Source organism: Hippopotamus amphibius, chromosome 8 (genome assembly GCF_030028045.1).
Source record: "Hippopotamus amphibius kiboko isolate mHipAmp2 chromosome 8, mHipAmp2.hap2, whole genome shotgun sequence".
Lineage (NCBI taxonomy): Eukaryota > Metazoa > Chordata > Mammalia > Artiodactyla > Hippopotamidae > Hippopotamus > Hippopotamus amphibius.
This window is the reverse complement of record NC_080193.1, coordinates 134,640,241-134,712,329: the sequence shown is the minus strand read 5'-3', so window position 1 is coordinate 134,712,329 and position 72,089 is coordinate 134,640,241. Positions and strand designations below refer to the sequence as shown.

At 41.5% G+C, this 72,089-nt stretch overlaps 1 non-coding gene and 1 pseudogene across 1 annotated transcript; one reads left to right on the top strand and one right to left on the bottom strand.

Annotated features, from left to right (window-relative positions):
* The first annotated feature begins 46,150 nt into the window (after positions 1 to 46,150).
* Positions 46,151 to 46,341, top strand: LOC130859758 (U2 spliceosomal RNA). Its single transcript, XR_009055308.1, has one exon. It is a non-coding gene; the product is annotated as a U2 spliceosomal RNA (small nuclear RNA).
* Positions 46,342 to 52,270: 5,929 nt separating this feature from the next.
* LOC130859439 (S-phase kinase-associated protein 1-like) lies at positions 52,271 to 52,761 on the bottom strand (annotated as a pseudogene).
* Positions 52,762 to 72,089: the final 19,328 nt, after the last annotated feature.

The window sequence follows — 72,089 nt, the reverse complement described above, 5'->3', positions numbered from 1 at the left end:
TGAAAAATATGGTATAAAAGTAACTTTTTAACTAGGGAAAACTGTTCAATCCTACCACCCAGAGATCTTCCAGACTTGTTTTCTGTGTACACAAACACATTTCAAGGGGCCCGGCTTAGAAACTGTACATAGTAGACCCACAGGGACTCCCTGGCGGTCCAGTGGTTAAGATTCTGTGCTTCCAATGCAGGGGGCCTGGGTTCATTCCCTGGTGGAGGAACTAAGATCCCAGGAGCCCCACAGCGCAGCCAAAAAACAAACAAACAAACAAACAAAAAACCTAAATGTATTAAACAGTTACACAATACATACTTTGAAGGAAAAAAAAACCATAGATGTGATTATAGCCTACATACTATTCTGTAGCCTATTTTTCAACTTAACAGTAGACAGATGACCTCCTTCCACACCACTCCACTCAGCTCCCTTCACCACGTACAAAAGGACTCGCTAATCCACTGTATGGGTGACCACGTTTTCCCCCAAGCTCCTTTTGAGGTAAACATTTGGTTTTCCCACTTTTTTGCTACCAAGCAACACAGCAGTGAGTATCCACATAACTTTATGTGTCTCTACAATTATTTCCTTAGTATAAATTTCTGGAGCTGGAATTTCTAGGTCAAAGAGTTGTCATGCTTTAAATTAGCGCACTGACAGATTACCCTCCGGAAGAGCTGTCCCCATTTATTTTCCCAACACTGTATGAGAGCACTCATTTCCCCATCACTTCCACCAACACAGCTATTATTCTCTTTCATCAAACCATCAGGAAAAAAAGTTACATTAGCATTTAGTGAGCTCCTACCATGTGCCAGGGGCCATCTTAAAAGCCTTAAGTGTATTAGGACAGCCCTGTGGAAGCAGGTCCCACTTTACACCAGTCTAACTGATGGGAAACTCATGCCCAGATATGTTAAGTAACTTGCCCAAGGCCATAAAATGTGTCAAAGATGTTACTCAGGCGTGAACACAGTTCACCCATCACCAAAACACACAGTAGAGCAACTGAATTTCCCAGAAAGGTCAAAAACCTGTTCACTCCCTCTCAATGGAACCCAACCATCTCTTCCCCCAGCAAAACCTGCTGAAAATTCTGATTTCATGAACAGTAAGAAAGACTGCAGGGCTGGGGTCAGGAGAACAGAATTCAAGGTTGAATTCAGCCACTCACGGGTAGCCACTGTGTGACTCCGGGAACAGTGCTTACCCTCAGGCTCCTTCCTGGGTTGCCAACTGCCCATCTCTATCTCCAAGTGCTGCTGCAAAGCCCAAAAGGAACCTCCATGCCTTCAAAAATGGTTGCTGAGCCTTTTCCCTGTGCCCCGCACTCTGAAAACAACGAGGCCATCCCAGCTCCAAGGGTCTAGGAAGAGTTGAACATCAACCCAGAAAACCCACACAGCTAGCAGAGCACACAGGAGCGCGCGTGATTCAAGGTGCCATGCGTAAAGGAGTCACCGTGTTCCACAAAATAGCAGGCATCCAAAGAGGCAAGGAGAACAACGTCACAACGCCAGGGGAAAATGCATGAAATCACGCGGAACAGAAAAGGCTCTAAGTAAATGTATATTTTAGGTACAATTATATTTTTTACAAAGGCCTATGCAAAGAAAGCAACAGAGTAAAGTCATGGATGCTGCATTAAACAAATAATATCATCCTTTTCTCCTCTTTCCCAAACTTTACAGAGCATCATTTAACATTTATAATTCTTAAAATATTTTAATTGCTATGAGAGCACAGACGGAAGTGATTAATTCTGCCTGAAATAATGTATGTGAAAGGGGGAAACTCTAAAACCCCCCATGAATGGAATTATTGTCAAAGCATGAAATAATCTAGCATTCCACATCAGGGCATTACAGTGCACTAACACCAGTTATTTTTACACTCCGCCACTTGGTTTCCGGCTCACCTGATAATATACATTAGTCATTTCTTTACAGTATTTTCTTTTTTTAAAGAAATGCGTGCATGTGGAAAAACAGCCAAACAGTACAAAAGGGTCTGCAGTAAAATGCAAGACTGTCGTCTGTCCCAGCCCCCTATCTCCCTCCCAGAGGCAAGTGCTCCAAGTAGTCTCTTCTATATACACTTCCAAAGATACCCTGTGCCTATTTTTTTCATCTAATAATATTCTTGGAAGTTTTTCCTTAGGAGCACATATAAACCTACCTCGTTCTTTTAACCTCTGCAGATCTCTCCACTGTATGGACACACCAGAATTTATCAGATGGTGCACTATGAAGATGTCTGACAAAACTATGAAGCACTATTTATATAATTCTTTAACCTTACATTTGGCTTCTCCATCCTAGCAAATGTTATGTCTTCTAAGCTCTTCAGCCAGCACACTAGGCCTGCCAGCACCTTCACAGATACCAGGCTCTCAGGGCTCCTTTCCCGGTACTTCCTGCTTCCAGCCAAACCCAGCCTGCGTACACGTCTCCCAGACCCTCCGTCCATCCACTGCTCACGCTGCTGCTTTGGCAGCAACCCATCCCACTTGCCTTTGCTTGGTTAATTCTTAGTGCTTCAAGGCAGGGCTGGGCACAACCTTCTTCAGGAAGGAAAGGCTCTCCCAGCCCTCAGGGTAGAGGAAATGCTCCTGTGCTTAGCTCCTGCCACAGCCTGGGCCTAACCTCCTCATGACGAATGTGTACGTGTCAGCCCTGACCACTAGAATTTAAGCTCCCCAGGACAGAAACCACCTCTCACTAATCTTTGTAACTGCCGGAGTTTAGTACAGAGTCTAGCACACTGACTATATTTAATACCCATTGATCAAGCTAAAAGGAATAAGGAAACATCTGAACACCTCTTAGGTACCAAGCCCCACCAAGATGTACTGTACAAATGACCCCCGTTTTACAGATGAAGAAACTGAAAGCGCTAAAGCTGAGAAACTTGTCCAAGGGCATTAAGGGAGAGCTTAAATCTGAAACCAAGTCTGCTTTACTCCAGAATCACCGACCTCTCCATTATGTTCTCCTTCTACATGTTTGGAAACTGGCAGTTAAGTGAGGAGGTCAAATGTGCAGTTCCTGAAGGGTAGGATACATTCATTAACATTGTGGATAATCTAAGGGCACTGTAGTCCCCTCCCCCCCACCAAGAAAAAGTCAGCCAAAAGCAATCTATAATGTAGGACTAAAACGGCAAAAAACAAAGGGTTATGAACAAGTAAATCCTGTCTATAGCATCCACAAATATGCACTTAGCACAGCCAGGTAGAGTCTTCCAGGAGCCATTCAAAATAGAACAAGCAGTCTCAAGCCGCTGCAATATCCCCGCTTAAGCCTGCTCCCCCTTTGAGCGCTGTTGGTTATGTCCCAAGTTTCTATCCCCTCGCCCAACTTTGCACCTTCTGCAATCCCCAGACCACTCACTGACCTTTGCAGCAGCACTCCTAAAGGATTGAAAAGTTCCAGTTCTGTACCGATAGATACGCAACAGGTGGGACAGCACTGCAGGAGTAGGTACCAGGGTCCTGTTAACCTGCTATGAGACCTGGGGCCGGATACGGACCCTTATCTGTAAACTGGGCATGGTAAGAATACCTACTTCCTCTTAAGGTCTTTAAGAGAATGAAAGTAGGTAATTTAAGAATAAGCACTTAGCCCAGAGCTGCCACAAAGTAAGGGCTCATTGGCATCTATCCAGTGACTGAACAAATGAACCAGAGAGCAAGCGGACCCCCTCCCGTTCCCTCCCCCAGGATGGGGACTAAGGAAAGGCAGCTGGCAAGCCCCATGATTAACACAGGAAGTAGTAAATGGCATTTAGCAAAGGTGGGAAAACCAGAGGAGGTGGCTTCTCCCACCCACACAGGAGAAATATGAACCAATCAGCAGCAGTCAATAAACCAAACCTCCAGTCAGCTAGGGGAGACAAAGAAGCAAAACCTATCCCAAGGGTAACCAGACACCACCAACAAAAAAAAAAACACACAGGCTGAAAACAAAAACCAAAAACCCCTTTCCCCCCTATTATCAGCCACACCCACATAAGAATGCCTCCTGGCTGTGGGGACAGGGTGGTGGGAGGAGGTAGGTAAGGGCTGTGAAGAAATGCCCTGCGCCCTCAGCCCTGAGTACGCTGCCCCGTGGAGTGAGCGAGCAGGCACTTGAGGTGTGCTGAATGAAGCACATCTCCAGGCCTCACCCTCCCTCCCCTGATTAGGGAGTCCGCAGGGTTTAGGTCCAGGTGTTTGGACCCACCTCCCTCCATTCCCCAAACAACCTTCAGAAGTATCAGCATTCCAAACTCACAGGAAACAAGCTCAGGAAGCCTGGCTGATCCGCCCAGGGTCACCCTGATGCTAAAGGGCTGAGCTGGGACCTGAACCCAGTCTGTCTGGCTTCAAAGTCTCATGTACCCAAAAAAAAGGACATGATAGCGGGGGGCGGGGGAGGAGGGGTGAAGTGAGTGCAGGTGGTCAAAAGGTAAATCTTCTAGTTATGAAATAAGTCCTGGGGATATAACGTACAGCATGGTGACTACAGTTAATGATAGCGCATTGTATACTTGGAAGTTGTCAAGAGAACAGATCTTTAAAAGTTCTCCTTACAAAGGGAGGGAATATGGGGATATGTGTATAAAAACAGATGACTGAACCTGGTGTACCCCCCCAAAAAAAATAATAAAAAAAATAAAAAAAAGTTCTCCTTACAAGGGGAAAAAACTGTAGGTATGTGTGGTGATGGATGTTAACCAGACTTGTGCTGATCATTTCACATCTACAAATGCTGGACCATCATGCTGCACGCCTGAAACTAATATGTGATGTTACATGTCAATCCTATCTCAACAGAAAAAAGACCCAACTGACAGACAGGAAGGGGAGAGGGATCTAGGCTGGGGTCAGGACTAGTAACAAGCAAATGGTGTAATAACCAGTGGGTTGACTGGGTTTAAAACCCAGATTTCAGAGTTGAGTCCTTTCCAGTGACTTTTTTTCCCAGCTTTGTTGAGATATCACTGCCATATATGTAAGTTTAGGGCATACAATGTGATGCTCTGACACACATACAGCCTTGCAAAATGATCACCACATTAAGGTTAGTTCATACCGCCATCCCCGCACGTAATTACCATTTGCATCTGTGTGTGGTTATAACATTTAAGATTTACTTTCTTGGCAACTTTCAAATCTATAAAGTAGTATTTTTTTTTGTTTTTTAAGATTTATTAATTTATTGGCTGTGTTGCATCTTCGGGGCTGCACATGGGCTTCTCTAGTTCTGGCGAGCGGGGGCTACTCCTTGTTATGGTGCATGGGCTTCTCACTGCGGTGGCTTCTCTTGTTGCGGAGCCCGGGCTCTAGGCATGCAGGCTTCAGCAGTCGCGGCATGCGGGCTCAGTAGTTGTGGCACACAGGCTTGGCTGCTCCACGGCATGTGGGATCTTCCCGGCCCACGCTCGCAGGTGGATTCTTAACCACTGTGCCACCAGGGAAGTCCCTGTACTGTTGTTAATTATAGTCACCATGCTGCACATCAGATCCCCATTCAGTGAGTTTTTCATCTGTGACAACCTAGGCCACTCCCAGGCAAACCAAGAACCCCATGGTATTATTCCTCACTCTCCACATCCCAGGTTCCCTCCTCTAACCTCTTTTTCATAAACAAGAAAAATACTCAGAATCTAAGTTCACTAGAAATTTCTTGCCGAAGGTCCACTTAAAAGGCAAAAACAAACCTCATTTTGAGGGCTTGCTACTTTTGAGTATTAATCCAAATAACTAAAAAGCATCCTTAGCAGTATTAAATATGAATGTACGTAAGTTCCTAAAAGCGGGCAGTTTTCCTAGGCGTTGCTCTTCACCAGAGATGAGCGCCATGCTGTTTAAAGAGCTCTCAAAAGCTCTGCGACAGAAGTAAAATTAACAGATAGCCTCCGCCATTCAAAGCCAAGCCTTCTCAAAAGTATGATCCTATTGCACCCTTCCTTACTCACGCCAAGATCTTGATACAAATGTAGCTGCCAAACCCCACCGGAGCCCTAATGAAACACCACCTAGTGCAGGCCTAGAAATGTGCACTCAGAGTAAGTGCCCCAGCTGATTCCTACATGCAGCACGGTTCTCCTTGGAGCCAGGGGCTCTAGGAATAGGGGCTGTCACCCATCCCCTCCTATGGAAGTTCTGCTCCAAGCCCACCCAGAGGACGTGAAGGAGTTTCTACAGGGAGGCAGGGATGCCACTTCCAAGAAACAAATTTCCTACTGGCCACCGAGTGCTTCCAGCTGGGTATCCCAGAGGGGCCCCGAGCCTGCCCTCCAGTCCTGAGATCGAGTTCCCGGCTCCTGGTATCATTCATCACCCCCAGCTTGCTGCCCAGCCTGGAACCAGCCCTGCTCTCCACCTTCAGCCAACTGCCAAGTATTGCTTTTCTGTTCCGGAAGCAGCTTCCCCTCCACTGCAAACATCGTCTCCCCATGAGCACCCTTCTGCGTTCCCCGTTCGCAGCCCTCTGTTCTGAAAGCATGCTGACACAGGACTGGCAACCTGAGTGCAAATCTTGGCTGAGCCCGTTTCCTTCTCTGCAAAATGAGGATAAGGACAACAGCACTCTGAAAAGTTTTTGCGAACGTTATATGAGCTAATGCCTGATAAAGGGTATTCATGATAAAGGGTATTCAACGGACTTTCCTTCTCTTCCTCCCACTAACTCAGGCCTCAAACATCATCTCTCACCTGACCTACTTCAAAAGCCTCATCACAGAGAGTGCTGCCGTCCATCTGTCCCCACGCCAGCCTCTCCTCCACACCACCACCGCCGAAGCTTTTCTCCAACATGCAGCTGATTACATCATCTCCCTGCTTTAAAACCTTTGACAGCTATCACTTGCTTTACAGGATCAAGTCCATACTTCTTAGCCTGGCAAGCAAGGCCTTTTGCAATCTGGCTCTCCCCTCCCTGCCACTGTACCCAAATGCCAGGCACCATCTGTTCCAGTAACAACACCCCAAACATGACTTGTATTTTCATGCCTCCCAGCCTCTGCTCAGGGTGCTCCCTTCATAGAAAGCCCCTCACCCTCTGCCCCACATGGCAAAGTGCTAGGCATCCTCCACCTTCTCCCTGAAGCCTTCCCCAGCCACCAACTCCTCCTCCCCTTCCTCCTCCCCGCCTTCCTCCTCCTCCTCCTCCTCCTCCTCCTGCCTTCCTCCTCCTCTCTTCTGCCGCACACATGTCTCTCTGACATCAGTACTCTGCATGCACTTGTCTCATCAGACTGAGACACAGAGCTGGGCCTCAAACTCAGAAGGGCACGACAGCCCCCAAGAAATATTTGTTGGAAAAATTAATGCAAGATTTCCGCCACCCTTTGACAAGTGAAAACAGTTTCTAATTTGTCAACCAGTTAACACCTTCATGGTAACTTTTTACTTCTAAAACTCCTAAGGATATTATATTCACTGAGCTAGCTAAGACTGCTCTTAATGAAGAAAGCAAAGAAAGCCCTGTCAAGGTCAAATGTCTAGAAATCCCATCAGCTTAGAACTCCATCACTTTCCCTCTAGAAATGGTATCTCCTCACTGTTTTCATGATGGGAGGGGGAGATCTCGCTCTCTGATTCCTCCTGGCTTGACGTGTGGTATGTGGAGCTGGACAATTTAAGAAGTCCCTCTTGCTTAAACAAAACATTTCAGAAAGGAAGGGATAAACAAAACTGCTACTTCATGGTAGAAAAAAAAGTGTAAAAAAGCTCCAGTGCAGCTGGACTTGAGTGGCCTTGGGGAATCAAGGTCATTCTCAGTCAACAGGTACTACCTGGGCAGGGAGCAGTGTGCACCCTTGTCTTCCTGAGACCTCTTCTTGCACAAGCCATTAACAAAGCCAAATGCCCCAAGACTTAGAAACAGCTGATAGAAGAAAACATATCTTGCTTCACTCATAAATGCCTATTTAAGCAGCCTCCAAACTGTTCCTTGACTTCTGCTGTTCAAAACGTAGGATGTATTAACTCACCCTTTCCATGAGTCTTTAACGGCACGAGCCAGTAAAGAGAGTCCTCCCTCCCCTGTGAGGATCCGGGGTCCTTCAGGGAAGCACTGATGCCTGTCCTCTGCAGGGAAGGCTGTGCTCCTGGTTGGCAGTGGCCCAGTTCATAAATAAACACACACGTATGACTTGAGTGCAGCACTACAGACTTACTACATCTAAATAAAATAAAGTTTATTATTCTAAACCACACTCCAGCAAAACTCTACTGAAGTCTGTGAAGCATCTCATGTTCTCACAGGCTTAGTAATAACTACATGGACTTTTTAAATACTGACTTTCATTAAAACCAGACGGTTTGTTACCAATATCCTCGTGGCAATAATAAAATACCCATTTTATTCTCTGGTTCCCTCTCCTCTATATATTACCATCTAAAAATGTCCCACTTGTCTGTTTAAAATATTTCATTTAAACATCTAATTGTTTTCATATAAGCAACTGACAAACTACACATAAATGTTGTCTTGAAATCAAGCTCTTACCTGGACTTCTGTAACAAGTACCTTAAAGTTAGCAATTTTTAAAACACTCAGAATAAACAGAAATTTCCATTCGATTACAGATCCAGAAAGTTGAATTTAAAGATAGGGTTAAGAGGAGAAGGGAGAAAAGGACTTGTTTTGGGCACCTATGAGCCAAGCACATTACTATGTATTGCTATGTATGTAAAATGTTACAGAAAAACCTGAATGAACTTTTTGGCCAACTCAAATATTTTTGTATAGGGTCTCACCTTTAGTCTTGGCATGAACCCTATGAAACAGGAATTACTACCCATTTTACAGACAAAGCGACAGAGGTCCAATAAACTACCCATGGTTCATCTGGCTTCAAAGATCATGCTTTTTTCACTATCTCCTATATACTTGTTTTTTTTAAAAAGGAGGAGAAAAAAGCCCTGTATGTGTGTGTATTTTTAGTGTACTACTATAGTCACAAAGCTCTACTTTGTCCAAGGCACCTTATTACTCACAGCAAGCAAGTTGTAATGTATAAAACAGTATTGCTGCTCACTAAGCAGTTAAACATGAGAACATGCTGGGAACTGCCAGTGATAGCTTCCATCCATCAAAGCTACTTTATATATATCATGCTTTTCTTCATTAAGACACAAACTCCTTTAATTTTGCCAGACATACAACAATTACTTGGAAAGATATCAAGGGAAAAAACTTAAATATCATATTAAGTTAGCAAAGTCAGTTATGATATGAACTTTTATTTACATATCTGGGTTTCCAAGATAATGTACATAAAAAATTATCTCCCTGAGGGTGTATTTAGACTTATGGCTGTACTTCAAATCAGCATAAGCATTTATCAGAAAAATATTCTGTTAAAATTTATCAAATAGAGGTAGAATTAATGCATATTCCTAAATGAATGTGTTTTTTAAAAAAAACTTTATAGAACAGTGTTTTACCATTATAACTCAGGTAACTTGTCATTTTGAATAAAATTCCACCACCAGAAATGTTTAACACTCAAGCCATTTTACCCAAGAGTCACATGGTTTATAGTCTTAAGACATTCTGAAAACTTATACCAATTTAACCAGGCCAATTATTCAGAACACCACTGTGTTTCCAACCACAAATGGAATAAATTAAACCTGCACACCCCCTCAATATACTAATAAATTTCCAAACAAACTTTAAGCCATTTGTTCTCTATATTTAAAAAAAAAAAAGTGACTTACAAATTCCTAAATTAAATTACCTGTTCCCAAATCATAAGGAGAAAAAAGCACAGTCTAGGACCTATTCTTGCGAAAAAGACTTAACCTGAATCTAAACGTGCCTTTAGATCAAAGGAAAACCTCTTTAGAGGACGAACAAACAAGGTGAACACCACCACAAGGAAACAAATTCAGATATGGACCATTCTACAAGTTCTCTTCTAAAAGTCAGGAGAGGGAGGGAGGAGGTGGTAAGATAGTATTTTTCTGTATCTAAAAAAACTACAGGGACAAAAGCAACAATCCACCATGCAATATGTAAACCTTGACTGAATCCTGGTTCCAAAAACCAGAAATGGTGACAAACGACATCTGGGGGACACTGAGATAACAGTAAGAAATTACTGTTAATTTTATTAAAAGTGATAATGAAATGCTGGTTTTTGTCCTCAAGTCCTTGGTTAGAAATGCACACTAAAGCCTGTAAGGTGAAATTATGTGATGTCCAGGATTTGCTTTAAAATAGTTCAGCAAATTAAACAACCCAACATTGTCTTTTGGTTCAAAGATGCTTTGCAAAAAAAGCTTCTCTACTTCAATGCACTGGGGAAATATTAAATCCTCTGTTTCCCTTCAAGGAGACTGAGAATGAACATTTGAAATAAGGATGAGCAGAAGTTCTGCGGTTAAAAACAAAAATACCCATTTTACTTTGGTTAACCCAGATTTTTCAACTTATCTGAACATAAAACCTTGTCTCCTGCATAATGTCTATTAATTTCCTGAGAATCAGTTTCTGTGGAACCCACTTTGGGAACTGCTGCGTTATCTAAATTACTCTGAGGTAAGGTTCTCTTAAGCCACATGCAGGCTTCAAGAACCCTAAATAATCAAATATTCACGACTGCATCTATCTGCAACTTAGGAGCAGGTCACTTTTTCTGTCTTTTCAGTCTGTAAATTATTATATGTACTCTTTAAGTTAACATGTTTTAATTATGTCACACTCCTTCTATAATATGAAATTGCCACTGCAAAATTTCCCTCAAATGGACTTGCATTTTAGTCATTCACATCTACTTTCTTGGAAGTCTTCAATGGAACAGATTTCAAATTCTTAAGTTTCAAACCACACCTAGTTTTCACTTTCAAAACTATCTTGAGGTATTTCAAAGGGTCCCTCCCTAAACCCTCTCCAACAACATCTCAAGATAAGTTACTGGCTTCACAGAAACAAAACATAAAACAAAACATAACCCCAAATTAAAACTCTTTGACAGTCTTTCAGGTGGTTCTTAAGGGTTCCCAGTAACTTACCTCAAAGACCCCCAGATTTCCATCTTTAGGCACCAGAAGAGGCCCCATTCTCATAAACGGATCCTATGGGTACTTGAACAACTAAATTCCAAGACAAATTCACCTTATCACAAATTCTACTTACTCCACCGCTAAAAGTTTTATAGTAAGCTTTAAACTAATATCTGTAGTTCTTTTGAGAAAAACTGCATCCTATTCCATTTAAGAACCCCAACACTTTAAAAAAAAAATTCTTTAGAATTTTACTTAAAAGAAAACAAAAATAACTAAGAAAGAAATCTAAGCCAGAAGTCACTACTACAAGAATCAAATCTGATGTCTCCCTTGGGTCTAGGAAGCAATTGACAACGTTCAAAACCCTTTCATATACGTTCTGTCATCCGACACTCAAAACCCTGGAGAGACACCTGTTTTCCATCATGATAGCATATACCTAACATGGCTCAACTTGAAAGTTGACAACCTGTCAACCCTCAATTATCCTTACCATGGAGAGCATATCGGCATAAATAATTTGATTCAGCTGAGCACTGTAGCATCCCTTACCTCCTGTCTCTCAATGGGGACACTCAGGCCAGATCCAACCACGGGGACCAAGGCCCATGATTTCACTCGGGGGTACTTGCAGACAGCTAACTGTCCACAGGCATTTAGATCTTCACACCTCTCATCCTCCAGGCCTTTCCTGTTACTCCACAAGGAGAGCAGACTCTCCTCTGAACTCACTACACCTGCCTAGGATGGTCCAGTGATATTTTTGTCACATCATCCCATGGAGCTTTCCGTTTTCACCCATGCTGGTGCTCCCACATGAAAGAAGGACAATGTGTAACTGCAGGCAACATGTACGAGGGCAGACAAGACAGCTCTGGAATAAAGGGACCCTGGTTTGGACCCTGGATCCTCGTGTTTTGGCCATGTGTTCTCCTTGCTCTCAGATGCTTCTCACATGTATATGCGCTGTCTACCTCCTAAGGCTGTCAAGGGCTGGAGGAGAGAGACCCTCCCCATGGCAACCAGCATAGAGAGGCGTTTAACAACTGTGGGTTCTCTGCCTGCCTCCTTTTCTCCCAGTGTGGGAAATAAGCAATTTTTAAAAATGACTAAGGCAAGCCAGGACCCCAACCACCAAGAAGCCTACAACCCATAGGCAAAGTAGGCAGGCAAACGACTTCTTAATAAAAGCCAAAAAGAGAAAAATATTATAATCAATGTACAAGCAATGTGCTAGGGGGGTTAAATAGAAGGAACCGTTTAGAGGCAGAAGGGTGAAATCGGAAAAATGTGAATGAGGAAGCGATATTTACTGCCTTGAAGGACAATGAAAATTTCAGTGGTAAGGGGAGAGTACAGCCTCCTCACAGGCAAAGTGGAAACGAAGTAGGACACTGACAGAACAGGCCGGGGCTCAGTGGCAGAGACACATGGAGGACAACTGCATCTGGTAAAGAAAGTTACGAATCAGATCACAGAGAATCTTGAAACCTATGAATAAGAGGGGGAGAGCCAGGGCTCTTATCTATCCTTGCATTAGCGACAGTGTTTTCAGCTGCAAGTAACAAAAACTATGTGACAATAAGGAACAATAAGTGACTTAAACTGTAGTCTCAAAACCTCTTGATCATGCAGCCATAACAGTAAAAAAATTAAACATGTACCCCAATAATTTATACATAATTAAAACACTAGAGTGATGAATTACATGCATATACTAATATGGTGTATACATTATAGAACATCCACTAAAAACTCTTCAAACAGTATTCTTAGGTTTATTTGTATTTATTAATACACACACATATACAATTTTGGTGCCAACTCATTAAATTTGATTTAAAAGTCATTTCCTAGTCTCAAATAAGACATTTCCTTGTTCCTGTAGATTTACATCATTATCCTTCAACTTTCTTTGGAAGAATCTTTTTAAAAAACTACTTGCCTATTTTGTGGAAGTTGGTTTACTCAAAACTAAATGCTATAACCCATAAATCCATTTACATGGGTAGAGTTCATCAAAGGCAAAAATAAGAATGAGGGTACCACTGTCAATTCCACCAGGTTGTAAAATGCCTCCTCTTCCATCAGGCGACCTTATTTTTTTTTTTTTAAGCTCTTTATTGGAATATAATTGCTTTACACTGTTGTGCCAGTTTTTGCTGTACACCAAAGTGAATCAGCTGTATTTGTACATATATCCCCATATCCCCTCCCTCTGGTGACTCCTTCCCACCCTCCCTATCTCAGCCCTCTAAGCCATCACTCATCATCAAGTTGATCTCCCTGTGTTATGCAGCAGCTTCCCACAGGCTACCTATGTTACATTTAGTAGTGTATATATGTCAGTGCTACTCTCTCACTTCGTCCCAGTTTCCCCTTCGCCCCCTACCCCGTGTCCTCAAGTCCGTTCTCCACATGTGCATCTTTATTCTTGCCCTGTCACTGGGTTCATCAGTACCATTTTTTCAGATTCCATATATATGAGTTAGCACACGGTATTTGTTTTTCTCTTTCTGGCTTATGTATGACAGACTCTAGGTCCATCCACCTCACTACAAATAACTCAATTTCAGTCCTTTTTATGGCTGTGTAATATTCCATTGTATATATATGCCACATCTTTATCCATTCATCTGTTGATGGACATTTAGGTTGCTTCCATGTCCTGGCTATTGTAAATAGTGCTGCCATGAACATTGTGGTACATGTTTCTTTTGGATTATGGTTTTCCCAGGGTATATGCCCAGGAGTGGGATTGCTGGGTCATATGGTAGTTCCATTTTTAGTTTTTTAAGGAACCGCCATACTGTTTTCCATAGCTCTACCAACTAACATTCCCACCAACAGTGCAGGAGGGTTCCCTTTTCTCTGCACCCTCTCCAGCATTTATTGTTTCTAGGTTTTTTGATGATGGCCATTCTGACAGGTGTGAGGTGATACCTCATTGCGGCTTTGACCTGCATTTCTCTAATGATTAGTGATACTGAGCATCTTTTCATGTGTTTGTTAGCCACCTGCATGTCTTCTTTGGAGAAATGTCTATTTAGGTCTTCCACCCATTTGTGGATTGGGTTATTTGTGCTTTTGGTATTAAGCTGCTTGAGCTGTTTGTATACTTTGGAGATTAATCCTTTGTCCATTGCTTCATTGGCAAATATTTTCTCCCATTCTGAGGGTTGTCTTCTTGTCTTGTTTATGGTTTCTTTCACTGTGCAAAAGCTTTTAAGTTTCATTAGGCACCATTTGTTTATTTTTTATTTTATTTCCATTATTCTAGGAGGTAGGTCAAAAAGGATCTTAATTTGATTTATGTCATAGAGTGCTCTGCGTATGTTTCCCTCTAGGAGTTTTATAGTATCTGGCCTTACATTTAGGTCTTTAATCCATTTTGAATTTATTTTTGTATATGATGTTAGGAAGTGTTCTAATTTCATTCTTTTGCATGTAGCCATCCAATTTTCCCAGCACCACTTATTGCAGAGGCTGTCTCTTTCCCATTGTATATTCTTGCCTCCTTTGTCAAAGATAAGGTGCCCATATGTGCGTGGGTTTATCTCTGGGCTCTCTATTCTGTTCCATTGATCTATATTTCTGTTTTTGTGCCAGTATCATACTGTCTTGATCACTGCAGCCTTGTAGTATAAAGTCAGGGAGCCTGATTCCTCCAGCTCCATCTTTCCTTCTCAAGATTGCTTTGGCTATTCAGTCATTTGCATTTCCATACAAATCGTAAAATTTCTTGTTCTAGTTCTTGAAGAAGATATAACAATTGTAAATATCTATGCACCCAATGCAGGAGCACCTCAATACATAAGGCAAATGCTAACAGCCATAAAAGGAGAAATCGACAGTAACACAATAATAGTAGGAGACTTGAACACCCCACTTACGCCAATGGACAGATCATCCAAACAAAATAAATAAGGAAACACAAGCTTTAAATGACACATTCGACCATCTTGACTTGATATTTATAGGACATTCCATCCAAAAACTACAGAATACACTTTCTTCTCAAGTGCACACGGAACAGTCTCCAGAATAGATCACATCTTGGGTCACAAATCAAGCCTCGGTAAATTCAAGAAAATTGAAATCGTATCAAGCATCTTCTCCGACCACAACACCATGAGACTAGATATACAGGAAAAAAAACTGTAAAAAATACAAACACATGGAGGCTAAACAATACGTTACTAAACAACCAAGAAATCCCTGAAGAAATCAAAGAGGAAATCAAAAAATACCTAGAAACATGACAATGAAAACACAATGACCTGAAACCTATGGGATGCAGGGAAAGCAGTTCTAAGAGGGAATTTTATAGCAATACAGTCCTACCTCAAGAAACAAGAAAAATCTCGAATAAACAATGTAACCTTACACCTAAAACAATTAGAGAAAGAAGAACAAAAAACCCCCAAGTGAGCAGATGGAAAGAAATCATAAAGATCAGACCAGAAATAAACAAAAAAGAAATGAAGGTGACCTTATATAACCTAAGTGATAGAAGACTTTCAGATATACTAAACAGTGTCAACCCATTTATTAAGTATTAGTAAAGCCTTTTTTTTTCTAGATAAGCTTTTAATATTTTCTTTCTTCCCATGTTGGATGATCTGGCACACTCCACTTTGGAGATCACTGCTTCAAACAATAATAAAAAAATTTTCCCACGTAAGAAGCTCTGAGTCACAGTGGTTTTAGGGTTGGTTAACCCATCAGCTAAAAAAAGTCACTGTGGTCTTAGGCCCCTTCTTTCTTTGTACTCCATGATTTTCAGAGGGTTTTCATTTTGCTGACAATCTTAGGTTCTCAATATGGTGGAACCCAATAGCTGGTCACACACTCATTAACAAGTAACTAGCAACAGGTACAGTATTACTAAAGCTGACTTGGCTCAATCAAGATTCACTCCCTGGGGCAGGGGATATACCGAACTTACCCTAAAGCACATGGGCAATGGAAAACTAATCAAAAGCAGGATTATGTTATCAAGCAATGTGGTAAATTATTACAGCAATAGCCCCTACAATGAATCATGTAACCACCAGGGCACAAGTGAGCCTAGACTCAGGCAGAAAAACCACTCAGCTGAACCCAGCTCCAATTTCTGAATCCCAAGCAAATATGGGGTTGTTGGTTTAAGCCACAACAAGGAAGAAAAGACCAGGATGGGGAATGCTGTGGTATAGGCAAGAAACTATCCCTGCCACAGAGCTCTATGTATATGGGAAAATGAGTGAAGAAAGAACAATACTGTTTCATTTCCACAGAATTTCTTAAATTCAGTCATCTAGTTCAGAGTCAGCAAGCACTCAATAAACATTAATAATTGATGTTATTATTCCCAAGTAATTTAGAATAAAGCATGGCAGACAGAGGGGAGTATAATGGGTTACATGGGAATAATGACAACTCCCAAGTTTTTTGCAGTAATTCAATACCCTGTTACACAAGTGCCTATGCGTGCAGCAATTCAAATCCCCACAGAGTACGGAAAAGTCTGCTGCTCTCAAGACTATAGGGTATATATCACAGGAGCATTAAAAATGTTCATATTCTTTGGCATATTGGTATGTTGTTATGACCATCAATACCACTTTGGAAACATATCCTGCATTAGATAGCGAGCTCTTTTTGTTTACCCAGCTCCCTCCTTCTTCCATTAATAATAACCCCCTTCTTTGTGGGATACTTTGTCTCCCCACAGTCCCATCCTGTGAGTCTAATGGGGACTGCCAACTGTAACTCTCCTTTGGCTGGCATCAGGCCAACCCGAGTTCCCTCCAGTGTTTTCCCAAATTGGACTAAGAACAAAGAGTCAGTTTCTTGATGATGAGAAGCTTTGAAGCTACCAGCTGCCAGGTACCCCTATATGCCGGGCCCTGTGCTGAGCCCTGTGATTTTTTAATTTATTTTTTATTGGGCTCTGTGATTTAATGATGGGTAAATCACATCTGAGCCAAAGGGCTCTGATAGCCTAAGAGATATTTCTTCCCAAAACACCTAAATATCAAAACACTGGTTAAGCAAATTATAGCGAGGTATGTAATGGATTTACTAAATAGCCATTAAAACAGTGCCAAAGAAGAATATACTGATATGATAGGGGAAAAAGCACATCACATAAGCATATACGGTACTCTAAATTGTGCCAATATATTAAATGCACCCTTGTGTGTCAAATCTTTTACATATTTCTTCAAAAGCACATGTTATAGAAGATTCCATTTTTGCATGAGTATATATGCATGAAAAGGTCACAGTCTATTGTTTCTTAGAGACTTCTGCAACTACGACCCCAACTCACAGAGGTAACAAGCCTCTGTTCTGGGTGCGGCAGGGAGGATGGCAAATTGGTGAGTCATTGTGGCTCTGGGCATATGGCTGAATATCCTGGGGTCACATCTATATACAGTTGCAACTGGAAGATTTTTACTAATAAATTCTTTCATTGTAGTATCAAAATCTGTGCTAAAATCCAGGGACTATGCCATCTCCCTGCAACATTTTTCTTGTCCTTGGCATTCCTACCTATGGGGTTCTTCTTTCCAAAATATTCTCCCTGATCACACACACCTGCAGCAGCCCCTAAAGACATCTACATTAGAAGGGCAACCCTCATCAGTAACACAGCCAACCCAAACCAGAACCCCTTCGACACGGCACAAGATAATGTTTCCCGACAGCCTTCTTTATCAGAAGTCCTCCCCTAGCCTTCAAAATCCATTCTCCTGATAATGAAAAACCAGAAGCCATTCTTCTGCTTTGCTGCTCTTGTCCCCTTCTGGTACACTGATAACCAAGTCTCCCAATTTCATTAGCAAATATTGCTTCATAACACTGTCCCTCTGCGCACACCTGGTAATGGCAGCCTTTTTATAGTCAGCCAATCGGAACTCATTGATGCATCCTCTTCCTGAGGTTTAAACCCCATTGCTTAATATCTTGAAAAGATGGCCTTCTGAGAATAAGTTTAAAAAGCTGAAGATGGACAAGTTGCTCAGACATAAAAGAGCCTATAGCTTAGCACATAATTTTATTTTAGAACCTTTTAAAGAAAATCCATACCAGCTTCCAGATGAGTGTCAAGTTGCACTCAGCGCTCTTAAATAGGCAAGCAGGACAGAGCACAAACATTTACAGTCACAGTGAAAATGGGTCACCTGCAGCCTACTACTTCTTTACCGTTAAACCAATAGCATCAGGGAAGAATTTATTTAGCACAGAAAGTGCTGCAAAATCAGACTTATCCAGGCATCAGTAGAAAGAGCCCAAGAACGATGACACCAAAAATGGGACATTTATCCAGGCTTTGTAATTCAGCTGAGAGATACCAAGATGAAAGGCAAATGATATGTTCATTACTTATTTTAAAAAAAGACATACAGATTTGAGAAGCGATTTCCTTAAGAATGCTGTCTGGGTTACTAGCCCCGATTATAAATCACACTAGACCCTGAAGCCTACTTAATAAAAAAGAAGTTGAAAATAAACAAATGATTAGTTTGCGGTATGTGAATTTCTGAAACTCTCTTGGGGAGAAAGTTTTATTACCATTATTACTGAACTGTTTTTAATCTCTGACATCAAAGCATAGATGTTAACCCTGGGGTTCTAAAACCCAAATAATCCATAAATGAAAAATGAAATGCTATGAGAAAATGCCACATGTTAACATTAGTCTGTTTGTCAAGTTTTAGCCAATTCACTTGTGACTCCATGAATAAAGAGAGATATGGGGGTGGGAATAAGGAGAATCAGAAGACCTAGGTTCAAGTTCACCCACACCATTTATAGATGATATCAAGCAAACTGACCTAACTTGCCCAGCCTCAGTTTACTTAACTGAAGGTTTAAGGATAAAATATGTAACAAACCCCAAAGTACCACTATACTATTACAGCACTGGCTCCACAATGCCTACATTACTCAAACTATTGGGTAGTCACAGAACTTTATGGTTGAAAGGCAATCCCATTTTAAGGATGATAACAATAAGAAACCTAAGGCCCACAAGGGCTTAAGAGTCTAGTATACAGACAACACTGTTACAAACTGGTGGGAGGTTGGGATGAGCTTCTAGTTTTTCCATCATTGAAATACGCAAAAGAAAGCTATCCTAGGAACTGAAACAAATCTCTCCCCAGCAATACACATATTTCTTCTGCTTTATTTTGCTTTTGTAAACTTTACTCCTTTAACTTAGAAGTTAAACAAACTTTTCATCAGGAAGATAAAAAAATAAAGCCATCTCTCTGACTACGAGACTCACAGCCTACTTGCAACCCAAACCAGACAAAAACCTTTACAACTGGGTTAGAAATGTCTAATGGAAACATCGACATAACATGAACCTCCAGCGATGCTGGCAGGCATCATTATAACATGTACCACAGTTCTACCAGCCCAGGGACACTGATTTCAATGTTTCTGGGAGATAAAGAATTAATCAGCAACTCAGAGGGGAATATTGCCAATTTAATCGAGAAAATTCCATTGTCTTTACATTTGTACCCTCAATCACCTACTATCAAAAACCCACTATGGCACCAAATAAACTGTGTGCGGTTAAAGAGACAAAATGTTCTTTTCTACAGGCTGTTATGGGAAGCAGACAAAGGCTGACTATGAATCAGTTATGTTTTAGTTCCATGATGGACATAAATTATGATAATTTAGACATCTGGTGGTTAAACCAAAAAAGCAGGAAAACCATGGCTCCCAAGTCCCAGCAAAAGTTAAGTGTGTGGCATCACAGCTGAAAGGCAGGGTCATGAAAAGTGACCTTAAATTTATTTCTGGACTTTCCTGCCTCCGCTAAAATTGATGACACTATTTCCCATCTCTTATTGTCAAATCACAACAATCCGGAAGCCTGGACCGAATTCACTTGGCAGGTAACAGGAGCAACCCTAGGAGGAAGTCCTGAAGGATGTCAGATACCATATTTCCTTTACTCTCACATACTTTTCATCTTAATACCGCCAGGATATATTTACAATGAGTTCTGACTGGACACCCACCAACCATTCTGGCTGACACGAATTTTGTAGAAACTGGCATACCCTAGGGAAAGTCCCTTGTGAGATCTTTAAGTAGCTTCGATGTGTAAAACAGACTACCACTATAATGAACATCTCTCCGTGGTTCATAAATTCTTTCATTCCCAGCAATCAAGAAGCAGCTGTTAGAATCCTGGAATCTTCCTAGTAGCAGATCTTAAATACCTCCAAGCTGGCTAGGGAAACTCCCCAACTGCTTTCTTCTTCTTCCCCTCCCCCATCCCAGGAGTGCCAGGCTGGCAGGAATAACGATGACCCAGGAAGAAGGGAGAGAGAGAGAGAATGAATAGCGGACCTGGTGAAAACAGAGACGCAGACTTCCTTCATTTCCACTACAGAGAAATACCAACTCTATGTACCACCAACTAGGTTTCTCCTTTCCTCTCCCATCCCCATCCCCTCCAAACGCATTAACTTCTGCAGTCTGATGGTCTGGCAATTTGGAATTAACGACCTCAGCAGTCCTAAACCCATTCCTCAAAGACTCTAAACCAGGCACTTCCTTTCCATGCCAGAATTCGAGGCCCATCCCACGAGAAGACTCAGCTTTCTTTTACCTTGAAACCCGCCCACACTGCGATGCTCCTAGGGTCAAGTTCAAGATGAAGGTGCCCTCCTAACCTCCGGAGTTGACTCAAGCAGGGAACAGCGCTCCCGACACGTCCCATCCCTCGAGACACGGGGATCTGGGGTTGCCAACAGTGGGCTGGAGGGGGTGGAGAGGGGAAGACTGTCGCCGAGCCCGGCGTCCTCCGAAGCCCTGGCCGCGGCGCCGTATTCCTACCTGGCCACCGCCGCGTTTCCTCCCCGAGCCTTACACAATAAGAAGTAAGTTTTGAGAACGCCGGTCCAGAGACATTTCTGTCTGCAAACAAGGCACACAATGCCTTGGGGCTTCCTTCCTCGCCAGCCGTTCCGGAAAGCTGCCGCGCCAAAGCGGGGAGCCCTTCACACCCACAGCGCAGCGCGCCCGCACCCCAAAGTCCCCCAGGAAGAACGTGAGCCCTAACATGAGCCCCCCCCCCCCAAAGAAGTGAGCACTCTTCACTCTCTAAGAACGGAAGGATACACAATCTTGATACAATGCTCGTTCTCCCTCAATGTCTAATCCTAGCTCGCCTCCCTCCCCCCCAAAGAAGACCGTGGATATAGTCATCGCAGCGGTCTCGGAAGCGAAGCAATGCTTTCAGCCCGGAGTGGGGCAATACGACTCCCTCCCGGGCTTGAGTTCACCCGTCAACTTCGCGACCCGCGCTCGCCTACACTCCGGGGGCGCCCAGGACCCCGCGGTGCCAGGCGCGCCTCTCCCCCGCCTCCCCCGCCCCAGGTACCAGGCGCAGCCCAGGCCCTTGCCAAGCCCGAAGGCTACAGGGGAGGCGGGAAAGGGGGCGCGGAGGCACGCCAGGCGGAGGTGGTCCCGAAACTCGAGTTCGCCGCCGCGCGTTCCCAGGGCCCCCGAACCCCAGCTCCAACCCCGGCCGGCTCGGTCCGGCGCGGAGCAGAGGCGGAGGGAAGGCACCGATTCTCCAGAGCCGCCAGGACCAAGGCCCGAGGCGCCCAACATGTCCGTGCCTATCTCCGGAAAGCTCCCGGGTGTGCCCAGCGAGGGGGGGGGCAGGGAGGCTCCAGAAACTTTCCCACATGCCTTTCCACTCTCCCCATCACCCTCTCCTCCTCCCGGGACCCCTGCTCGCCTCTACACCGCAGCAGCTGGCGCTGCCCGGGACGCGCGGAGGCCGGCGGCGGCGCCAGGGCGGCGGGAGTTACCTGCCGGGAAAGTTTCCAGCTCCTCGGTGCGGCTCCCCACCCCCAAGGCCGGGCCTCGGGGCGCGGCCAGCTCTGCGATCCGCGGCTGCCTCTGCTCCGGCTCCCCAGGCGGCCGCTGCTCCCGCAGCTGCCACAGCGAAGGCTGCGCTCCGGCCCGTCCCCCCGCCTCGCACGGCCCACACCCGGGCCTCATTGGCAGCGCGAATCCCCGCCCCCGCGCGTGTTCCCGAAGGCACCTTCCTCTCGCGCGCCCGCCCGGGCCGCGCCTCCCGCACCCCTCCCCGCCCCGGGTTGTGGCGGCTCCCGGGACCCGCTGGGTTCCGGCGCGCGAACTTTCCGCAGCGTGGCCAGCTTCCCCCAAGGGGGCCAGTCCCCGGAGGCTGCGCTTGGATCCCTCCAGGACTGGATCAGGACGGGTGATAGGCTTTTTGTTTCAGCCTCTAAAAATCTGTGAAGTGGCCTGGCCTGCCTTCCTTGCTGCTTTTTGAAAACAGCGGAGGAGGACATATGGGAGCAATTAACCAAGCTGAAGTTTTGGTGCATGCTTTAGGGTGACTTGTGTGGCTTTCTTGAATTTTCTCTGCCTCACTTAACTACACACACACACTCGAACACTCACTTTCTGGGGCAAGAATGAGCTAAGGCAGATGGAGGGTGTAAAGGGCATCTCGCCTGCTGTGTCTTTTTTCTTTCCTGAACGAGAATTAGGGAGGTTCAGGACCGGTGATTGCCCCGGGCATCGCCGCGGCCCGGTCTCAGCAGCTTCTCCAGCCGCTCTGGGCTGGCCCTGTGTTGTCTGCGCTACATCCACGGAGGGCCAACGTCATGTTTGTATCGGTGGGAGGAGGGAGGTATGGAGGTAGGAGAAACACAAAGATGCTATTATTGTTTCGGTCGGTAGCAGTAAATTAAATTCCCGAGTTCCTAAAATGTTTTGTTATTCCCCAGCAGAGCGAAAGCCGGGGTAGGGCCTACGGATTCAGGAATCCTGGGTTCCCAGGCAGGCAATTCAGGCCGGGGGCGGGCTTTACCCCACTCCACACCGAAGCCCTTTAGACCAGCCTTGGTCACGGAGGGATCAACTAAGACTGTTGCTGCCTTGTGTGACCTGCAGGAATCGTGCATGGGTCACCCCAATGGTGTGTCTGGAGCAGGGAATACAGAAGTTGCTGTAAATGGATTTATTGGCAGCCCCTAACCTTGCTGTGGCAAATCCGCCTTTAAAGACAACTGTGTTTTAAACAAGTTCCCCCATAAAAACTTCAACCTCACGCAGAGCTTCCCAATATAAAGATACCCGGTGAGAGGAACGTCCATACTTAAAGTTCCTGTGGAAAGGGACAGGAAGTAAAATGCCACACAAGCTCTTTACATAAATAAAAGATGACTGAAATTTGCTGGATTTTTCACCCACAGTTTCAAAGGCCTGATTATTACTGTGCTGATATTTGAGCAGTAAACATATCAGCGGCCTTGAAGTCTTCCTGAAACAAAGCAGGGTATGAATATTTAAAATAAAATATAAACTTACTAAACCAGAAGAGCTATTGACTTATTTCTTCACTCTGAAATGTCCCATTGCTGCAAAATATGGTAACGTGTTTTAATTTCTCTTGAAATGCATGAAAGTTACCAATCTTTCGACAACAGATGAAAAAGCAGGAAGCAACCTTAGTAATAAAAGAATGACAGGAACGAAAGAAAGAAAAAAAAAAAAAACCTCCACACTATTCTAACTAATCTGAAATACTGAGACATAAAAGAAACAATCCTAGCAAAATAGACTGGTATAGTTCCCTGCCTCCAACTTCTTTGTAATGGGTGAAATGTATAATGGATGAAATTTACAATTTGTATAACATTTTTCTGTCTTTGGCTCTTCTAAGCTATATTCTCCAAGTTTTTGATGAAATTGCTCAGTTGAATTGAGCTTTGAAGACAATGAAATTCGTTTTTTCCCCTCTATTCTCAAAGTTCCCTAAGTAGCAAGTAGAAAATCACATAAAGTAAATGTGTTGGGCTTCCTAGGTGGCGCAGTGGTTAAGAATCCGCCTGCCACTGCAGAGGTCACGGGTTCGATCCTAGCTCCAGGAAGATCCCACATGCCACGGAGCAACTAAGCCCGTGTGCCAAAAAATTAAAAAAAAAAAAAAAAATTAAAAAAAAAAAATAAAGTAAATGTGTTAATTACCAGCATCATCTTTAAATTATTTTTAGTTGAAAATTGTTTGTCGTTATAGCTTCAGAAGTCACAGTCATTAAAGAAGTAACTTCATCACTGCCTAGTTAGGAGTGTTTAACATGCTAAACAGGCATACAGCTAGCAATCTGAAATTTGTACACAGAAGGGCCCTGTCTCCCCTTCTTCCTCTAGTGTTTATATAATCCAAACTACATATGTTATTATGCACAATCTGATCTCCAGCTTTAAACAACTAACATTACATACAGTATGTCATACTAAGAACATCAAAGCTGTCTTAAGCTGTGAGTGAAAATGGTACATGTTATAGAAGACAAGGCCAAAAACGCAGAGTAATAAAAATTCATGGGTGAGGAAAAAAAGGGAGATCATTAAGAGCAAGTCTGCAAGAAAAATTTATGATCATTTTGTAAGCAACTAAATAAGTGTAGTATTAGTGGAACACAGTTTCAAAAAATGAATTTTAATGCTTTTTTAAAAATTTGCTTTTCCCTTAAAAAAAATAAAAGATGGTTTTGGTTAGTTGTTAGGTGAGGGCTTGTGTTTTTAGGGGGAAGGGAGAGCAAGAATCACCTCTTGCTTTTCTTACGATTATTTCTGTTTACACCATCCAGTGTAAAAAGCTCACTCTACATTTCTGTTAATTCCAGTAAAAAAAAAAAATTAAAAGAAATATAGATCACATGAATATTATATGCCGAACACGTTCACCAAACATACATACAATATACTGGATTCTATTTTTAAAGTTTCTGTCATTCTGCCAGCAATGTAGCTTTTCTCAGCAGAGTGAAAGAAAACAGCAAATAATAAACTGGTTATTTTACCCTACAATTTACTGCCTAGGGCAATAGGCTGAGGAAGGCGTGAGAAAAGAATGCGCCTTGTGAGGGTTAGTGTGCGGATTTTCCCTTGCTCAAATTCTTAAGTACTTCTATTTTAAAGCAAGCCTAAGTTAGGATCATAGCCAGTGTTTATTATGGTATGTGTAGTATAGAAGACCTAGTGAGAAGTGAAATGTTTAAAACAGTGTAGTATTTAAATGCAAAAACTGAGACAGGACTAAAAAAAATTACAGTTAGGTAGGCAATCCAGACTCAAAATAATTCAGCCCACAAACACTTTTTGCCTACTTTGGAGTGTTTTTTAATGTTTACAGAATTCATTCTCCTTTGATCCATTCATTCTTCCTTTCCCTTTTAACGTTCTGGGGAGGAAACAAATTTTCTAAAACCTAAGGAATAATGAAATAAGTTGGGTTATAGTTAGAACTCAGTTGGGAAAAACAAAGAAATCACATACCCTTACACAGCTCCTGCATGTGTAACAATCCATGGTCACACACATATACCAACACACGGTCAGATGTGGGCCAAAGGCAGACATCTATCTAGGGATATCAAAGGCCCTACTTGTGCACAGTTATTCAGGCAGTTAAATTAAAAGTCATATAATGGGATATATAAACCCCTCTGCAGGTCTAGCACATGGCCTGCCAATATTGTAGAAACTTATCCAATAGGGGCTAGGCAGTGAATTATTTAAACTGATAAGGAATCCACTGAGGGAAGAAAGTAGAGAGATAGATTCAGGGGTTCACATTTCCTTAGTAGAATATAGGAGTAACTATGGATACTAGAGTTACTGGATAACTAGAATATAGTTACTGGGAGAATCTGGTTTAAGATGGCATGCCTCAGACTAACATTTTAAATGTAGATTTAGTCCAATATTCTGAGGGTGAAATGGTCTGTTGGGGGAAATAGAAATTTCCCGTGTTCAGGACTGGTGAGGTAATGCAATCAGGTAATAATCCCTCCAGTAAATGTTGTTGAGTCTGGTTAAGATGGCTTAAAAAGAAAGGAGAAATGTGCTGTTAAGTTTGAGTATAACAAGTGCACTTTAATATTCCCCACCTTGGGAGGGGTGCCTTCCTTCTTCTCAGCAAGTTATATCAAATTCTGGACACTACAGTTATAATATCTAGGCTCCAGTTCTGACTTTGGCAGTTATGGTTTGGGATTCCTGGCAATTCACTTAGTTGTTTTGAGCCTCCGATCCCTCATCTATGAAATAAGGAGGACAGCATGGAATCTCTGCCTCTCAGTTTTGTTGGGAAGATTAAATGAAATAAGGCAAAAAGCACTTAATAAATTAGAAAATGCTCTACAAAAGCTAATTTTTATTTAATAAACAATGAGCTATGTTTTCCCTCCCCATTACCTGGGACCACTTTGATTGGAATAACAACCTAGAGACTTGATCAGAGCAGCCCAGAGGGCCCACGTTGGCCAGATGTGAGAGGAAGAGAGCCTTAACGATGATTTAGTAGTAGATGATAACTCCAATCAAGCTCTCAGAGGCTCATCTGGGGGTGAATTGGCCGTTCTTTTCTCAAACAGTAGCAGTCAGGAAACATGTACAGAGTTATATTTTTACAGAAGCCATTTACATTTTTCTTTCATGTTAGTGTTAAGGAGGAAAAATTGTAGTATATGTACAACACAGGTGGACCTCACTTTATGCAAATCAACTTATGGAAATTCTTAACTACACAATATATCGATTAAAAGGAAATGTTTCCTTTGAAAATTTCTTGCTGAGATTCTTTGCCAGTGCCACTACCATCTTATTTACATTATTAATGACTAATGATCATCCTTTCAATTCTGTGAAATAGTACTGATACACAAAGGAGATGATGAGCTTGAACTCAGGAAACATTTTTTGTAACACCAAGCCCTAGTCACAACTCCTTTGCAGCTGCATATTTATTTGAAGAAATCTAAATCAGAGGCTACCGCCTACCACAAAATTTGGTTTAAAGGGCAGTGAGCAGGAGGTATAAATATGGAGAGTCTAGCCTAAACGGAAAGTTTGGTTTTGCTTAAAAATCAGTTTGCTGTTTCCCCTTTGATGATCAAACAACCTAATCCAGGAATGGATGAGGAACAGATACTGTTGATGAAGGTGATAATCAGTTTCCCAGAGCAGAGAGAGGTTTCTCTACTAAAGGGCAACGTAGACGAGACAGAGACAACTTCCAAGCCGAACTGTGCATATAGCAGGATTCCTCCATTTAGAAAACCACTTTTTAAACTAGTCTTGGGATTTAATACAATAATTGGAAGTTCTATTTAAAACAGTCTATTAAAAATCTTTAAAGTTGGGACAGAAATGTTTAAATCTACACTTTAGCGCTCTATTGTGTGTGTCGTGTCTAAATGTTTCAATAGCTTTAACAGGAGTCATGTCTGCCTAAGAGAAAATAGGGCATGATGTAATTATCACTGGGCTTCATTAGAGAAGTCACCCCTTACCTAGAGCATTTGCTCTAAAAACCAGCTACTTAGTAAAGATTGATTTGACTACCTAGTGAGCTGTAGCTAAAGCCCTGTTACCTTTCAGTGAATTCAAAGCTCTTCTAGCTTTTACAGCTAATCTATTGCCTCTCACTCTTCAAGGTTTTCTGTGCCTTTGAAAAGACCACCTGAAGAGAAAGAGATTACTGATACAATTACAACAGGAACAGGTTAAAACAAGAAGTCAGGAACCCAAAATAAGACAGCAGTCACTGGGGGTTAAAATTAGATGATGTCCTCTTAGGCTCTTCATCTTCTTTCTAATTCTCCACACCCTCACTCTACCCCCAGGAGCCAAGCAGAATGTTAGAGGCCTAAATTTTGTTGACAAAGAATTGGTACTTGCAATTACAAAAAAAAAAAAAAAAAAAAAAAAACCTGTCCTAATACTTATCTGGGAAGCTATATTTAACTTATTCAAAATCAGGTGGCATGCGGAGAAACTGGATCACTCATACATCGCTGGTGGAAATATAAAATGATACAGCCACTCTGGGAAACAACTGAGCAGTTTCTTAAAAAAAAAAAAAAAAAAACACAAAACGAAATATGCAACTACCCTATGACCCAGCAATTGCACTCCTGGACATCTATCCCAGTGAAATGAAGACTGTTCACACAAAAATCTATACACAGATGTCCGTAGCAGCTTTATTTGTAATAGCCAAGAAGTAGAAACAACCCAGACATCCTGCCACAGGTCGATGGTCAAAATAACTGGTACATCCATGCCAAGGAATACTTACTGGGCGACAAAATGGAATGAACTATTGGTGCACACAATTTGGATGAATCTCCAGCGGGTTATGCTGAATGAAAAAAAAAGCCAATTCTAAAAGGTTACAGGGACTTTCCTGATGGCATAGTGGTTAAGAATCTGCCTGCCAGTGCAAGGGACATGGGTTCAATCCCTGGTCCTCAAAGATCCTACATGCTGCAGAGCAACTAAGCCTGCGTGCCACAACTACTGAGGCCGTGCTGCAACTACTGAAGCCTGAGAGACTAGAGCCCATGCTCCACAACAAGAAAAGCCACCGCACTTAGCAACCCGCTCAACACAAGGAAGAGTAGCTCCAGCTGGCCACAACTAGAAAAAAACCCGTGAGCAGCAACGAAGACCCAATGCAGTCAAAAAATTATAAATAAATAAATAAATAGTTACATACTGTGTGATCCATTTATATAACATTCTTGAAATGACAAAATTATAGAAATGGAGGACAGATCACTCGTTGCAAGGAGTTAGCCTTGGTACAAGGTGGAGGGAGGGCAGAGTGGCTATGAAAGTACAACAGAAGAGATCCTTGTGGTGATGGAAGTGTTCTGTTTCTTGACCATGTCGATGTCAATATCCTTGTGGTACTGTTCTATAGTTTTTCAAGATATTACTGCCTGGGGTAAATTGGGTAAAGGGGCAGGAGAGCTCTATATTAGTTCTTACAATTGCATGTGTTGTAAAAAGTGATCTCAAGAAAAAAAGCTTAATTAAAAAAAAAATCAGATGGCAAAAAAAAAAAAAATACTCAGGAAGATGAAAACCAAAATAATAATAGAAAAAAATTGACATTAAACAAAAGGTTCTGTGTATCATCACTCAGAATGACAAACGTATCACAAGCAAAGACTGTCTCAACACGTTGATTAAAACATACCATCCAGAGACCCCTGAGAAGAATGATCTGTACAATAAATAATGCTGATGACCAAATGGCAGAGCTGTTTAAAGCCTGGTCATAATGAATCTGACAGCTTTTTCCAGCTAGAATGTGAGCTCCATAAGGACAAGGAATATGTTGCGTGATTGAATGCATATAAATTGTGCATTTTTTCCCAGTTATCTATTGTTGCGTACTAAACCATCCCAAAGTCAGTATCTTTGTATAAGAGCGATCTAGGGTTTGCCTGGGCTCAGCTAGGCAGTTCTCGCTCAGGTTGCAGTCAGAATGTGGCTCTGGTGGGGTCTGGCGCCTGGACTAAGAAGACCCAGAAGAGCTGGGGCCCCTTAAGCATCTCTCTGTCTCCATGTGGTTTTTCCACGTGGCGGCCCCAGCATAGCCACACCTCTCACGTGGCAGCTGAGGGCTCGCAGCGGGAGTTCCCAAGAGCAACTGCGGAAGGTGCATGGCCTTTTCTAACCCAGACTCAGAAGTCCCACGGCAACCCTCATTGCTCCTGTTGAGAGTGGCCACGGTGTAATAAAAAGGCCTTGGGCTTCAGAGACAGGCAGACCCGCCTTCACAGCCTAGTTCCCCCTTCATGGCAAAGTGATTTAACCTCTTTGCAACCCAAGGTGAAACTGTTATCTTAATAGCTAGCATCAGAATTCACCTTTAGAAGGTATTTACTGGGAAAACATTTATTGGGTCAGGAGGAGAGACCTCTGGACCTCAGCATAAGTTGAGTGGCAAGGCATCACAGACAAGGGCCAGCCAGCTCTGAGTGTGACAAGGAGAGGAATTTGTGTTTGCTTCTGGGGAGAGGAGGTAAGAGGAAGCTGTAAGATAGCAAAAGGTACAAAGCAACGTATATGAATGCCTCCCCCACCTCACCGCCCCAAGAAGTTCCCTTCAATGGAGTGGCTAAAGGACCTTATAATAATGATAGAACGCCTATTATTACACTGAAAGCTGTTTACCGTAATGCGTTGCTTCTGTGTGGCCTTCTGTGCCATCCTCCCTCCCTCTGCAGCTGACACATGAATTATACTTTAATGACAGTGATTGTAATCACTTTTCAATGTAATGGCACAAAGTAGCTACTCAATAAATAGTAACAGGTATTATAGTTGTTGATCAAAACTTCAAATTTTACATGTCAACAAAAATGACTAATTACTTATTCTTGATATACCAGTTAAGGCATCAGAGAAAACTAAGCTTTAAAGGGCTTAACCAATAATAGTGTGTTATTGGCTCCCTTAAGCGGCAAGGCCGCAAGTAGAGTAAGCTTCAAAAGTGGAAGATCCAGCAACTCAATGAGGTCATCAGAGATTGATTTTCTTTCCAGCCACTGCTCAGCTATGTACCATGTGAGCTTCATCCTTCATCTTAAAGCCAATTCCCCTTGACAATGGAACGTGGCTGCCAACTGCAACTGGGCTGTGTTTCCCTGTTTGCATCTAATAGGAGAGAATGCACATTCTTGTCCCAACATTTTAAGCAAGAGTCCTGAAAGTCACCTTTATTGGACTGAGTGAAGTCCAACGTCCAGTTCTAAATCAATGACAGTGGACAGGGGCAGGAATGGGCTGATTGGCCTGAGTCAATCATGGCCTATCTCTGGTGTGATATACCTGGTATTAGAAGAGGAGGTGGTTAGTTTGCCTTGAAGCATGTGGGCAACACCAGGAAAGGGTAAGTCCCTCAAAGAATATCAGATTAGGGAGAAGCAAACCAACAAATATCCACCACAATTGGCAAATATGCATTATAGGCAACAATCCTTCAAATTACGAACTATATGGGAGGAAAAAAATCAAGAGGAACTTCAGTGATTAAAAAACAAATTATATGCTTTTTTATCACAATTAAAAAAAAAAGTTGGGGGGCTTCCTTGGTGGCGCAGTGGTTGAGAATCCGCCTGCCAATGCAAGGGACACGGGTTCCATCTCTGCTCCAGGAAGATCCCACATGCCGCAGAGCAACCAAGCCCATGCACCACAACTATTGAGCCTGCGCTTTAGAGCCCGTGAGCCACAACTATTGAGCCCATGTGCTGCAACTACTGAAGCCCACGTGCCTAGAGTCCATGCTCCGCAACAAGAGAAGCCACGGCAATGAGGAGCCTGCACACCACAGCGAAGAGTAGCCCCCACTCACCGTGACTAAAACGAAAGCCCGTGCACAGCAAAAAAGACCCAACACAGCCAATAAAAAAAAAAAGTTGGAAATCACAGATATAACAAGAAAAAAAAAAAAAGGAAGAGAAAAGGACAATAGCTGGGTTGAAGATGAAAACCAAAGGATTGGAAAGATAAAACATAGGCAAAGGTAAGTTAATTGTAAGAGTCTTGGCTCAAGAAAAAGCTAATAGGTTTCTTTTTCCCTTGAACACAAATGACACAGAGGCCTAATTATAAGGTTTATTAGAGTCATCAGCAAAGTGGAACAGAAAAGAACAGGAACAACTTGTAATAAATCTCACCTAAAAAAGGTGGGAACAAATACTAAATAAGGGATGGATACAAGTAAAGAACATGGGAAACCCAATTATCTAATAGCAATATTTATGTGACCTTTTTCCCTTTTAATGTATCAATTCTTTGAATACCACAAATGGAATAAAGAAAAAAATAGTTAAGAATAAATATTGAGGGCTTCCTAGGTGGCACAGTGGTTAAGAATCCACCTGCCAATGCAGGGGACAAGGGTTCGATCCCTGCTCCAGGAAGATCCCACATGCCACGGAGCGGCTGGGCCCGCGTGCCACAACTACTGAGCCTGCGCTTTGGAGCCCGTGAGCCACAACTATTGAGCCCACGTGCTGCAACTACTGAAGCCCACGCACCTAGAACCCGTGCTCCTCAACAAGAGAAGCCACGGCAATGAGGAGCCCGCGCACCACAACAAAGAGTAGTCCCTGCTCACTGCAACTAAAGAAAGCCCATGCACAGCAAAAAAAGACCCAACACAGCCAATAAGATAAATAAATAAATAAATTTATTTTAAAAAAAGAATAAATATTGCAATTATAAAATATTTGCAATCGTTTCCTGTGGCTCCTGCCACAAATCACCACAAACTTGGGGGCTTCAAACAACAGAAATTTATTTTCTCACAGTTCCGGAGGCCAGAAGTTTAAAATGAAGGTGTCACCAGGACAATGCTCTCTGCTCCCTCCAAAGGCTCTAGGGGAGAATGCTTACTTACCTTTTCCAGCTTCTGATGGCCCTAAGCATTTCTTGGCTGTAGCTGTGTCACTTCAGTCTCTGCAACCCCCCCCCCCCGCCGCCACCGCTGCATGGCCTCCTCTGTGTCTGAGTCTTCTCCTCTTCTGTCTCAAATCTCTCTCTGCCTTTCTTTCATAGGGACACTTGTCATTGGATTTAGGGGCCCTACCTAGATAATACAGGATGATCTAATCCCACTATCCTTCATTTAATTACATCGACAGAGACCCTTTTTCCCAATAAGGTGACCTTCACAAGTTCCAGGTATTTGGACATGGACATATCTTTTTGGGGGATGTCACTCAACCTACTACAGTATTTGTTAAAACAGAAAATTAAGCTAACCAAATTGTATAAAAATCCTGACTAGATTTAAATTTACGAATCAATTATATTTGCTAATGAAATGCTTATTTTTATTTTTCCTGTTTAATACAAGTAATTTACTGTATTAAATGCACGCACGTATATGTAGGCATCTAGAAATTGTCATCATTGTAGTCAAAGACATGCTGAGCAATTAGGTTGATGACAAATGTGTCAAATCCATTTCCATTAGTAATCTTTGTAAATAAATTTATTTATTTATTCATTTATTCATTGGATGCGTTGGGTCTTCGCTGCTGTGCACAGGCTTTCTCTGGTCGCGGAGAGTGAGGGCTACTCTTTGTTGTGGTGAGCAGGCTTCTTACTGTGGTGGCTTCTCTTGTTGCGGAGCACAGGCTCTAGGCGTGCAGGCTTCAGCAGTTGTGGCACATAGGCTCAACAGTTGTGGCTCACGGGCTTAGTTGCTCCGAGGCATGTGGGGTCTTCTCAGACCAGGGCTCGAACCTGTGTCCCCTGCATTGGCAGGCAGATTTTTAACCACTGCGCCACCAGGGAAGCCCCAGATTTCCATGAGTAATTTTTCAAAATGCAAAATAAGGGGACTTTCCTGGTGGTCCAGCGCTTAGGACTACATGCTCCTAATGTAGGGGCCCAGGTTCGATCCCTCGTCAGGGAACCAGATCCGCCGCCCACCACCCCCCCACTGCACCGTGTGCTGCAACTAAGACTCAGTGCAGCCAAATAAATAAATAAATTTTAGATGCAAAATAAAACTTTGGGGAGCCGTCATACACACTCTACCTTAACGAAATATATATTTGAATTATAAAACTCAGCTTATAAGTCAGGGTCTAGTCAGGAAAATAGAAACCAAGCTAGGTATTTCAAAGAGAGGGCATTTCATATAGGAAACTATATTGCTGGGAGAGCTGAAAGGTCAAAAAGTGAGAGGTAGGTAACCCTGAGATTAGTAGGACAGAAAGACAGAAAGCAGGTGGGAAAACAAAGAGGAGGAGGCAGCACTAAAATAGCACAGGACTGCACTTCTTACTGTGTCACTGGGAGTGCTAAACTGGATGCAGGAACACCAGGGACAGGGCAGCCAGAGATGAAGTCACTTCTAGAGATACTGCCAGAAACAGAAAGAAAGAGAATTATGACTTATCCCCTCTTTTCCTCTAATGCCTTCTAATTCTCTCCTGGCACCGTCAATTGGCAGAACTTAACAGGAAGCCAGCTAGAAATGAAGCCTGGGAAATGCAGTTTCCAGGCTCTTAGCCCCAACATTTCAAAGCAGATTATAGGAGGGTTGATGGGGAGCTCAGAGACAGCAGGTAAATAGCATATCCAGTGATTTGGGAAAGCAGGTGTATTTCTGCATTGCTGATAACACTGTGAGTCAGAGCACAGCTAGAAATAAGAAACTTCATACTCACTGACTAAACAGTACCACTTAGGGGAACATAATTGAAAGAAGTAACCTACAGGCAAAAAAGAAATAAAAAATTTGTACCAAGAAGTTGAAAGTGGCATCATTTATTAAATAACAACAAAACCACGAGAACAGCCCATATACTCAACAGTAGGGAGATGATTACGCAAACTCTGGTAAATGGATGTAATAAAATACTCCAAAGCTTAAAAAAAAAAAACCCATGTATTTCAAATAAGTATGAAAATGTTCACATGAAATAAATTTAAGGGAAAAAGTAGAACTTAGAATTGTATGTGTATTATAATAATTATAATTGTGTAAAAATGTACAAAAGCATATTAACAAAGATCGGGGAGACAAAGTAATGGAACTCATTTAGAGCTTATTGTTTCTTAGGCTTCTTTTCTTCTGTAAAGTTGCTTAAATTCTTAATTAAAAAAGAAAAGTAAATGAGTCTTTAATTGTATTTTTAGATTCCAAACCAACAGAAAATTGTTTCTCATGTTGAGCTGCTTTGAAGAAAAAAACCAATAAGGTGCGCGCGCACACACACATAAAATACAACCTGGCTAACCATTCCCACCATAGCACTTTTTACAACTCTGGCATTAATCACTGCCATGGCCCGAGGCCAGTGTCCAATTGGTCTAGAGATTTTATTTTACAACCTGAGAACACTGGCTGGCTCCCAGCGCCTCTGCTCTCCTGCCCTGAGCTGAGCCTTTCTTCTTGTTGCTATACTTCACGTATTTTACTACAGGCCAGGAGCTGTTCAAGTCAACCAAAGCAATGAATAAAGATAACAGAGTGAGTAAAAAACAAAAACACCAAAACCAAACCAAAACAAACAAACAAAAAACCCATTAGCCTGTTAACGACTATTCGGATTTTTGTAAATATTTATTGCTTCAAAACGATCTGTTCTCCCCTGCCTCCTGCCTCTGCACCCCCAGCCTGAAGTGCCTTATACTCTGCCTGAAACAAAACTCCCTAAACCCAGAGGGCAGAAAGGCCACACCTTTGGTTCACCCCTCCCCCAACCCATGTTGCTTCTCAGAACCTTGATAGGCCAAGTATTTTGCACTCATGAACTCTGCCTCATTCACAGGCTCGTACACATGCCTGTCACAGCTGCCTCGAGACTATTTGGAGTCTGAGAATATGTGGCTACAGAAGGGAAAGTATGACAGTATCACTGCCTCCCAGAGGGACCTGCTGGCAGATTGCTCAAGAGACCTTGGCCATCCCCTGGGGCTGGCTCTCCGTGTGATTGATTAAGCAGTTAGATGTCTTCCAGGAGAACCCAGCTCCCAACTCGATCAGTGTGTCATTTTTGCCTTTTGTGATTACTTGAGAATCATCTTCCAAAGGATGTCTAGATTCCTATTCCAGCTTCTCCACGGACCATCTATGTGACCCTAGGTAAGTTATTTCAGCCTCCATGCCTCGGTTTCCTAATATATAAAATGGGGACATAACAGGAACTAGCAGTAGCTGCTTCGTAGTTTTGGTGCAGAGATCAGGGATAATGCCCTTAAGGCCTAATGGAGGATATTGCTAGTTATCTACCCAAGATCCATTTGACTTTTCTTTTTTATTAACAGAAACACAATTTTGTTTGAGGTGGCAATGTGCCCAGCTAAAACACTCTGGCCACAGACTCTCTTACAGCTACGGTGACCATGTGATTCTGTTCTACAGGGAGGGGCTTCCAAGAAAGCGACAGTTCCTGATTTGAAAAAAAAAAAAAAAAAAAAAGCGACAGAGCCAGTTGGCGTGTGTATTTTGCTCTTTGCCCTTTCTTTTTCTTTCTGTATAGAATGGGGATACCTGAAAGAAAAGCAGCCACCTTGCAACTAAGAGAACAAAAGCTACCTGCTGAGAAAGGTAGATCAGGAAGCCAGAAGGAAACTGAGTCCTTGATGACCTTCTCAAGCAGCTGTACCAGGAGTGGGCTACCTACCTCCTAACTTCTTATTAGATAAGGAAAATCAACTTCATTTGGCTAAGCCACTGGGGTCAGGTTTCTGTTATACGCAGCTGAATGCAATCCTGACCTAAGTGCTCAGCATACTGCCTGAGAATAGTACTTAATAAAGGTTACTTTTTATTTTTCTATAAAACACCATGATTATGTCAGCTCTCATTGCAATGAGCACTAAGAGAGTTTCACAGTCATTGCTCTGGAATTTAGTTATGGTAAATAGTGCATAAAGTTATGCCTTATCAACTGTGGCTGGTAAACATTCTTATTCAGAGACACTGGCTGTAATAACATTTGTTAAAATAGAATTTGACATTGTATTGTGGTTTTTTAATTACTGCTAGGTTATATTCAACTAGTCCTCTACAGAGATGATTTTATTGATAAATCTAGAAAACTTATGAGGTAGAAGGGAATAGGACATTGAAATATTTTGATGAACATTTATTTCGTTTGGTGGAAAGAAATGTTCATTTCCAAGAGACACTTTCTTTATTTTCATTTATGTGTATAGTAGATTAGTTTCTTTGGAACCCAAAAACATTTTCGTGCTTTCTGAGTAAGACTGGTGGTGGGGGTAGCGAGAAGAGAATGTTGTTGATTCATCCAAGAGTAAATCTGAAATTTACTTAAAAACCCTAGGAGATTTGTCAAGACTTTCCCAAGGGTTAGTATACGACACCATAAACAGCTTGCCCTCATATCTCTGCTTCCGCAAGCTCTTCTACTTGGACTGAAATATGGATTCATCCCCAACATCAGAAAAGCTATTTCCAGCTTCTGTCTGGAAATATAACTTCACCATATTGACCAGGGTGAACTCAGAGAACCTATCAGATGTCTCCTCAGTCCACTAATTAAATTGTGGTCCTCTTTTCTCCATTTTTTATACTTTCTTGTGCAAGTAGAGGAAAGCAACAGGACAGGTTGGGTTATGCTACAGCCACAATACTAAAATCCCAGCGGCCGAGGACATCAAAATTTGTTCCTTGTTCACTCTCTTCAGCCTTCATGGGGCGGCAGGACACTCTTCCCGTTACAGTCCTTGAACCCAGGCTGAGAGAAACCACCACCTTGAATGCTGCCAGTCACCACATCAAAGGAAAGAACCTCGCACTGCCAATGTCAAATATGTATCGCATTTGCTCACAGCTCATTAGCTAGGACCAGTCCCATAGCCCCACACAACCAAAAGCAGGCCATGAAGGGCGATCCTACCACGTGCTGAGAAAGGGAGCACCAGAAAGAACTGGCAAATTGCACTGACATTAGAGAAAGAGCATCACTGAATGCCCGTTATATACCAGCCGTGTGTCATAGAACTTGTATTATCTAATTCTCATCACAAATTTTGATAGTAACTTTAATTTTCAGATGAGAAATTTGAGGCTTAGACAGGTCAAGTAATTTGTCCAAGAGTCCCATCTAATATGTAGATTTGATTTCCGTTTTGTCTGACTCCAGAAACTGCTTTTTCTATTATTTCCCCAGGCCTCCTAGTATAACATGTTCAGCTGCTCACAACCTCTCAACCTTGAGGGGTCGAGGGAATAAGGGGGTAGGGAATGGAGAGAGGAGTTTATTGTTAAGAAATACTTCTCTCCACAAAGCCAACTGGTCCATATTTCTGTGGCCTCATTCGTATCGCAAGGGGATCAACCAAACGAACTGAACCAAGGATCTGAAATTGAACCCACCAGAACAGAAACAAAAAAATGACTAAAATGAGAGTGTGGAAAAGGAGCTCCTAAGGATGCCAAGTCAGTCACTGACATCCTGAGAGGCAGCGACGTGCTATTTCTGTTCCTCAAAAAACTTCAAGTGATCCCATCAGAAAGCCTCCTATTACCCAGGGCAAAGCCCCATTGCTCCGAAGAGCTCTCTTGGCTCCTCCATAATTCTCACCTTTAATCCATAAGATTATTTATAACTTGGGGAAGTTCATTAAAAGCACATGTACATATCAACATTATGGCTCTGCCTATGCGAATTCTGCCAGGGATCCACATTTTGACTTAAAATACGTTCTCAAGCATTCCAGGGAGACCGATTCTATCTAAGGATTCTATCCAGAAGTCTCGGGCAGAGCACGGTTGTGTACCATTGACCTGCTTCTACGAGGGATGTAATTTTCAGTAAGGAGACAATGATCCTTTAAGCTTTTAGAATAGTTTTTTCACTGTGTCTCATTTCTACTCCATAGCTAATGGTAAGATCTTAAGTATTCAACCAAAGTTGAAGATGTGGATATGATATAGCTAGATTTTGATTTCTCTAAGTACACACTACAAAAAAATTCTATACTTGAAGCCATATAATTCCTCCTTTTGTGAAGACAGCACCTAAAAAGGCTTGTGATGTAATGTTGTACGTAAAAGGCAGTCCTTACACTTTTACAGCACCATTGGTTCTAGAGCTGCTGGGCAGCCAGTTCTCACCAGCTTCAATACACCAACCTGGAGTGCTTGGCAGGTCAATGCCTACCTCACCTCTGATTAGATTTATTTTAGCAATACTTGTGTGTGAGTTATATAGATTATAGATGATTCCCCCTCCTCCGCCTCTCAATTTTTCTTTAGTATTACTTTTATAACACTTATGACAAAATATTTTTTTAATTTGAAAAGAGCACTTTACAATGAGTTCAAATACTGCAGATTACACTCCTATATTACTGTTTCTGTTTAATGGAAACCACCGTGAAAATAGATTATCTAAGACTCAAAATCATACTCTTAAAATAATCAGTAAGGCATGGAAGTCAAAACTCAATTTTAAGAGGAATGTCCTAGAGTTGAGGGCCAACCCCGCCTTATAACAGCCAAAATTTAAGTCACCTGAATAAACAGAGAGACAAGAAGGAAAGGGCAACCTGAACTCTGCAACCTCTCATATTTAAAAGAAGAAACAGAAGAGGTAATTCCAATTGACCCCTTGTGTTTTATGGGTTTTGCATCTCTCGGAGGGTTAAGATGACAGCCCATTCTAAACACACGTCCATTTACATTAGCAGCCTTTTCTATGGGTGACTTAAGTGCATATTTGAAACATTCCAACAGAGAAACAAAAAAGACATCAAAGGACCAAATAAATCCACACAAACATGGGAATTTGAGAGTCAGTTTATTTGGACTTTATCTCACTCTTATTTGCCCACCACAATCCAAATGAGACCATAAAACAGTCAGTACCCAAAAGACCTGCTTTTCGTAGTCTTAACAGTATAGATCTGGACTCTCTCTAGGGGAATGTTACAGTGGACATTAGCTGTGTTGGCAAAGGGGACTAGGGGAGGATGCTGGGACAATTATTTTACTAACATATTTTAAATGAGTCAAATAGGTGTCAAGTTCCTGTCTGAACACTAATTAAGCCTGGATACTAAACATGAAAAAGAACAGGTTGAGAGCAGTTTTTATACTACGTGGGTGGTTAACCGAAATGGCCATGACTAGCATGGCCCTGAACACCCCAACTTTGATGATGTAATTCAAGTTGAACAATTATTTTAACTTTTCAGAGGCAGACGGTCTAGGTCTAGCTAGATTCCTTTGTTTTAGCCTAACATTCTCTTTTTAATGACTTTTTCCCTTCTTCTCTTACACTCCTTCCTCCCTTGATGGTATTATTACATGTGGAAAATTGCAGATGTTTAGTTTATATAACAGGCAAGATTAATATTTACTTTTTAAAAAATCTGGTACATGGATAAAATCCATATAACAGCACATTCAATACTGACATAAAAAACTCTGAGGCCCTTAACTTTTGTAAGAGCTAAGGAATGTTTTTAAATGGAGATGATGAGAGTATTTGCTGCAGGATGCAGACATCAATCCCTCTGGTGCCATTAGCTCAAAAGGAATTAAATGTAACTATGAACAGGGGAAGTTGTTAAGTCAATGGTATTTTTTAGGAAGTTCTGACTGCAACCTGGCTAGACTGATTTTCTGGGTTTGCCCAAGGACTGCAGAGATAAAATAATTGGGTTGAAGAGAAGAAAGGATGTGAACAAAAGACAAAAACCCAGAGGAAGGCTGTGGAGTTGATGAGAAAGAAGCAGATGTTAAATACTTAATTTCTTTAACTGGTGTCTTAACTAGTGTCATTACCATTAATCAAAGCTGCAAATTTAAGTACTGGTTCTTTAAGAAAAAAATCAGAAAGGGGTTCTTTGTCCTTTGTTAACACAAACATAAATATTTATACAACAGAGAGAAATGCCCTTCTGTGGTTTTCTCCTTTACAAGTCAGGGATGACTGGATAATGTTTAGTTAGAAAAACATAATGATCGATGACTGGCAATGTTTTATGTTTTATATCACTGAGCGCGGGTATTTTATATATTTTTGGCCTGTGTATATATACAGTCACCAACACTAGTCACTGAGTTTTTTACATGCTTTTTAAAATATGTATTATTCTTTCTAGGTCTAGCAAATGATGAGCTAGTCCTTTTCCATACAGGTTGCCCTTTGCAAGTTAAAATTTGTTATTTAAAAATCATAAATGCTAATTGTAAAAATGTAAACAAGGAAGAGGAATATAAAAACATTTTAGAGTAAAATTTTTACCGTAAATTGTTCTCCACCCTTCTGCACTTCATTCTCATTGTAATTGTCTGTTGCTGCATAAAAAATTACCCCCAAAATGTAATGGCCTAAAACAATACACATTTATTATCTCACACAGCTTCTGTGGGTCAGTAATCTAAAGTGGCTGAGCTGGGTGGTTCTTGGCTCAGTCTTTCACAAGTTGCAGTCATGGTACCAGCAGGGATTGCAGTCATCTGAAGGCTTGACTGGAGCTGAAAGATCCACTAACAAGGTAGGATCCACCCACACACCTGGCACGTTTGTGCTGATTGTTGGCAGGAGGCCTCAGTTCTTTGCCGCATGGACCTCACCACAGGGCTGCTGGCTGTGTTCACAAGGTGGCAGCTAGCTATGCCCAGGGTGAGTGATCCAAAAAGACAGCAAGGAGGAGGCTGAAAGTCTTGTGTGACCTGATCTCGGGAATCACACACACACACACACACACGCTAAATCCCATCCGCACTCAAGGGGAAGGAAATTGGTCCTCACATTTTGGAGAGAGAAGTACTGAAGTACTTGTGGACTTACTTTAAAACTACCATAGTGCCCCCATTCATTAGAGGGTAATCACCATTAATATATCGGTATATAACTTTCTAGACCTTTTTCTATGCACATACAAATATACATATGAGTACATGTGAATATATATCTGTTACATATACATGTTTTACATATATTTATAGTTTATAAAATTCTTAGAAAATGCTATGAATATTATTTTGTAAATTTTTACTCATTAAATAATATGTTAAGGAAATCATTTCTCCTTGTAACACATAGCTCATTCTTTTTAATAGCTGAATAGCATCTCATTAGATACTGCTAACATAACTTCAATCATTTCCCCAAAGATGTACATTTGGGTTGTCTACAGTTTTTTGTTACTATGAATAATGTTGCAATACACATCCTGGTACATAAAACCTTGCCCACTTATTTAAGTATTTCTGTATGATACATTCTTATAATGGAATTACTGTATCAAAACATCTGCCTTTACTATTTTTATACGTACTATCAAATTGCCCTTCAAAAGTATCCTTTCTGTGCACAGTTACATTACTCTTACTCATACTCTTTGTTTATTATCATTCCTACTGCCTGTGGTATCTGTGCAAAACTTTCTCATCTCTGATGTCTATAAGCTTTTCCAACATCACATTTGTATTTCTCATTAAATGTTTCTGAGATAATCTAATTATCTACCTAATCACCATTATTCCTGTTTGGGCAGATCTGTTTCTCCAGGCCATCCCATAGATCTCAGCCCTATAGCCTGGCAGTCCTTGAATCAAGCAACCACTTCTGGTAAAATAGGCTGTAGACGGGGAGTGGGGGTGGGGAATAAGTCAGGAGATACCATTAAACAAACCCTGTCTGAGGAACCACCCAGGGCTACCTTTCTACCACGAGGCTATGCATATGCCAAGTACTCAGAGGTATGACTAGCTCTCTATAGTGATTTTACCTAAGACACTCAAACCTTAGAAACTCAATGACCAATTTGAAAAGTGGAAATAATTAGATATCTTCCATCTATTACATAGGATTGTTATGAGAATGAAATAAAATATTGTAAATTGTAAAGCACTGAATGAAGTGAAACAACTAGCAAAATCCCGGGCGTATACTAGATGCTCCATCAACAGTGGTGTAATAAGATGCTGTAGAGTGCCCAGTACTAAAGTCATCTATTCAGGCCCACTGCTGAGAACCATAGCACAAAGCACCACTCAGCCTTAGTCCGGGGCATTGCCAGGCACTGGGGCTGCCAGCAGAGCGAGCGGACGGTGCCCGTCAGAAGAGCCAGCAAGTCTGCTGTCATTCCTGCCCAGAAGGCCTGGGAACAAGTGGGGGACTTCTGGCGGGGGCACTGTGGAGTTCTTGAGAAGAGGGTATTCCCTCTTCTCACCAACCTGGGAAGAGGAGCAAAGGTACTTCCTCCTCCTGAAGCACCGGGAGGGAAGCTTCACGTGTGTGTGTGTGTGTGTGTGTAACCACATCCATTCCTGCTCCACTGAGTCAGGGACATGTGAGAATGTCTCGTGTGAAGCTGCCAGTGCTGGAACTAGCAGAGATCCCGCTGACGCCCCGTATGGAAAAAGGGGTGGGAGAGGGATGCTGGAGCCGAGAAAGAACAGATGGTCTTTTTTTTTTTCAAAGTTTCCCCTAAAAGTTAAAATTTTTAATTAAAATGACTATTATTTTTCCTTCTTCAAACTCCTTTTTATGGCAAAATATAGACACAGACAGAAAAAAAAAATTAAATGTTCCACTTAATGAGTTATCAAAGCAAAATCTGTGTAACTTTCACTCAGGTCAATAAATAAAACACAATAAATAAATAAAACAAAAAATAAGATGCCAGCACCCCAGCAGTCTCCACCTGTGTCTCTTCAAAATCAGAAAACCCTCCCTTCCCCAAAAGGTAACCATGACTTGACCTTTATAATAATCATACTCTTGGTCTTTTTTTTTTTTTAAGTTTAAGCGTGCATCCCAAAGCACCGTACTTCAGTATTGCTTGTTTGGGGAATTTATATAAATGAAATCATACAGGATGAATATACATAAATTTGTATATCTATGCTGTTGTTGATGGGCGCTTGGCTTGTTTTCAATACAGGACTATTATTAGCATGCTGCTATAAACATTCTTATACATGATTCCTGATGTGTATGTACACATTTCTTTAGGGGGTATAGCTAGGAGTGGAATTGTTGGGTGATAGAGTATGTGAATTCTCAACTTGACTATAGAATTCCAAACGGATTCCCAATGTACATTCCCACTAGCAGTTTAGGAGAGTTCTCCATGCTCCACATCTAAAATGATCATTCTCCATTCTGAGATAATGTACTTCTGTTTGAAAAAGCCTCTTTTTAAAAAAAAATGATAAAATCAATAATGCTAGAATTAACAGATTACTCTTTTTAAGTGGCTTTACATGGTAAAATAAAGATCTAACAGTTCCAATCAGTCCCCATTGCCCCCCTGAAATCCTACTGGGTCATGATATGCTAGAAACCATTGTCTCACACAACATGATATATGTATTGTTTTAACATCAAAACCCATTTGATACATATAGTAGCCAGCCTCCAAGATGGCCCCCAGTGAGCCTTCTCTCTTGTATTCATGTAGACATGCTGCAATGAAAGGGTTGATTCCGTGACCAATGGAAGAGTCAGTGTATCAATTCATAATCTAGGTCATAGAAGGCAATGCTGCTTCAGGGTCGGTCTTTTGGATCAGTCACTCTGGGGAAAGTCAGTCACCATGTTCTGAGGATGCTCAAGTAGCCCTGTGCACAGGCCCACAGAGAAAAGACCACTTTACCAACGCCAGCTTGCTAACCAAGTCAGTGAGCCACCTTGAACAAACTTCCACCTCAGTCAAGCCTTCAGATGACTTTAGTCCTCCAGTCTTTGACTTTTCCAGCTAGACCCCAGAAACCATAAAGTAGAGAAAAGTTATCCTCATGCCCTGTCTGAATCCCTGATCCACAGAAACCATGAGATAAAAGACGCTATTATTGTTGCTTCAAACCACAAAACTTGGAGATGATTTGTTACACAAGAAATAATTAACATAACACATATAATCACCTAGAAAGTATACTTGCCCAAAATTTGAACCTGCATCTGGTAGTGCCTCTATATTTAAACACAGGTTTAGGGACTTTGCTGGTGGTGCAGTGATTAAGAATCTGCCTGCTAATGCAGGGGACATGGGTTCGATCCCCAGTCCAAGGGAATCCCACATGCCGCAGAGCAACTAAGCCCGTGCACCACAACTACTGAGCCCGTGAGCTGCAACTACGGAAGCCCGCCTGCTGTAACTACTGAAGCCCACGTGCCTAGAGCCCGTGGTCCACAACAAGAGAAGCCACCACACCGCAACCAAAAGTAGCCGCTGCTTGTCGCAACTAGAGAAAGCCCACGTACAACAACGAAGACCCAACGCAGCCAAAAAAACCCTGAGAAAACCACAAAAACAAAACTCCACACCGGTTTAGAAGAAGTAGAAGCTACAAAGCAACATATTGAATAAGTGTGCACAGGGATGCAATTAGCAAAATATAGAACATAGTATATTCTATAGCACAAATGACCCAATTTCTTCAGCTAGTAAATTGGGAGGAAAAAATGAGAAAGGGAACCCATCAATTAAAAGGAACTTACAAGGTATGACAGATTGTATCACTCCCAGGTTTCGCTGCCCTCTCCTGTGGGAGACTTATACTTCTCTTCTCCCCTCTGACGTCAGCTTTGGCCATGTGATTTTCTTTGACCAATGAAATGTGAGCAGATGTGAAGGTTGCTACTTCTGAGCAGAAGTTTTAAAAGTCATTGTGTTTCAACCATTCCTCCTTTCCATCTGCCAGGAAGTGGGTGTATCCCAAATAGGGACTGTTTCTTCAGCCCATGTCCAAGAGTGAAGAGGATGCAGAGCTGACTCACAATGGAAATTCACGTGAGCAGGAAAGAAACCCAAGTTGTGGTAAGCCACTGTGATTTTGGAGCTGTTTGCTACCACAGCATAATCTAGTATAATCTGATTCATGCAAGAAATGTTTCAATCAAATACAAAAGATAAACCTTGTTAGGATTCCAATTTATGTGACTGCTGTAGAAATTTGAATATGGACTAGATATTTAATGATAATTAAGAATTGTTATTTATTTTTTAGGTATGTTTATGGTACTGCAGTTTTTTTTTTTCTTCAAGTTTTAAGATTTATTTATTTATTTATTTTTGGCTGCATTGTGTCTTAGTTGTGGCATGCAGGATCTTTCGTTGCAGCAAAAGGACTCTTCGTTGTGGCTCGAGAGCTTCTCTCTATTTGTAGCCCTTGGGTTCCAGAGTGTGTGGACTCAGTAGTTGGAGTACATGAGCTTAGTTGCCCCATGGCATGTAGGATCTTAGTTCCCAGACCAGGGATTGAACCTGCATTGTAAGGCGGATTCTTAACCACTGGACCACCAGAGAAGTCCCCGCAGTTATGTTTAAAACAACAAAAAGAGTTCTTCTATTTTAGACACATGGTCCAGGGGGAAGGGGGGGTAGGTGGGGGTATAGATTAGTCATGAGTTGATAATTGTTGAGCTGGGTGGTGAGTACATGCCAATTTATCATACCATTCTTTCTACTTTTATTAATGTTTAGAAATGTCCATGATAAAAAATTTTTAAAAATAGTCTATCAACTTGAGTCCCAGAGTTGTCCCTTGACTCCCCAAGTGGTACAGAACATATGAGAGCTGAGAAGATGGAGCTGATCAATTAAGTTTAGTGAGTGAGTAAATAAGGGAGGTGTTTGGAGCAGGTCTCAGGAAGACGACATCACAGCTGATTTTCAGTGAGGCAGATGTTTCTTTGGGAGCATTACATCAGGCCAGAGCAAGATCAGGGTAAGATTTCGAGTACTGGAGAGGGGTAGGGGGCTCTGAAGGTATCAGCTTCTACCACAAGCATGAAAGGGAACAGGTGTGGCTTAAGTAGAACTGCTATCTCTTCTCTGCCTATTAGCTAAAATCAAGCATAGTGTCTGTCTTACCAGTTAGAGCACCTGATGTATTCTTCATCTGTGTCCTGGGCATTAAATTAATGTTTGGAGTTAGGCGATGGATTGGTAGCTTACTCAATCAGTTCCACGCCTCAGCTTGGAAGTGCATTACTTCCAGGAACAGTGCCTTCCTTTTAAATTAACGACAGGTTGTTTTCTATTGTTCCCCTCGCCTCCTACAAAGTACTCTAATTCACTCCTTTTTTTTTTCTTCTAATTCGCTCTTAATGAGCCTCCAGACTACATTTCCACCATTTGTACTGCAAGGATAGGATTTCCTGTAAGTGGAGCAGACAAAGCAGTTGAGCTTGAGCCATCCTGCCAGTCCCACATCCAAGAGAATGTTAGACAAGAGGACCACTTGGACTGAGGGAGAGAAGAGGCTGAGCCTGGGCCAGACCCTCTGCTAGGAGACTGTGGGTTGGGACATGTGACTTAGGGAGAGCCAACAGGGGTAGCTCTAGAGGGGGAAGAAAATCTGTTGGCATTAGAGAAGCAGCCGCAACCTCGGTGGTAGAGAGGAGAGTCTCATTCCATCCTCCAAACCTAGGGTGTTCCTGTCTTGGAAAGAGGGAGACGACCAGGGTGTGAGAGCAGACACATCTCTAATCTGTACTCCCACTAGATTGACATTGAAGTTTTGCATTGTTTTCTTTGTGAGACTGGAGTTTGAAAAGGAATTGGGCTGAGCATTAGAGATGAGACTGGGAAGTTATGGAATTACACGAAGACAACGTAAAGATAGGGCGTTCAATGCCCAGAGTAAAGCAGGGAGTCTACCGGAGGAGGCAGGGAGTCATTCAACAGCCTCATGCTTACACTCCAGTGAATTGCTACACCTTAATAATCATAGGGTTCCTTCAGTTCCCCTAACAACACAACAACAAAAAAGCAAAACCAAAAAACTTTGGTTCTGGTTTTCAGTGATACACCATCCACTTCAAACTAGACAAAGTTTATCTTTGGCAACAGCCCTTCTTAATCTTTCTTTTGGCCATCTCTCCCTAATCTGCAGAAAATCTGTGCCCTCCTGCTGCCTTCTGTGCAATTAACTAGAGCCAAATGTATGTACCATCAAGGGCATTACAAATAAATACCTATATTGTCTTTGAATATTTTGCCTACTGTGACCTATTTTTGGTTCAATGTCAAAACCAAAGGGGTTTTATGCCCTAAATGAACATGGCAGTGTACTCTGTCCTACCGTTTTGGCTGCATGGCTTTTGTACTGTAAACCAAAGTTGTTTTCTACAGACAGCAAAAGTTGAAAAGATCTTCCTTGTCAATACATTGATATTTAAGTTCTGAAATTCCTCTTGCTTCATCAAAAATCTATTTATTTGAAAACCATTTCCTACTGATAATCCTGGAGTTAAGGAGGTCTAGTTAGTGCCTGAGTCACATGTGGAATCACTTCCAACCCACCCACGCAGCTGAAAACACGTTTTTCGGAGATTATAAAGTCAAGAGCTGTGAAGCTTCCTCACAAAGAGAGCATTTTATCAGCTGATGTCATTTTAATTATTCATTTTTAATGAGGAATCTATTAATGTCTTACAAAATCAGGATCAATAGGTAGGCTGTCAGCTAAAAAAAAATCAAAAAATCACGTTTCTGTCTGAGAGTTTCACTGGCATTAGGTGATTATTGTCTTCACTGAAATACCTCAGCTTAGCAAGATATATGTGTGTGTTTCCAAAAAATGGTTTTAATATTCACCCTAGGAGTTGTTAATGAACACTTTAAAGTGCTCTAATGGGGCATATAAACTCTAGGGGGTTGGTCAGCACTGAAGAGCCCTGATCAGGACCTTGAACTTGGAATCAGTGGCTACTGCAGCTCCTTCGACTACTTGTTTCTGAACCTACACTAGAGAATTTATTCTTTAGCATAAGAGATGCTAGAGATAATTTATTTGTGACTTGAATGGTTATTGAGGTATGGGCATCTTACCCTTAAATGAATGGTGCATAAGTTTTGGGTGAGCCCAGAACCGTGCTCTAGACCTGGGTGTTTTTTAGTCCCATGCTTGCCACTTAGTACAGGAGTCTGTCACCTGATCTGATGAGAAGCATGGCTGGATCCTGCTCTACGACATTCTGGTGTCCAGTTCAAGTTTTCCTGAAGGGTTCTGGTCAGGAGCTACAAGTTCATGGAACTCCAGGCTCTAAGGGGACAAGTAGGCAGAGGCCCCACCGAGACAATGACAACTGGGTACCACCAAACTGACTTAAGCCAGTTAACAACATTTGATCCACAAATAGTTCTCATGAGATGTATTTAATGGGGAAAAAAAAAGATGGCCAAATTAGAAAAAAAATATATATGTGTATATATATATAGGTATATATACACACACACGTATACCATGACAAAGATTTGAGGAAGTTTCATAGAGAGAAATGTGGTTTTGTCTATATAATAATAATAATATCAAAAAGTTAAAAGGGCTTACTATGTGTCAGGTACTGTTCTAAAACTCTCTATATACGCACACACACACACACACACATTCACTTAATACTTGTTGCAACTCTATGAAGAGATACTATTATCATATTACTAACCCCATTTTACTGGCAAGGACACTGGGGCACAAAGTATGACTTGTCCTAGATGATACAGACGCGGCGAATGGCGAAGCTGTGATTTAGACCCAGGCCGTCTGACTCCAGAATCCAGGCTCTTGCTGTTATAGACACTAGTTTCCTTCCTGAGAAATACTGGTTGGTATGTGACCAGGAGCCACAGGAGTTTATAGAATTAAATAAAACAGGACTTGCTATAAGAGCCCGGGGGAAAACTAAGGAATTCTGAGGTTTTCCCTTGGCTTGAAAAAAGGCCCTTGCCAGCAAGGGATTTTTCTGTCAGGCATCATTTGGGCAGCAGAACTTCTGTGATGAATTAAAAATAAAGACCTGTCACTTGGTTGATGATGTGTATAACAGTTTGCCTAGACGCAACAAACCTGCCTAGTATTAGGAGACTTTGACGGGAAAGGCAGGCAGCAGACAATCTGCATCTCTTCCCCACATTTGGCTTCCTTCCTTTTATGTCTCCCTATATCATCCTATATCAGAACAACCGCTCACACCTGTGAGGTTACTCAGCTAAGTCACTGAGAAACATTCCTTCATGAAGCCGTATTTTTCTCTGTTCCTTGCAGTCCCTCAGCCAGGGCAAGAGTTGGGATAATCTGCTTACGAGCACAGTCATTTGGTGAACTCGTTACCTGCAGCTAATAAATCTGATCTTGCATTGTGCTTTTGCAAGTTCCTCTCTGGACATGGTTCTCAGAGAACCAGAAACCCACCACTCACAGCCAGCGTCCTATGGATGTCCTTGGCTGATTTACTCATTCTGATTCCTGCAACATAATTTTACCCCCATATTGTATAAGGGAGTGTAGGGAGGAGCACTTAGGGCCTTCTTCCATTTCCCTGTCACTGAAGCAATCTGGTGTGCGTCTCCCACAGTCCTCCTTTCCTCAGCCTTGCTCTGCATGGTCAACCACTCATTCAACCACATCACACAGAACTCTAGGAAACTGAGCACAGTAGACTAACATAATGGCTCTGTGGGTAGCCAAATCCCCAAACTTTTCAAGGTTCTAGGATTTTTAGTGTTCTCATAACTGCTACTTACTTAGTTGCCAGTTCTTTTTTTTAAACCCCAATGTGTGCATGTATCAGATTACCATTATGTAAAAATTTAGTAATTAATTAATGTGTGCATACAACTTGAGTTGAGTACTAGGAGTGGAACCCAGTGCTGCAAACTCAAGAGGAATAGGATACAGACCCTGCTGATTTGTTGGAGTTGTTTTGGTTGCAGGTGATAGGAATCCAATTTAAACTAGCTTAAACAAAAAAGGAAATTTATTGACTTATGCAACTGAAAAGTCTGTGTATAAATTTCAAGCATGGCTGGATCAAGGGAGTTCAAATTATTTCATCAGAACTCCTTTTTCTCTATTCATCTCTGCTCCTCTTTCCCTCTCTTTGTGTGCTGGCCTTATTTTCTCTTACTAAAGAGAGCTTCCTCCAGTATAACCTGAAACAATGGCCTTAAGAAACTCCACCTAAGATCATTCTTAGAGCTCAAAATAGCAGAATGGAGACCCTCTATCCCTCAGAATCCATATATCAAAAATCAAAGAAGGTTCTGACTGTCTCTAATTGATCACATGCCCATTTAACTGATCACTCTGACCAGAGGAATGGAATATTCAAATTGGCCAGGCTTAGGTTATATGCTTCCCCAGAGACGAGGAAGTTTCAACCCTGTTGTATAACATGAAATGTGTTTCCCACACAGAGCAAGTGGTGATGAACAGACCAAAAAAAAAAAAAAAAAAAGGATAGAGAGAGATATTCTCTGTGGTAGCCAGCCTCAAACATGACCCCACGTGATCCTCACTTCCTGGTATTTTTATATCCTTGCATAATCTTCTATACTGTATCATGGTTGTCCTATGTGACCAATAGAATCCTACAGAAGTGATCTTCAAGGCTAGGTCATAAAAGACACTGTAGCCTTTATCTTGCTGTCTCTGAGAATACCTGCTCTGAAGGAAGCCAGCCACCATGTTGCAAGGATGCCCAAGCAGCCCTATGAAGAAATCCACATGAAGAGAAACAGAGGCCCCCTGCCAATAGCTGGTACCAACTTGCTAGCCACTTAAGTGTGCCACCTGGAAAGTGGATTTTCCAGCCCCAGTCAAACCTTCAGACGACTACAGCCCTGGCCTACACGTTGACTGCAACTTCATGAGAGACTCAAACCTGAAATACCTAGGTAAGTTGCTCCTGAATTCCTGAACTGCAAATGTTATGAGATCTGTGAGCTAATAAATGTTTCTTGGTTTGGGTTTTTTTTTTAATATACATTTATTTATTTATTATTTATTGGCTGCATTGGGTCTTCATTGCTGCTCACGGGCTTTTCTCTAGTTGCGGCAAGCAGGGGCTACTCTTCCTTGCAGTGCGTGGGCTTCTCATTGTGGTGGCTTCTCTTGTTGTGGAGCATGGGCTCTAGGTGCATGAGCTTCAGTAGTTATGGCATGCAGGCTCAGTAACTGTGGCTTGAGGGTTGTAGAGCGCATGCTCAGTAGTTGTGGCGCACGGGCTTAGTTGCTCTGTGGCATGTGGGATATTCCCGGACCAGGGATCGAACCCGTGTCCCCTGCATTGGCAGGTGGATTCCTTTTTTTTTTTTTTAATGTAACTTACTTTTTATTGACAGTATCTTGCATTTATGATGGATGCTTTCTGGGTTATGACACACATTTTAACATTAAAGGTCAAACTATTTTTTTACATGCAAGTAGTGTGAATAGTTTTCCCCACATGGGATTACTGATTATAAAAAGATGACACACCACATGGGTTAACTGGCTTAACTGAAAAGCCAGCAAACTGTCTAATTATATTTTCTCCCAAACCACAAACTGAGTAGGTAACTGAGCCTCTAGTCAACATATTCAAAGCTGAGAGGATTAAAAATGCGAAAACAAGTCCTCAGATACAATTAAGGGAGCCCTGCTACATACAGGCTAATCAATACCAGTGGCACTCCTTGACTCCAGGAAGCTGGATGACATTCTGATAACCCCGCTCTGATAACATTTACCTCAAGTAGCCTTTCTCTAGTTTCCAGCTCATGAATAAAGATAATACATTGTTAATTCTATTTCAGAAAATTTTTTGCAAGTTGCTTTATTTACAGTGCCAACTTTTAAAAGTCACTAAAGTTAACTGGACAGCAAACTAGGCAGAAATTGCTTTACAAAAAGAGGGAAAGCCCAAAATGCCACAGAGAACCCACAGTTCAATTTTATTCAGAGCAAAGAAAAAAGAACTTTTGATCATACTAGAAGAAATGGAGCCATAAGTTTGGAATCTGTACTGAAACTACACATGCAATGAGGACAACATTCTGCTAATACAACTGATTTGCTGCTGCATTTGTCAACCGTTTTTCTAATATTAACAATTATAAACAAAGCAATGCAACTAGTATTTGGAACAATCCTTACAGTGTTACAGCATCAGACACAAAATTTCACTTGTCCTCACACCACTGGTTCTCTTTGCATACCTGGGCTTCCTGTTCTTCAGTAAAATCATTTTTGATATTGAATGTCTTTCGAATCTCCTCCGGAGTTTTCCCCTTGATCGTATGGGCAACAGTCTTGCAGGTAACATCAAGCAAACCTTTGATGTCTAAGTAGTTTGCAGCCAATATAAGCTCGAAAAGTGTTCCTTGGTCAGCTTTCCGGAATTCTTGATCCCAAACAGGGGTGTCATCCGCTCGCTCTTCTTTGTTTTCCTCATTGTCAGGAAGAGGAGGACCATCCTTGGGGGGGATGCCCCACTGAATGACTTTTTTAATATTGCTGCCTTAACATTCGGCAAGGGGACTGGACCATCACCTCCTTCATCATCCATTCCCAAATCTTCCAGCACAGTCTTGATAGTCACAGATTGTTTTGCAATTTCAACATCAACTTCGAATAGCTCTCTATCAGAACTCTGCAACTTCATGGAAGGCATGGTGTTAGGTCTCAAGGAAGTGGCGGGCCAGGGGCTGAGGAGAGCAGGGCGGCGTGTGCAGAAAGAAAAACAGAAAGGCGGAGAACAAGGCCAATACCTGGCAGGCGGATTCTTAACCACTGTGCCACCTAGGAAGCCCTGTTTTTGTTTTTTTTTTTAAGAACTTTTATTGAGATACAGTTAACATACAATAAAATGCATATACTTAGAGTGTACAATTTGGCATCCCAATCGCCCAATTCATTCCCCCAACCCTCCCCGCTTAGGAAGCCCTATTGTTTTTTAAACCATTAAGTTTTCAGGAAATTTGTTACTCAGGAATAGGTAACTAATATTATCCACTATACTTCTCTCAGGTAGCTCACTGCCCAGCCTAAAGTAATAGACATTTAAATGACTAACTCTAATTTGTGAGTGGGAAAGAAAGACAGAGGAGATAGAAAAGACGCCTCTGTGAAGTTTTACAGAGGAGGCCACCTTTGGGCTGGGCTTCAAGGACGGATGTGAGGAGGAATGGAAATCCAGGCCAAGGGAACGGCCCAAGCAAAGGCTCTGAGACTTGAAAGTGGGAAATGCAAATAGAATAACGTAGTTGTTTGGTTTGCAAGGCGGAAATGGAGATACAGATGTAGAGAACAAACATATGGACACCAAGTGGGGAAAGCGGGGTGGGTTGGAGGGGAATGAATTGGGAGATTGGGATACCAAATTGTACACTCTAAATATATGCAGTTTATTGTATGTTAACTGTATCTCAATAAAAGTTCTTAAAAATATATAAAAAATAAAGGACACAAATTGACAGGAAAAAAAAAAAAAGAAGAATGTAGTTGTAGTTAAGGCCGTGGCTAACCAGAATCACAAGAAGGGCTTAAAAAATAGACAGATACTCAAACCCCACCCCTAGAGAATCTGATTATTAGGAAACAGTAGTTTGGGTTTCCAAAGTTGTTTTTGGTCTTCGGTTGGTTGGTTAGCTGGTTGCAGTGGAGGTGTGAGTCTGCAGCAGTGTGAGAATTTCTCAGTAGGATCTCTGGACCACTTGCTATAGAAAGCAGAAAACATAGGCTCTTGGGCCCAAATCAATTTGTGAGGGGGCAGAGTGGGTCCAGGGATCTGCGCTTTAACAAGCATTTTAGGAAATTTTATGCAAAGTAGTGCGTTAGCCTACAAGTTTAAAACATGGGTAAATTGTTGAAAACCCAGGAAATAATTGTTTTGTGAAAATACAGAGAGTTTCAAGAAAGAAGTGGTAAATTAAAAACTGGATTTACATTCATGCTGTAACGATGTAAAAATATACTTAAGTAAAAAGATTAGCAGGAAATATACCAAAATGGCCTTGGTTGTATGGTGGTCACATTGTAGGTGATAGTTTTCTGTTTTTGTTTTTTGCAGTACAGGTATTTTAACTTCTAAAATGTAAACAGTGATCTTCAGAACGTTTAAGGAGCTGTGTCAATGCTGTGAAGAAGTCAAATTGGACAAGGGCTGAAAAGAGGTCATTGGCCTTGGCAAGTGGGAGGCCACTGGAGACCTTTGGATGAGGGGGTGGAAGCCAGAGTACAATGGTTGGATTCAGTGGCTGGGGAGGAAGTGCAGGGAGCCAGTATAGACCACTAGTTCAAGAAGTTTGGCAGCAAAGACAACATTTAAAATGAAATTGTTCTTTTTTAAAACTGATTATAAAAGTAATACTTGTTTGCTCTATAAAACTGGATCATACAGAATATTAAGAACAAAATAGTAGTCACCCATAATCCTACCACCCAGTGCTGAGCCATGCTAAGAGTCTGGTATATTTATTGTGTGAATGAGTCTGGTATTTTCATTGCCTGAACATCTCTCCTTCACAACAGTGCTTGGAGACAGAGGGAATTATCCCCATCACCCACATGATCCTCAGATGAGGAAACCAAGGCTCGGAAAGTGACTTTCCTGAGACCTGAAGAGTCCACAGCAAACTGTGTGGTTCCCACAGTGCTTTGGCTTGCATTTCCCGGTTGCTCTGCCCCCACCCTGAAGCAGAATTGGCTGGTCAGCCCTTTTCTTGTGCCCTACTGTGTCCTGAACAGATATTGCAGCTGCAGCACCTCTAAAATGTCACTGCATCTATGGATTTATATACTTAAATCACCCACCAGGCCTGTCCCCTCTTGACAGTAGAGCCTGGGTCTCCTTCATGCTGGGATTCCTGAATCCTAGCACAGCATTTGACAGAATTACTACACAACATGTGGGTTTTTTTTTTTTTTAAGAACGTTTATTGAAATATAATTGACATACAGTAAACTGCATATATGTAAAGTGTACAATTTGATTTTTTTTATTAGTAATGTATATACGGCAATCCCAATCTCCCAATTCATCCCCCCCCAACCCCCCCCCCAACTTGGTGTCCATATGTTTGTTCTCTACATCTCTCTCTATTTCTGCCTTGCAAACTGGTTGATCTGTACCATTTTTCTAGATTCTACATATATGCGTTACTATACGATATTTTTTTTTCTTTCTGACTTACATCACTCCGTATGACAGTTTCTAGGTCCATTCATGTCTCTACAAATGTCCCAATTTCATTCCTTTTCATGGCTGTGTAACGTTCCATTGTATAATATGTAACCTGTGTTTCCATGAATGATGGGTAATTCTTTCGTATAGTAACTGATGCAGTTCTCATTCCCAGTATTTCCGGCTTCTCTGTAATATCTCCCCATTCTGGCAGCAGTGAGGGTGTTTTATGCACAGATTGCCTTGGGGGTAAGAATAACAGTAGAACCAGAGTCAAATTCTTGGCTTTTGACTTTCAAATACTCAGGTGGGGTATAAACAACAGTTTTGGAAGACAGAATGAAAAGCTGTATCACCTGCTCCCAGACTAAATATGGTCTAATTGGGAGGAGAAAGGAAGGATGAGGAAAAGGAAACCAGCGAGATACCGGTGTGTGTTCCTGAGAAAGGGGCCTCGGCGCTACCTCCTACCCTGCTGACTCCCGTTCCAGAACAGCGTTTGTGGAGTAGGTAGAATACCAGAATCCCCCTGCCTCAGGGTGGCAAAGAGGAGGAAGTGGCATAGTAAGGAAGACATCGCCACATGGAAAATCTAGACTAGCACACCCTCCAATGGAAATACGATTTCAGCTACATATGTAATTTTCTTTTTTGGGGGGTGGTGCTGCGTTGGGTCTTCATTGCTGCTGGCGGGTTTTCTCTAGCTGTGGCGAGCAGGGGCTACTCTTCATTGCGGTGTGCAGGCTTATTGTGGTGGCTTCTCTTGTTGCAGAGCATAGGCTCTAGGTGCGCAGGCTTCAGTAGTCATGGCACGAGGGCTCAGTGCTCAGTAGTTGTGGCTCACAAGCTCTAGAGCACAGGCTCAGTAGTTGCGGCACATGGGCTTAGTTGCTCTGCGGCATTCAGGATCTTCCCGGACCAGGGATCGAACCTGTGTTCCCTGCATTGGCGGGAGGATTCTCAACCTGCACCACCAGGGAAGTCCCTGTAATTTTCAATATTCTAGTAAGTAGCCACATTAAAGAAAGTAAAAAGAAATTAATTTTAATGAAATACTTTGTTTAACCCAATATACCAAAATATTATCATTTCACCATGTAATCAACAGAGAAATGATTAATGAGATATTTTGCATTTTTCTGTACTAAGTTTTTGAAATCCAGTGTGTATTTTATACTCACAACACACCTCAGTTTGGATTAGCCAGATTTCAGTTAAGTGTTCAGCAGCCACATGTGGCTGGAGACCATGCCACACAGCATGGGTCTGGACAATTGGACTGAAAACGGCCCCGTGGACTGTCTACTCCCACAGCTGAGAACTGGAGCCATAAAACGTGTCTTGTGTGCCCAAGAATATCAGAGACAAGGACCAAAGAGCCGGATGACCTAAGGAGATCTTGTTTTGTAAGCAGCTTCTGGCAGGAAAGAGCTCTTTGCAGGAAAAAGTTTTCTACAGGAGGCCCCTTTTGTCTTGTCACTAACATTAAACCAGGCACCCCTATGCTCTACTCATCTCTGGCCCTAGCACACCTTTCAGATCTTTTGATCACACAATACCTTGCCTAACCTGTTGGTTCTTTCTGTAGATCAAAGAAGTAGAAGTGAAGAATAAATAATTAATAGATGACCAGATGTCTTCCCTAGATTCCCCATCAGTAATCTCGAGAACAAACTGCGTGAACAAGTTAGCATCTAAAGAAAATATCGCAAGAAGTTGACGAGGCTGCACTTAAGCCTGCACACAGTGGGGGGGTGATGTTGGTGACCCCCTATCTCAATGATTAACTGAGATTCCTTCCTTTTTTCCCTTTCAAAATTTTCACAGCCAAGCAGAATCTTCAGAGGTGGTTGTTGGGCGACACTGAAGTCACCATCTTCCCAGACTGCCAGCATTCTGATTAAAAGCATCTTTCCTTTCTACCAACATTTGCCTCTCGAGTATTGATTTTTGAGTGGTGAGCAGTCAGACCTGATTTGGAAACAGGTTCAGGCTGAGGGGCATCTGATCTAGCCCTGATCTGCATGGACTGAGTGGACAGAGGGGCCACAAGTATGCTTCAGTGGGTGTCCTGGAGAAACGGCAGTCCAGGCATCCAAGAGCCACACTCTGTAAACCCCCAGGAACTTGGACACTACCTAGGGAAAGATGAAACCCCAACCAGATTATGATTAAGTTTCCAACATTTAGTAGAATAGGGCAGAGCTCAAAATTCTGTATAGGTAAAGAAAGTTACACTTATTTAGTGGGATGAGATTCAAACTCAGAACAAAAAGAGTGATGAACATGTTAGCATTGAGGCTATTGTAAGCCCTGTCTACTGTTTTCTCATAGGCTGCCAGAACATTGGTGGGTTTTCAACAAGTCATTGTCAGGGAGGAAGTGGGGAGGTATAGCACTCTTCTACCTAAAAGATACTTGAGACATGACAAGCACATGTAATACAGTATACTGAAGTGTTGTATCGATTGGATCCTCATTGGAACAAATACACCACAAAGGAGATTTTGAGGAAATTAGAGAAATTTGTATCTTTAAAAAAATTTTTTTTGGCCACAGTGTGGCACGTGGGATCTTGTTTCCTGGACCAGGGATCAAACCCACATCCCCTGTATTGGAAGCATGGAGTCTTAACCACTGGACTGCCAGAGAAGTCCCAAGAAATTTGTATCTTGATTGGGTTATTAGAGGATTGCTAATTTGGATGATATTGTGGCTATGTGGGAAAATGTCCTTATCTCTTAGATATGAATATAAAAATATTAGGGGTAAAATGTTAGGTTACTTGTAGACCAATGTTCATAGCAGCCTTACTCATAGTAGTCAAAAAATGGGAACAACCTAAATCTCCATCAATTAATGAATGGATAAATGAAATATGGAATATCTACATGACAGAATATTATTCAGACATAAAGTATTGACTAGTGCCACAACATGGATGAACCTTGAAAATATTATGCAAAATGAAAAAAGCCAGTCATAAGAGCTACATACTGCATGATTCCTCTACATAAAATGTCTAGAATAAGCAAATGTACTAAAAAAGATGGAAAGTAGCTTAGTGGTTGCCTAGGGCTCGATGTGGAGGGAAGTGGGGTTAACAGCTTAAGGATTCAAGATTTCCTTTCAGGATCATGAAAATGTTTTAAAATTGATTGTGGTTATGGGTTGGACATATCTGTGAATATACTAAAAAATATTGAATTGTGCACTTTAAACTGGTGAATTGTATGGCATGTGACTTACATCTCAGTAAAGCTGTATTTACAGGAGAGGGGAAAAAAGGAAAAAAGTCATGCTCTATAATTTTGTTTAGAAGAGATAAGAGAAAAAAAAGGAGCAAATATGGCAGAGTTAACATTGTTAAACCTGGATGCTAGCTATACCAGGGTTCGTTATACTGTTCTCTCTACCTTTTTGTATATTTGAAATTTAAAAAGAATAAAAACTGGAGGGTGGTACTCCTCGCTGAACATCCATGCCCTTAAACATCAATCTGAGAAGGCATCTCTTGCCTTTCCTAATTGCAAAATAAAATGGAGGAAGAGCGCATCATCCCCTCTTTGAGGACTGCATGAGGGGTAGTGAATATTATTTCCTTTCCTCTGCTATTGGTAAGCTCTCTGGGGAGCAATCAGGTGATCACCAGAGAATTAGGCTATGGGGTCCACTGATGGAAATGATCTCTCACACTTCCAGGCCACCACATAGCTGTGTGCAGGACAGAATCATGGAAGAGAAATGCAAAGAAGGGAGATGGAGGCAGGAAGGGGCATCATAGTTGTGTCTAACCATCAGAAAATTTCATTTGTAAAAATAAAATCCCAGAAAGCAGGGGCTTCCTAGGTGGCGCAGTGGTTAAGAATCTGCCTGCCAATGCAGGGGACACGGGTTCGAGCCCTACTCTGGGAAGATCCCACATGCTGCGGAGCAACTAAGCCCGTGCACCACAGCTATTGAGCCAGTGAACCACAACTATTGAACCCGCGCACAGCAAAAAGGACCCAACACAGCCAATGAAATAAATTATCCCAGGAAGCAGATTAGGAGACAATTATCTGCTCTATAGAAATATTTCTAATGCTTTATAAAAAAACATAAAATTAATTTTGTCATGGTACAGCATTGTAAATCAATTATACTTCAGTAAAAAAATAAACACAAAAAAATTTTAATAGGTAGATATCTGCAAATACATGGGATAAGAAAAGCCAATAGTTGTGTAGCACTGTGTTCATTGCTCCACTTTCTGAATAATTAACTCATTTAATCCTTATTGTAATCCCCATTTTACAGCTGAGGTCACTGAAGGTTGAAAACCCACACGACCGCTAAAGGACACAGCAAAGCTTCCAGGGTCACGCTCTTAACCGCTACACTTGACCGCCTCCCTCATAAGACACAAAAGGGCTGGTTCCCTCCTCAGAGGCCACCACTGTTACCAGCTTCCTGGGGATCCTTCCAGAAGATGGATAATTCAAGGAAAATTTTCCTTCGTAGGCTCATTCAAGACCATTTTGCAATCAACAGTTTGGAGAATGGATTCAGATGCTCCCTTCCATCCACATGATTAGTTCTGACCCATAAACTGTGAAGTCCCTGAGGCACCCACAGAGAGGCACAGCCTGTGACACTGCCACCTGTAAGCCACAGACCCACAAACAAGGGGCTTCTGATTTACTAGGCTTCTCCCTGCTGGTGCACAGAGCCGTTAATCTTCTGCCCTGGGGCAGAGTTTGACAGCTCCCAAAGGTCCCCGTGAAGTACTCTTTTCAAAGTAAAATTCTCAATCAAGTAAACTTGAAACAGACTTGGTCTGGATCCAGGTTCAACCCCCCCCCCCCCCCCATGCCCTCGGGCAGTCGTTAGCTACACTTCACTTCCTGGGTTTTTTGAGTCCTCTGGTGCAGCCTACGTTTTTCCTTCAATAAAAATGTGATTTAAAACCTTCATTCTTCCTGTTTTAAAACTGTGCTAGGGCGTAATCATCCTGTCCTCACCAAAGAGCACACAGAAATCAACCGGGGTTCTGCAGTCACCCCCATGGGGATTATCAGGTAAACACTTCATCGGACCCATCTATCTGCTTTTTGAAAAATCTTCTACTTTTATCCAATAAAGCTTTTTTCACTCTTCCTTTGTTTCTTCACTTGAAATTTTATTTTGATTCTTTCTAAGCATTCAGTTTTCCCTCAGACATTCAGACTACTCTTTTTCTTAGATCAGGGGCCCCAGGCTCTCTTCACCTCTACCAGGGACCTCAGTGGTTTTCTGGTGGTGATAATAAAAAGGAAAGTTTTCTTCTTTTTCTGTAAACTCTAACAACAACAACAAAAAATTGCAAAGGATGATTTCTTGCGGGGCAGTGGCAGGGGAATGTTTTCGTGAAGGGAGAAGGTGTTGAGGAAATTTCTAACATCCCCACTGTTTATATTAGCAATTATTAGAAATCTCTTGCTGGCACCCCATCCTCCTGTGTTCATTCTGTCTCTGAGTATACTGATGTAGGATTCATCACTGCTGTTTTGGTCTTTCTTTCCACCTGGCACATGGTAGGTCCCTGCCCCTTTAGAAGTAAGGCGAGACGATGCAATTTGCTTGGGCCAGAGGAACTTAAGAGGTGACCTGTATCATTTCTCGGGAAAACTTTAAAAGCCTGCATGTGGTGTCTCAGACTCCCATCCCATTGCCGCAGTGGTTGTAGAAGTAAATGTTAACATAGAGTCTCCACAGCCTGGGTCCTTAAGTGACAGTGATTAAAAGATCACCTCCCTCCATGCAATGAACAGTGAGAAATTAACTTTCGTTATGTTAAGCCACTGAGGTTTGGGGGCTATTCTTTACAATCTAGCCTCTCTAGCCTGATAAAATTGGAAACAACTATAAATAAGTAATGAAGAGCATTGGGGATCTTTGCCTCAGCCAGTGAGGACAGAAGTTGAAGTCTGTTTTTCCATCTGATTGCGCAATCTCAGATAAAATAACAATTCAATTGATTCACTCAGCAAATATTAATTAAAGACCTACTCTGTTCAAAGCACTATTAACAAGGGTAACAAAAACTTTATTTGATTACCAGGACTATTTATTTAAAAGACACTGAAATTCCAGATAGTTCAAAACAGCCAAAACGACTTAGTATCTAAGATGCTGTGCTTAGTGCTTTTATTACAATTTCCCATTGCCTGTGAGTATTTTCCAGCTATAAAATTGTTAAAGGGTAGATTCCCCCAAAAGGTAAAATCATGACTCTCATGCAGATATAAAATGAACACATGTTAAAGATTTTACTTAATTCATTATTCAGTGAAGACACTGGAAATACATTATACCTGGTTCAAAGGAGAAATCATAAGAATCACAATTTTATATGGAATAAAGAAATGTTGAAATGAATTAACGAAGGGACACAAAATTGCAATTTTTCACTAGGATGGGAGGAGGGGGCAGGGAGGAATGTGGGGTAAGTTAGTTTAAACCACCATGCCACAATTCCACCACAGAATTTATTTATATAACACTAGATAAAAATTATTTTGCATTGCTATCAAATATCTACAAATTCACAGTTATCAAATAGCTCAAAGTCAGCAAAAGCCTAGAAGCTGATAAAGGGTGTGATTTAGACCATCGGTTCCCAACTTTTTGGCACGAGGGATCAGTTTTGTGGAAGACGGTTTTTCCAGGGATGGGGTGGGGGTGCGGAGTTTAGGCGGTAATACGAGCGATGGTGGGGGGATGGTTCAGGCGGTAGTGTGAGCGATGGGGAGTGATGGGGAGAGATGGGGAGAGATGCGGAGCGGCAGATGAAGTTTCTCTGGTTTGTCTGCCGCTCACCTCCTGCTCTGCGGCCTGGATCCTAACAGGCCTCAGACGGGTACCGGTCCTTAACCTGGGGGCTGGGGATCCCTGCTCTAGACAATGCAGTTTTCCGTTAGAGACATCCAGTAAGTTCTTTTCCTTACTCTAAATTTCCTTACAGGTTGAATTCCCAAAATTAAAAAAAATAATTAAAATAAGTGATACTATTTACTCAGTACTAGGCAATGTGCTAAGACCTTTATAGACATTACCATTAGATGGATATAATTAGTACTATTTTATAGATAGGATAACTGAGACCTAACTTGCCCAATAGCAAAATCTGCCCCCCACCCCTGAATTTTTTGTTGTTGTTTGTTTGTTTGGCTGTGCTGCATGGCTTGTGAGGTCTTCATTCCAACCAGGGATGGAACCCAGGCCCTCAGCAATGAGAGCACAGAGTGTTAACCACTGGACCACCAAGGAATTCCGTAGCCCCAAATTTAAATGAAAGTCTGACTGGTTCCAAAGCTTTCAACAGTATTTTAAAAATATTTAAGATATGATGAATTTTTAAAATAATTAACATACAATGCGATTGACATTTTCTTGGTATACAGTTCTATGAGTTAACACATGTATAGATTCAGGTAACCACAACCACAGTCAGGATACAGAACTGTCCCATCACCCCCACAAATCCTATCCTTGCCCTGCCCCTGGCAACTAATGATTTATTCTCTGTTGCTATACCTTTGTCTTTTTAAGAATATCAAATAAATGGAATCACACAGTATGTAACCTTTAAAAGATTTTTTTTTGCGGGGGGGGGGGATAATTGTAGATTCAAAGAAAGTTGCAAAAATAGTACAGAGAGCTCCTGGTACCCTTCACCCAGTTACCCCAATATTGATATTTTACATAACTGCAGTGCAATATCAAAACCAGAAGACTGACCTTGGTACAGTCCACAGTTCTCATTCCGCGTTTATATGCATTCATTTGTGGTTGCCTGCACAATTCTGTACAAATCCATCACATGCGTAGTTTTGTGCAACCATCACCCACAATCAAATTACAGAATTACTCCATCACTGCAAAAATTCTTGTGTCATCCCCTTATAGCCACATCTTGTGGAGTTAGATTTTTTGGAAGCCTTTCTTTATGTGTTCCCCCTCCTTTAAAAAAACAAAAACAAAAACACTTTAAGGTAATTAAGCAATGAAATACTTCTTTTGTACTGTGCTATTTGTTTTTTACTGACATGATTCTTTTTAGAAAGCTCAAAAAATTTCACCTTCTTCTTCTATTCTTCTTTTCATTTCATAATTATTACTGAAAAAAATTTTTGTCACATAGTTTTAAAAAGGGTTCCATCCCAGGTGTTGTTTGTGCTATTGAAGGTCACTATTAGGAAACCGGCATCTTGGACTTGCCCAAGCATCAAGCTGAAAACAGTAGCCCATCATTTAAATGAGTTCAAACTTTTTTATAGCTGTTGAGCCAAAGGCAGAACCTTAATCATTTTTCCTCTTTGGTACTTTTTTAAAATACAAATTTTATAATAAAAAGTATGACATGTTAAACTGCTAAAAAATGCCATGTTTTGGTAGTAAATAGATGAAGTATGGAAATGCAATAAATCAAACTCATTTTTAAGTTAAAAACAACTTTTTTAGGGGAAAAGTAATTTTCAAACCTATGAAATTTCAGTGTTTCCTCTGAACTCTGTTTTCCCAGCTAATCAGTTATTTAAGGTAAGAATAACTATAGACACTCCATCTCCAGTTTTTTTCTGTTTGCTTATACATTAAAATAAACTTTATTCTTAAAGAAGACTGCTGCTTTGGAATTACCAGAATACTATTTAACCATATTGATTTGTGGGAGACTCTGCTTTCTTATGGACCCCATCCAAATTCTTTTTTTATGTTGTTTCTGTCATGGGTTAATATTTATTATAAACATAAGGATGGTTCCCATCCTTTGCTCAAGTTATCCCTCTTGCATCCTCTGGTGGGCTTAGCCTCTAGCCGTGACGGAATTTTTCTCCTAGGGCCTAGACAGAGACATTCCATTCAGAGCTGATGGCATATGTTATTTGCAGACCCCGTGGCTGGAATAATAAAGAAACTAAACACTAATGGGGGGGTGGGGTTGGGCAAGTAAGGGATGGTTTTCCCTCCAAAGTTTACTTTTTCATTTTTATTGACTCTTCTTATATGTAGTCTCTTTTCTATATAATTGGACTTACAAGCTGAGGTGTGAGTGACTTTCAGAGCTGACTTAATTCATTATGTCTGCGGTTCTTGGTGAATGGCTTTGCCTTGAGGTCCATGAACACAGCTAATAATGAGCAAAGTAGGACACTGATGCACCTGCTTCATGTAAGAGGAGTAGTTTCCATTTGCCCATCCAGCTTGACTCTCTACTCTTCTCGTCATCTGGGGCTGCCAGATTCAGCAGACAAAAATATTGGGTCGGCCAAAAAATTCGTTCGGGTTTTTCTGTACCATCTTATGGAAAAGATGGTCCTTTTGGTCTCTCCCTTACATGATTATTTGATATTTATGCAATTCTAGTCACCTAATTTACTTACTTTTCAAGAAGATATATATGTGTATATATACATCTCTGTGTATAGTTTAAAAAAGAGTGGTTAAATGGTTAAATAAATTATGATATATTTATACTATTGAACATTATATAGTTGTTAAAAAGAATGAGATAGGCCTATAGGCGCTAATATGGAAATAGCTCCAAGACATTTTGTTAAGTGACAAAGCCAAGACCAGAACAAAAAAATATAGAGTCAAATAGTCTGCGTATGTGTAGTCATCAAGAATAGACTAGGGAGGGTGTATGTACCAGAGCACAGACAGGGACTGCTTTGAGAGAATGAAGGGCTTGGGAGAATGGTGCTTTCGCATTTTGTTCTCTATACTTAACACGTTGTAAAGGATTCTCATGTATCTGTTGAAACATGTGTTTTGTGTTCATCTATGCTTTCACCTAAAACCTCACCTAAATAACAGTAAAGACATGAAGAGATAGTATAGGGCCAATAGACTAGAGAGAGCACCATAGAGGATTAGAGACATCAATAAAATTTTGGAAGGTTAAAAGTGGAGGATAAGTGGTAACTGAGTTATTGGTATAGTGAAAACTGAAGCTTCTGTTTCTGCAGAGGTAGTTGCCAATAAGAAGCAAACTGATTCATGGCCCAGACCACCTGGGAGACTCAGAAATGTGAGATGCCATGTACTTTCAGGAGGGGCAAGATGTGAGATGATCACAGGAAAATTAGCTGAGAGTTTGCACAAGAAGCAAGTAGCCTTCTTGAATCTACCCCACCCCATGACATCCAGTGATTTCACCCACAACCTCAGCAGGAAGCCGGAGTTTTGACCCATGGAGAGATGATGCCGAAGAGACTCTGGACTCAGGGCTGATGCCAGGCACAACCGAAGGGGATGAGGCACCCGCCAGAAAAACAGTGGGATCGAGTAAGAGGCTGCACACTGCACAGTGACACCCAGGCCTCCTCCCCTCCTCATCCCCAGAATGCTGGCAGGGAAGCTTATACCCCTCAGTCAGCAGACTGGATAATTTTTTCCTTAGAGAAGTTCCAAGAGAAAAGACCTATTGACATTTAGGGTTGTCCAGGAAAATGTCGAAGTTCCACTTGACTACCCTACAGTGAAACTCACCATTCAACAAGCCCCATTCATGGTCCTAGGGCTCCCAATCAGCCTTTTTGTACCTCACATTTAATATGAACTGGCAGACTTTTTGAGGAAAGCCTCTGACATGAAGAAACAGGACCAAAATGACAGAAAAGAGGAACTCAGAAGAATCAAAGACAGTTCAAGACAGAGGAAACTTCAAACAAATGACCAACATCCTCTGAAAGATAAGTGATATTACATCCTTGAGACAAAAACAGGATGATAAGGCAATGGAATGATTAAAGAACAAGAAAAAGCTTTAGAAATTAAAAATATGTTGATTTAAATAAAAAATTCAATAGAAGGGTTAAAAGACAAAGTTGCAGAATCCCTGAAAAGTAGAACAAAAAACTAGAAAAGGAAAGAAGAGAAAAGCAGGGTGGTTCAAGAGGTCCAATATCTGATTGATAGGGATTTCAGAAAGAAAACAGAAGCATAAATTGTCAGCTATTGTATTGGTCTGGGTTCTCCAGAGAAACAGAACCAATGGTGAATATATTTATATTTATATAAGTTTAATATATTTATTGTAAGGAATTGGCTCACTTGATTATGGAGGCCAACAAATCCTCAGATTTGCAATCAGCAAGCTGGAGACCCAGGAGAGTCAATGGTACATTTCCAGTTCAAACCCGAGTCCAAAGGCAAGAGAAGACTGACTTCCCATATGCAGAATGGTCAGGCAGGGAAAAAGTGAATTCTCTCTTACTCAGCCTTTTTATTTTTCTATTCAGGATTTCAGTGAATTGAATGAGGCCTACCCACATTGGAGGGCAGTTTGCTTTACTCACTGATTCAGATGTTAATCTCATCTAGAAACTCTCAGAAGCACACCCAGAATAATGTTTAACCAACTATCTGGGCATTCTGTGTCCCAGTCAAGCTGACACAAAAAACTAACCATCACAGACACGATACAGGAGCACATCCCAGGATACAGAATGTGACGGGTCCAAATGAGACCGAGAAATGAAAATGGCCCATACCAATGTACGCCACTGTAAAATCCTCCATCGTCAGGGATTATAAGAATCTAAAAGCTTCCAGAAAGAAAAAGAAAGGTCACAAGGAAATAGAATGGCATTAGACTCTCAACAACACTAGTAGCTAAAAGCTAATGCAGCAGTATCTCCAAAATTCTGCGAGAAAAAATTTCCAACCCGATTCTCTGCTCAAACTATCAAATATGAGGGTTAAAAAAAAAAAGATGTTTTTCAAGCAGGCAAATCTCAAAAACTTTGCTTTCTTTAGATCCTTTTTTCCTAGAAGCTTCTGGAGCATGTGTGTTACCCAAACAAAGGGAATAAACCAAGAAAGAGGAAGATCTGAGTGCCGTGTTTGGGGGTAGCATGTTGTTAACACTGTCACTATCATAAATTAAATGCATTAACTCTTTGTGAAAGACTGTTGCTAAGAATCGTTATGTAGAATCAGATAATTCTGTAATTTTACTCTTTTTACGTACATTTTCTATCACATTCTCTTAAAAACCATCAAAGGAAACAGCCCTAGATTAATACCTTAAAAAGTAATGAATTATTTAGACATATCTTTCTGAGATATTTAGATATATCCGCTCACACAATTTCCTCCTTCTAATCAGGGTAGAAGTATTAATATCCATCTGTATGTATCTTGGCTTGAATTTCTTTAAATTATCTATGTATAAGAAATGCTCTTAAAATAAACATGTAGTTCTATAGAAAACAACCTAGAGGAACATATAATAAAAAAAACTAATAGTGGATATCTGGGAAGTAGAATTGGGGAGGATTTTCTAAAATGTTTTATACCCTTTGTGTGTTACTTTTATAATCAGAATATATTTGCGAATGTGTATGTGTATATGAATATATGTAAGATAAAATAAGAGGTTTTACATAGTAGTCTGGGGCTCTATTGCAATTCTTTATTGCTTTCACCTTCATCATAAAGGGATTTCACTAGCACAAACCTGGAAGGATATCCTGTTGAACGTCACATGACATTCTATGATCTGGTTTAGCTACTTTAACCAAATGACTCTGAACTGAGGTGATCAAAGGCAATTACCCTGCTCTAGACTGTTACATCCAAATGGGTTCAACATGTTAGTGGTGCAGCCAGGAATGTCCAGGCTAGGCTAATGGACAATCAGTTGTCAGTCCACAATCAGCCACAGAAAATACACACGCAAGCACTGGAAATGAACTTTACAGATAACAAAAACCAACACAAATAAATTATAATGATTGTTTATTAATTAATAAATGGAATACATGTCAGCCAATTTTTTTTCTCCTTTCCTTGTTAGGCCATTTTATGTTGACCAGAAAATACAAGTAACAGAGTTTCATCTTTTTGAGGTTGCCTTTTGGAGTGGGAGGCATCTTCTTTCAAAGTAGCCCTTCTTACCTGAGAAGACCTTGACTGGATTAGTTCTTTGTGTTTTAATTTTCACGATAAATAACAAAAGGAATCTTGGTTTCATGTTCTCCAGTTTTTATGTTATTATTAGTCCAATCCTTAGCATGCATTTAGAGACTCTGCAGGAGGTTCTGTAGGTAATTCATTGTAGAATAAGAAATAGAACTGTTTGACAGTCTTTGCTCTATGCCTGCCTCAAATGGCACAATGCTACACACTGCATATTTGTGGCCCTGCAATTTGTATGTTGAAACCTAATCCCCAATGTGATGGTATTTGGAAGTGGGGCCTTTGGGAGGTGAGGTGATTAGGCCATGAGGGTGGAGCCCTCATGAATGGGATTAGTGGCCTTATAAAAGAGACCGCAGAGAGATCCCTTGCTTCTTCTCCCACATGCAGACACAGCAAGAAGACAGCTATCTGTGAACAAGGAAGCAGGCCCTCATGAGACATCCAATCTTCTGGTGTCTTGATCTTGGACTTCCCAGCCTCAAAATGGTGAGAAATAAATGGCTATTGTTTAAGCCAGCTAGTCGACAGTATTTTTGTTACTGCAGCCTGAACAGACTAAGGCACGTAGGAAATTTAAAAATCTTTGGAGTCCCCTTTGACACCGGAGGCCTCTCCTGACCCACATCCTGTCCATTAGCAAGTCTTCCCAATTCTCACTCCAAAATATGTCTCTGATGGGCCTGCTTCTCCCCATCTTCAGCATCACCACCTAGTCCTGGCTATCAGCAGAGAGGTCTTGATGAACCACTGTCACACCTGCAAACCAGCTTTTACCCTTGCTTCCTCCAGTCATTCTACCACGAGGCAAAACAGAGTGACCTTTCCAAAACAGAAGATTGACCACATCTCCCTCCTATTTATTATTATAATTAAAAAAAAAGTCAGGTTGGTTGAGGTATAATTTATAGAAAGTAAAATTCATTCCTTTAAGGTATATAATTCTATGAACTTTAACAAACACACAATGATGTGTTACTGTCGACCATAATCAAGATATAGAACAGAGAGAGTAGCACAGACATATATATACTACCAACTGTAAAATAGTCAGTGGGAAGTTGTATAACAAAGGGAGTCCAACTCGAGGATGGAAGATGCCTTAGAGGACTGGGGCGGGGAGGGTGGGGGAGTCAAGGAAGGGAGGGAATACGGGGATATGTGTATAAAAACAGATGATTGAACCTGGTGTACCCCCAAAAAAATAAAAAAATAAAAAATAAATAAAAATAAAATAAAGATATAGAACAATTCTATGCTTCCAAAAGTTCTCTGTAGCTCCTTTGTAGGCAAACCTTTCTCCACCTACAGCTCCTGGCCACCGATCTGTTTTTTGTCTCTATACCATCACCTTTTTCACAGCGTCACATAAATGGAACTGTACATTATGTAGCTTTTTGAGTCTGGTTTCCTTCACTTAACAGAATGCATTTGAAATGTATTCATGTTGTTGCTTGTGTCAGTAGTTCATTCCTTTTTATTGCTAAATGGTATTCCAGCAATATAACTCTTTATCTCTTCACCAGTTGGTAGACATTTGCATTGTTTCCAGTTTTTGGTGACTATGATAGAAACTACTATAAACATTTGCATACAGGTTTGTTGGATTTGGGGGGTAGTGGGGGGGGGGAACATAAGTATCTACCTCTCTTGGTTAAATATGTAGATGTGGGATTACTGGATAATATCGTAAATGTATACTAAACATTATAGGAAACTGATGCTCTGTTTTTCAAAGCGGCTGTACCATTTAATGCTCCCACCAGCAACGTGTGAGTTTCAGTTGCTCCACATTCCCCTCAGTATTACTGTGGTTTTCACGTGAGCCATTCTGGCTTTAATTTGCATTTCTCTAATGACTAATGATGTGCTTAGTTACTATTCATATCTTTTCTTTGGTGAAGTATCCAAATTTGTTGCCCATTTTAAAAAATGGGTATTTTATTATTGAGTTGTGCTCTCAATGTTTTAAATAAAAAATTCTGAATCGATAATACATTCACATGGTTGAAAAATGAAAAGTGATTTAAAAAAGGCATTCATCAAGAAGTACCCATCTCTGTCCCCATTAACCCAACTGTTAGAGAACACTTCCATTAATCTGTTTCCTTCCAGAGTGTCTTTCTTTAAATATAAATACAGATTCCTATGTCCTCTCTATTCTTACACTAGAAATAACATAATGTGTACACTGTTCAGCACCAACACATCCCATAGAGCGTTCTCAGACGGTATTTTTTTAGTCACATGGTTCTATTGTGGGAACGAGGAGCCGCGTATCTAGACAGTTGCCTATGGATGGGTACTGAGTTGTTGCTGATTATTTTTGTATAAACAACATGGCAATTAATAACCTTGTACACAAGTCCTTCGACATGTGCGCAGTTCTCTCTGTAGGATATCTTCCAGAAATGATTTTCAGATTACTTCCTTAACTCCTATGTAAACTTCCTCTGTTTATTTCCACTAAACTCAAGGGTCTTGGTAAACCGTATTTACAAAAAAAGAAAACTGGTGTGTGTGAGGTATGCAGGTGTAGGATGGTATTGTGTGTGTGGGGGGGAGGTAGTGTTGTGTATGTGGGGGGGATGGTATGCATGTGTGTATGAGGGTGTGGGTGTTGTGTGTGTGTGGGGTGTTGTGTTTGTGTGTGTGAGGTGGTGTGTGTGTGTGGCGGTGTTGTGTTGTGTATGTTGGGGGAGTGATGTATATGTGTGGGGCGGTGTATGTGTGAGGTGGTGTGGGGGTGGGGGTGTTGTATGCGGGGCTGTTGTGTTACGTGTGAGTATAGGTGTGTGTACATGGGGTGTGTGTGTGGTGTTGTGTGGGTGTGAGGTGGTGGGTGTGAGGTGGTGTGTGTGCGGGGTGCTGTGTGTGGGGGTGTTGTATGTATGGTGGTGGTGGTGTGTGGGTGTGTGGAGGAACAGGGTGGGTGTGAGGAGGCTGCAGACTGGGAGCTCCTCCTAGTTGAGGCTCTACCTGCCAGGAAAGGTACAGGAAGAGGGCTGCTTGGAGCTGCCGAGCGCCACAAAGTCCTCTCGCGATTGTGACTTAAGCTTGCCTGCTGTTTTCTCTCTATTTATTTATAGCGGATATCTCATGCTTGTATCTGTGCCTTTAGCTTCTGATCTCTGACTAAAGAAAGATTTTTTCTGGTCTGTATTTCAGTCTCACCAGCGATTTACGGCGCTGGCTCTTCATAAGTTTTTCTTTTGATCATCGTTCACCCTCAGTTAATTTGCTCGAGCGAAGAGCAAACTCTGGGGAGGAGATTAGCGGGGAGAAAGACCACATTTAGTTTTATCAGATGAAGTGTTTCTGAATTTGATCACTCACGTCGCACTCAAGGGGAAATTTAGGAAGTAGTAGTAACCTCTTTGATATTTAACAATCTCATTGATGGTCTCTGTTATTTATGTCTTAAAGGGCCACACTGACTTTAAATACTGATTATTCATTTAAACCCTAGTCATAGGCTGAACACTGGAGTTGAATGCAAAGCACAGCCACTAAGCAGACTGCCTTCTGGTTAGTTCTAAATTTAACTCACATCTTACTTTCAGCATTAAAGAGACCTCCTAAATTTTTGGCTTTCTTATGTGCATACAGGTATTGCAGTAACTGGGGTGCTGATTGTTGATTAGAAAGAGACGATTGTGAAAATGATGTCAGAGAGCTTTGCTCGGGCATGTGCCACCAGGTCACCTCTCCTGCACAGTTATTTTCAGAACGAAATGCTGCAAATAGAGACCACAATATTTTTCTTTCCACATTGTTTATTTCAAGAGACATGGGAACCATCACGAAAAAGATTCATAGGCTTAAAATGTAAACCCTGGAAGGCTGCTTTGTTTGAGTTAATGAAGATG